The sequence below is a fragment of the Lottia gigantea genome, assembly GCF_000327385.1.
Source record: "Lottia gigantea unplaced genomic scaffold LOTGIsca_23, whole genome shotgun sequence".
NCBI classification, from domain to species: Eukaryota; Metazoa; Mollusca; class Gastropoda; family Lottiidae; genus Lottia; species Lottia gigantea.
This window is the reverse complement of record NW_008708645.1, coordinates 2,639,669-2,710,312: the sequence shown is the minus strand read 5'-3', so window position 1 is coordinate 2,710,312 and position 70,644 is coordinate 2,639,669. Positions and strand designations below refer to the sequence as shown.

At 34.8% G+C, this 70,644-nt stretch overlaps 4 protein-coding genes across 4 annotated transcripts; 3 read left to right on the top strand and 1 right to left on the bottom strand.

The window, feature by feature from the left end:
• Positions 1–12,918: 12,918 nt before the first annotated feature.
• LOTGIDRAFT_231862 (hypothetical protein) lies at positions 12,919–21,842 on the top strand (the record flags this gene model as incomplete). Its single annotated transcript, XM_009055039.1, has 6 exons — positions 12,919–12,960; positions 15,935–16,256; positions 16,526–16,558; positions 17,052–17,158; positions 17,441–17,514; positions 17,978–21,842. 6 exons carry the CDS (start codon positions 12,919–12,921, stop codon positions 21,213–21,215), a joined length of 3,816 nt encoding a protein of 1,271 aa, XP_009053287.1. The 3' UTR covers positions 21,216–21,842.
• A 3,368-nt stretch (positions 21,843–25,210) lies between these two features.
• LOTGIDRAFT_116012 (hypothetical protein) lies at positions 25,211–30,243 on the top strand (the record flags this gene model as incomplete). Its single annotated transcript, XM_009055038.1, has 11 exons — positions 25,211–25,288; positions 25,796–25,867; positions 26,397–26,501; positions 26,782–26,841; positions 27,166–27,270; positions 27,602–27,707; positions 28,102–28,182; positions 28,552–28,757; positions 29,025–29,160; positions 29,433–29,540; positions 29,873–30,243. 11 exons carry the CDS (start codon positions 25,211–25,213, stop codon positions 30,241–30,243), a joined length of 1,428 nt encoding a protein of 475 aa, XP_009053286.1.
• A 3,319-nt stretch (positions 30,244–33,562) lies between these two features.
• LOTGIDRAFT_160158 (hypothetical protein) lies at positions 33,563–43,217 on the bottom strand (the record flags this gene model as incomplete). Its single annotated transcript, XM_009055037.1, has 4 exons — positions 33,563–33,786; positions 38,076–38,821; positions 41,851–41,911; positions 43,163–43,217. The coding sequence occupies 4 exons, from the start codon at positions 43,215–43,217 to the stop codon at positions 33,563–33,565; spliced, it is 1,086 nt and encodes a 361-aa protein (XP_009053285.1).
• A 460-nt stretch (positions 43,218–43,677) lies between these two features.
• LOTGIDRAFT_116136 (hypothetical protein) lies at positions 43,678–43,956 on the top strand (the record flags this gene model as incomplete). The annotated part of the gene is made up of 1 exon (XM_009055036.1): positions 43,678–43,956. One exon carries the CDS (start codon positions 43,678–43,680, stop codon positions 43,954–43,956), a length of 279 nt encoding a protein of 92 aa, XP_009053284.1.
• Between the last annotated feature and the right edge of the window lie 26,688 nt (positions 43,957–70,644).

Below are 70,644 nucleotides of genomic sequence, written 5' to 3'. Positions count from 1 at the left end.
ATCAAAACATTGGAAATACAAATAACATAAGACGACTTCACAGTGTCAGGCTATATATTTAAAACTTCGCCTTATACCTTGACTGCAATACAGTCAATGATAGCCTCAACAGACGACCTGTAAACATTATGGCTTTTCAATTATAATCGTACTAATATTGGTAAATTGTGGGATAGGGAAACCCAAAGGTAGGTAGGTAGATGACAAGTTAACGTTTGCTTCCAGCGGATGCTGATATCGCAAACTACTGGAAACCCAAAGCTGTCATTTTGCTCTTATACTTTGGGTCTCGCTATCCCACAATTCGTCACCTTAATCAAGAAACGTGTCCTTTTATTGGTTGAAATTGTGTCATTAAATATAGATAAATAGGAGAGAAATAGGAGTACCTGAGCTAGTCGACAAATTAAGTGATCAACAAAAACGAAACGTTTAGATCTACATTTACATCTAATATAATATATAATGACACTAAAATTATAGGGTACAAATCCATTTAAAAGCTTTCAATTTTTTTAACACTTTGGTCATATTTAAATTTTGTTTATGAGAGCAATGATCTTTTCAAACATCATTCAAAAAAATCATTCCAATTTGACAAAGCATAGTATGGAGCATAAATTTGTTGTCCATGGTATTACTGCCGATTTCTAAAGCCCTTTAGTATGGAAGGGTTTTTGGGTCAAAATAAGATGCTATGTTAAATTGTCTAATACTCATTATGATACCGTCAACTTTGTCATATTGCTTTAGTAGATTCAATATTCTAGAGAGGGTCTATAACTCGTAACTTTGGCAATATTATTTTTTTTGCACGAAATTTGTTTACTATTGGATCAAGTACATATGGTTTCGTTTTTTTTATATTATTATAACACCTATTTTATATTACGCCGAACTCATCTACCTTTTAAATTTATGACCTTGTATTGGGATTATAGTATTGAAAATCAGTCTTTTGTTCAGAATTATTCGACTACGTTAACCAACTTGTCGTTCTCGCTTTCATTCCATATCAATAGTAACGATTTAAAGGTAGTAACCTGTATAATTATTTTATACTGTTCTTTTTAGCTGTGGAAAGCTTGGTAGATGTTTTAGCTATAAATTCGCTGTTCATGTAGTAACATCAACCACAATATTGAAAACGAACATATACCCATCCAAACCGTCATCAATAAGTGAAAGTCCAGAAGCAAATAAGATAATTTAAAAGAAAGCAATAGTATATAACTCTTTGGTTCAACATGCGAATTAAAATTAAACTGATTGAACTACAGCAAACCAGTTGAACTACAGAAATGAACCTAATCTGGTTGAACTACGGCAATCTGTAGTTCAACTACAGAATAAAACCAAACTGGTTGAACTACAGAAATGAACCTAATCTGGTTGAACTACGGCAATCTGTAGTTCAACTACAGAATAAAACCAAACTGGTTGAACTACAGAAATGAACCTAATCTGGCTGAACTACGGCAATCTGTAGTTCAACTACAGAATAAAACCAAACTGGTTGAACTACAGAAATGAACCTAAACTGGTTTAACTACGGCAATCTGTAGTTCAACTACAGAAGAAAACCAAACTGGTTGAACTACAGAAATGAACCTAAACTTGTTTAACTACGGCAATGAACCCAAACTGGTTGAACTACAGAAATAACCCAAACTGGTTGAATTACAGCAAACCAGTTGAACTACAGAAATGAACAAATATGGTTCAACTACTGCAATCTAGTTCAACTACGGAATAAAAACCGAACTGGTGAATATATAAAAACTAATTTAAATCCTTTGGTTGTCCAGATCCTTTTGGGTGTAATATTTCAGTCAATGTAAGTAAACACATTAGCTTATAATCTGCCCTGTAATCTGACAATCCATTGCATTTTTTATGAGAATCATGTAGAGCATTCACGCCCAGATCAGCTTAAATATTAAATAAGTCTTACCCTTTAGATTATCATCTAAAAAAATTTAACATTATAATAATTTTTTTAATTGCTCATATTCAACCCAGTAAAGGTAATTTGAAGAAATTATCTAACATGTGGACGCCCATAATAATAATGCGGGTAATGCGGGCATCAATCCCTGAATTTTCAAATAAAAAGCCATGCACGACGCACAAGTGCACGAATTCGTAAAAATAACCTAATTTATTATAAAGTAAAGGGGCATTATGATTTTTTCACTTGTTCATGAAATCAAACACTAGTGAAATTATTAACATATCACTGCATTTCAAAGCATTAGCCTACTTTTTTTTGCTATTGAATACAAGTTAAATGTATTGTAAAAAGGTTTTCTAAACATGTTTATATCTATTGGGGACACTTCCAACATGCACCATTCCAATATTCAATCAGACGTCTGTGGTCCCTGCAATTCCGCCAAAACTAAGTATTTGATGATGTCACTAATCGCAAAGGGTTTTATGTCATGAAGCATATGTCTTGATAAGTGACATCACTAAACACTAAGTAGAATTGCAGGAACCACAGGCGTCTGACTGAAAATCGGAATGGTACAAATTGATACAATTAGTGTCCCTGATACACATACTATTTCTAATTTTTACTGGAATTGCAGGAACCACAGACGTCTGATTGAAAATTTGGAATGGTGCAAACTGATGTTATCAGTGTTCCCGATTCACTTATAAAATTTAGAAATATTCTATACAATCCCTTTAAATGTACTTCTATGTATGTACTATTATACATCCCCGACATTATTGGTCGATGAAATACGTTCAATAACAACTATGAATCTGAATGTTACATACTGCGTATTTCATACCAATAATAAAGGGCTATCTAAAGTGTGCTATTTATATCTATATATCTACTTGATCAAACTTAATTTGTTTTCAAAGGGTTAATTAAAAACGACAGAGGATAGTCGTGGGTGACGCCAATATACGTTCCACATTTCATGTGGGCGTGTAAAAAAAGGATTTTTGTTTTATTTTCATCCTTTTAATCACCATTTGTCATCATGATCTTAAGATGTCGTATATTCATTATAGTCCGTTATAAATTTGTAAATACATCATGGAAGCGAATATGCAGAAAGATCCATGAAATATTGCACTGTGCAACTGGGTGTCAAATAAAATAATCGTGTATTTAATGGGTTTTTTATGATCCTTTAGCTTGCCAGCCGAGTTAACATACAATGGCGTTTCAAGGAAACATCAGATGAAGGGGCTGACCAGGAATCACAAAATTTCCCAGGGCGCCACAGGCTATTCTTTCCCCATGTAAAATGATAATAGGATTTGAAATCTTTTCTACTGCCGGCATCATTGACCACAATCTCATCAATATATAAATGCCAACAAAGTTCCATCAAAATCGGATAAAAACTGTAAACGTTATCATGTCTATCTAAGTCAAGGGAAATAACTCCAGAACCGTTCATCCAATATTTGCCAAATTCAAACTCTACTAAAACCTCGTCAATATAGCATAATTATAAAGGACAACCAAGTTCCATAAACATCGGATAAAAACTATAGCCCCCATCATGTCTATCTAAGTCAAGGGCAATAACTCCCGAACCGTTCATCCAATAATTGCCAAATTCGAACTTGACCAAAATCTGGTCCATATACATGACAACCAAGTTCCATCAAGATCGGATAAAAACTAAAGCCCCCATCATGTTTATCTAAGTCAAGGGCAATAACTCCGTGAATTCAATAATTGCCCAATTTGATTTCGTCAATACAGACTATACACAACCAAGTATCATCATGGTGGATAAAAACTGTAGCCTCCATCTATCAGTCAAGGGCAAAATCTCCAGAACCGTTCATCCAACAATTGCCAAATTCGAAAATGATCAAGATCTCATCAAGAATCATCAAGATTGGATTGAATCATCTCTATTTTGTCTACCGGACATACACATTTCCAAAAGGACGTAAAAAAACAATATTTTAAGTGTGACTTTTGCAGCTTTATAATTATGACAAAATGTCAATTCCTTTTTTTCTATATCTTACGATTACGTATGGCGGTAATAAATAACAACATGGTCTTGGTGACTTGTTTTTTTTTAGATCTGTCGTCATATTACTGCAGGCGTTATACTGTTAAAATACAAAATGAAAATAACAGGGATAGATACATTTTATTTGAACAAAATCCAGGTTCAATAATAGGTTCACAAATTTCCGCTAAATGCATAAAAGCATTGGGAAGGGCTTCTATATCGACGGTAATTATCATTTTAAAATGAAAGTCCACAGTCGTGTGTCCAGTTTTTCTGATCCAAACTATTGCCTGTCTCAGTTTGTTGCTAAACCTATAACGGTAAATTTGATGAAAAGATTTTCTATATCAATATAAATATGAGATCAAAATAATATGTTTTTAACTTGATCCTTACTAAGTTGGAAAGTTTTTTCGAGCCACTCTATATACGTTTCATTGTCTTCTAAGAGACTATTACTATCTACCTATTAGCGATGATCAGTCTGATCATAGAGTTCCGAGTAATAGTCAATCGTAAGATTACAGCGGATCTTTTGAGGTGTGTTAAGTCATTTACAATTTTTCCCCGTAATAAGGATATTAACTTTACAATGTTATTAATGAATCACCTGTACAGTATAAAGAGAACCAATCACGAATAAGAAACAATAGGATATATAAGGTGTGTTATATGACAAGTCACAACGAGACATTATTTCATTTGATTGCCTTCATACCTTCATGGCTACCACACTAATTAGGCATTTCGGGCTAATCTCTTCAGAACAATCGATTAATTTGACCTAAGTAACCGGCGATTAAAATACTCCTTTAATTTGTCTCTAGTTATAATCCGACCTATATTATTGTAGCGTCAGATTTAAAGCGCTGTAGCTACGATATCTAATCAGTTCATAGATCTGATCGGCCGTCTAAAGCTTTAAGAGACACCGACTGACACGACAGGGTTCATTTCGCAGTAAGGACCACGCCACGCCTAAGGGAAGTTGGATGTATACATTGTAGCGGTAAATTGAATCTGGAAACTACTGTATTCGGTTTATATATTATTGTGTAGGAACATAAGAGAACAACGGTGAAATAATTCTTCTTTCGTATAAGGACCATGTCTACTAGTTGGCGAACACGTTTTCACGACAAGGTAAGAGTTATTATGTTATAAAATAAACATTACTATTAACATAACTTTTATTAACTAACATCATTTGTCATATTGTTGTCTGTTTATGTTTGTATCCTTAGAAATGGCTTCAATAAAATCTTGGGCTTTTAAAATGTGGCCCGAGTTTACATAGTCATTGGCCCGAGTCTCAAAAAAGTGGCCCAAGTGTGTTATGAAAAGTGGTCCGAGCTTGTTTGGTCCGAGTTGTCATGTAGTGGAATTGACCATCTGATGGTAAAATTTGAGAACTCTGTGGTTTCAAGGAGTAGACCTTCATCCCAGAAAATATGAATTTCCTGATATTTGTCCATTATCAAAAGAAAGAGCCACATACGAATATGACCATTTGTTTTTATTTTATGAATTATTTTATTCGGTAAACAATCGAACAAAGTGGATTTTCAAGATTTTGCCATTTCTCAATTGAAATAGGTTTGAAAGTTGGTCCGAGTTGTCCTGCACCCGATCATGACAATTGCTGTGAAGGTATCTTCTAATGGACGAGATTTCAAATTCAATATTTTTCATAAGACCCAACATGACTATAAAAAATGCATAACTTTAAGTGTGACTAGCAAAGCCTTAAAGCTGTCAAAATTTACTAAACGGACTGATCTGTAAACATTAACATCTCTTTTGAAAACAAGAGTTCCAGCATATCTAACAAACGAAATATTATAGTAATAAGGACCACTTATACAAGGATTTAGAATATAGTAATATCTAATCAATGATTAACGGAAATTCCATGAATTCCATTGACAAACTACAAAGGGCTTAATAAAGTAATTGTGTTATTACAGGTAACAATACAATAAGTAATCAGTTATATGCTCGGTGTTAAATGTCTAATTGACCCACTGTTTTGGTGCCCTGAAGATATTAGCCACCTTAGAATTCACACTCTTCGATATTGAGCTATTATGGATGTGACCTCAAAGGAAATTTTTAGAATTACTAATAAAATCGATTTTAAATTACGGCATATATTAGATATACATATTTAAAGGGACAGGTGCGCCAGTTTAGGGGGTTGATTTGAGTCTTGAATATATGTATATATTCTTCAGAAATATTCGAAATTTACGAAAATCGCTTAATTCCTTTAAAAATATTTAAACGAGGAATTTTACCCACCATTTCTTTATATATCTTTACTATACATCACAGAGTATCTTAAATTAACGAGTCGCCATTTTAACATTAAAACGCGGATACATGGATTTAAAGGCTCAAATTTCGACGGTGAGCTCTGAAGATTATTACTGGTTGGCCTAGCTAAAAAAAATCCCGTTTTTGAGACTAAAGTATGATTGCTCAAATAAGAAGGGCGCACCTTATTTGTCTGAACAGGCTTTAGCCCGAATATTGAGATTTATACAATTGATGATGACATGGATCTTTGCCAATGAAAAGACCCCCCCCCCCTCCACTTTTTATATATCCGACATTGCATGGAATTTACAGTACATCAGTTAAAGACGCTTTCATTCTAAGCAAGAGCAGAACACAATTTCATTTCAGTGCATGCAATAACGCTAAATCAAAACAAGGTATTGAGTGCAACGATCAGGACACCGTTAGTCCTTTCCAAACCATTGTATCACTGCTTCAACATGCCTCCCTGTGATACTATTTTTATCTCATTTAGCCCCAGGCAAACTTGAAATAGCCTTAACGACTTAACGTTTTATTGTTTTGAAATAATTGTATAGTGGATTTTGAATGTCACTGTGTTTTATTGGATTTAGGGACAACAACAAATGCTAATCTGGTATCTACATAACAATGTCATCTCATGGGAAAATTTCAGTCGTAACGCATTTGGAACGTAATGTCCATTACTGCGTGAACGCCTGATTTATTTTTATAACTTTTCAATTTCTAATGTTATACTAATTTCCATATTGATATGATACAGTAATTTACAGACCCTGGGGTCAGCAGTTTGGAACCAATTATTAGATGTTAGTCAAAATGCTCACATAGTACCCATAAAGAATGGTATAACCTAACAAAATGGGAATTTTACGTCCATATAATACGGCTAATGTAGACGGACAAGGCCATACTGTTTGCTAGGACTGCGGCGTTGACATTTACTCTTATTCAATTTCCAGATGTCGGGATCCGTTACGTGCATAGCCTGGGCCATGTCACACGAAATTCTCTATGACCAGATTTGTGTCGTCAGAAAACTAATAAGAACTAACGATTGGTTTACACAATGCTTTCACTTGAGATAAATCATAGTACGCATTAATGATAGGCTTATATCACCATTTCATATGCTATGACGTATATTGGTCTCTTCACAATCAGAAACCAATAATCCCTGAAGAAATTCGCCAATTCGTGAAAGAAAGAAACTGATGTTAAGCTTAGTTGTAGAGATACCTAAAGCGATTCTTTATAAATTTTTGGGAGTGTCCCTTAAAAAACGATCATTTCTCATATATTTTCCGACAAGGATATATTTTAATGACACGTTGAGCGATAGATATTTCACGTCGACAACGTGACTGCCTATATATTATACATTAACACAATGTCCGCATTGTTGAGTTTTTCAATATAGCCCCTATTTACATATAAATACATATCTAAAAATCGTGACTAAATGATCAAGTTGGGATAAATTTAAAAACTGAATATTCTTTGATATTGGATTACATATTATTACTTTCAATGATATATGCATTATATTATGCCTATCCGCTGTGTACCCTATTCGTGTGCTTTGTCAAACACATACATGTATGTACACACCTGTATCTGGTTACCATTGAAAACAAGAGCGGTATATTTTGTTTTAAGTATAAGCAGTATTGTCATTACTACTTCAACTGCAGAAAAGGGTACTGTCCTAACCATTATACGACAAGAAACATGCTATGTTTGATGCTCATGGCACCGAATGAGAGATTTGCCGGTAAAGAATCACAGATGTAAAATGTAGACAGAGTTAATTTAAATATCACTCCTGGGCTATCCCAAAATTGGTGTTGACTTAGACCTACCCCATTACAAAGTAGTCTTCAAATCTTAATATGTAAACAATATTAATAATTTTAGGGAAATCCCCTTCGTGTATCCCCAATAGTAATATTTTGTAAATTTAACATCGAAATCTCGCATTGTAATTGTAATCGTGGAGACACAATTATAACGCAAGGAAATCGCGAGATTATTAGAGCTATATAAGTATCACGTATTGTTATACACGTTGTTAAACAGGGTTGCATAACAGTTCAATTAAATTTTTTGAACATAACATCTGAAGCTTTTTGTCTTGAGCTGACGGAATCCCCGACCATCCAGATGATGGCTTTGAATCATTAATCGGCTTCAGCCCACCTTTGGTTGTCCACCTATAATACCCCATATTTATAAGGTTAGTAGCCTAAGTCAACATACACCTTTAATTATTCATTCAATCTACCTGTACCATTTCATAGCCAAATTACATTCTTTGTATCTGCATTAAAGATCGGTTGGTCGCATTCGATCAAAGACATTCTTTGGAGTATTAAATGGGATATCCAAATCTTAAAAATTATAATGAAAGACGAACACCATGGTGTCAGTAAGGTCAATTAATCAAAATATGTGAATTGGATTAAGGGAAAATTAATATTATTGACTATTTGTAGTAATGTAATGAACTTCAGACCTTAAGGAATGTAACTGATCTTCAATTGATCTTCTTAACTAGGTCATTTCGATACAATATGGAATGATATTGAAAACAAATTATAATATAACAAACATGTCTCAATGTACTTATATCAATGATATGACTTCATTACGAACAAATCGGTGATCTTAAAGGGATTGTAAAGAGGTTTTCTTTAAAAAAAAATATGTGTATCGGGAACACTGAAAGCATCAATTTGCACCATTTCAATTTTCAATCAAACGTCTGTGGTTCCCGCAATTCCACTAAAACTGAGTATGACTTAGATGACGTCACTACTCGCAAAATATGCTTCAGCACACTAGGCCCTTTGCCTTAAGTGACGTCATATTTTATTTAGAAAACCTCTTTAATCAGGCTTAAGTCCTAGAAGGTTAAGGCTCACAAAGCATTGATTTGAAAAAAAAACCAGGTGATCGCCCAAAATTATACAGCAGTTCGCTTTCTTTGTGCTTGTTTGCGTTTTTAGACACACCGAACTACAACTAAGGTTCTAGCTTATTACAATTTCCACAAACAATTATGACTCGGTTTTACTAAGCTAAGGTCACTAACCATAAATCATTGAAACCATACAAGATCTCGTCAAAACACTTTAGCCTACCCATTTTTTTTCGAAATCCAATTAAAAGTATCTAAGACGTAGTTTGGCTAGGCTTATTAAAATAATCCATGGTTTTAAAAGAATTTTTAACAGTGTTATTACTTAAAATGATAAATGCATAGGTGTTAAAGTTGTCTTCACTGGTTATGCCCTCTTTTTCTTTTTTTCATATTTTGATATATTTGGTATTTTATTTTTGCTGCAATTTATAACCACTGAATTCTTAAATGTTGACAGTTGCTAAGCAAAAGCTAAAATATGACTAGGACTGAAACGATATTTCACATTTAAACAACAATTTAGCATTTTTTATGAACATTCCCGTATAGCCCACACATTGTGCAAACACAACGCAAATTTGTAAGAAGGAGAGGTGAATTCTCAAGTCAATTTGAGACTTTGATTTTCCAGAGATCTGGCAGTTGCCGGAAACTTCCAGGATTGTTTGACTTAAGTCACCTGCGAGGACTCCGAGGAAATGATTTGAAATGCCATTCGAATTAATCTCATCTTACAGCTATGCCTATTCATGAGGTCTTCATATTGTGCCAAATGAAATACAAAATAACAACATTTATAACCTAAGTTTTGAATCACTTGGCACCCATTGCTCTAAAACTTTTAATGGAACTCTTCTGTAGCAATTGTAAATTCTAATCATATCCGATCGAAAAGTCTACAAATTACTACCAGCATTCGCCTAATAACGTCTAAGTCCAAAGCAAAACTTCGTTTCATTTCTGATGTTGTTGGTGTTGCGGGCAACCGTTCTCTGAAAACTTTGATGTAATTCTCCCATAGGAATTTAGTACTCGCCAGCCCATCCTTCCCGGATCGGACTCCCATTCAGTTAGTACATGTTAGGTTTTCAGACTGGCTACGTTGGAATTTCGTATAAAGATATGCGAGTTTTGTCTTTCTGCTAAGAAAACATACCAAAATAACTATGGACAGCTTGCTTAAAGTGGTTAATTTACAAACACAAGATATGAAAGATTAAAACACTAGTGACAGATGGCATCTTGTCATATCAGAGAATGTCAATCAATAGTCTTATCATAATCTTAACTGATGATAACTTATGACATTTTGACGTCTAGTGATTTTATTAAAATCTTTCAGAGATAGTGTGGTGCTATTCACTTAATTCAACATCACCACAATGTAAGTTTTTTTACCTTAAAATTGCCATTTTAGATTATATCTTGGACTATTTATCCTGTTTTGGTGCTGGTGCACCTTCCAGATTTTCCTTGAAACTTGAATCGTGAATGGTTCTCGATAGACGTTAAGATAAATTTAGATGAAGGAGGGAAAAGAATCAACTAACTAGAAAATTCAATGCCTACTTAATGTACAAAACAAACATTGGCTTGTTATCAGAAGAACGGCGTATCGACTTGCGATAATGATACCAAACAAATACTGCTACCCATTGCTTTTCATAAGAGACAGCGAATAGTCATCGGCCTGTTCGTGTTTTGTACTTCATTGATGGCCACGCACTCTCCCATAAGGATACCGAGAAGAGTAATTGCATTATTGTCTGTAATAGGTATACCAAACAAACATTGCCAGATTTAAAGACGCTTCCTGCTGGGTCACACATCAGAGCCATGGACCTAAAGGTGTGTTCGAATAAAAATAAACAAGGATTGCAAGTTGCCCGACAAATATGGCCCTACCCTTTTCCGATATCCCATCCGAATATCACGTCAAGGAAACTGGGTAGGAGGTGTGTGTCCGACGGGTGAACAACCTATTGTATTGTGATAAAGATGCCCATCGGAGTATACACATTACCAAACATCTAAGCAGGCAAAGGTACGCCAAAAAGAGTTTCTCTAAGAATTCACATAAAGATTTATATTACAACTTGTCTTTATGATTTACATTATGTAATCTCGAAAGGAGAGGGTCGTAACTTGGTAAATGACGTATTGATATTACAAGTGTTTTTCCCCTTGGAACAACAATGGGTTTGTTGCGGTTTATCTCTTCAGTGCGAAAATCAACATGGAAAGTAAAGTAGGTTTTGCCACAGGGCAGATCGATCTAACGAACACGCCCTGATGGATGATTTGATCCACTGAGCAGTGACTAGTACATTTGCTATCAGGGATGATGCAGTTCCTGTTATTGTTTTTTTTTAATTTAATAACGCTTTTACTGTTATATATTATTTTTTAGTAGTTATCAACCAATCGCACCCTAAGGCAATTGAATATAGTCATCAGATTATTGCAAACGTGTTCAAATTTAAAAATATAAAGAAAATAATGTATTCTTTGTACAATAATTTTAAAAGTAGGGTGTGCACCAATTTCAAAATTACAGTAATTGTTAAAAATAAAACCTGTCTTCTAATGTCTCCGGTTATCCAATAATTGAAAGTTAATGACGACTCATCTTTTGTTGATACATTGCTATATAGAAAAGTTATAAAAATGGATTTTCTTGTATATTTGAAGGGATAATGAAATGTTCGTATATTTCTATAGTACTTCTAAAGACTATTTCATATATTTAAGACCCGAATCGAGCCCCGAAAAGTGCGAACCATGGCCTTTAATTATTAGTCAGATTTTCATTTTTTACCATAACATAAATTACTCCCACTCCCAAGGAAATCGTTACAAATCCTTCAGTTACTCGTCCAGTTAAATACGTATATAACAAAAAGAGTACATTAATAAAGCGAATTTCAGATTTTTTAAATTAATTTTAATGTCAGATTATATATATGACATGTTCATATGACATTTTATAATATGATATATTTTATTGCTTTGAAAACAAATTCCTCAAAACATATTTTTCAAATTAATGCGTTTTCACATCATACAGTGTGTATCATTTTACGTATCACTGTATGTATCATTGTAAGTGTGTATCATAGATAGTAATGTAAAATGTGGTGTTTACATTCGTCAACTTTTCAGTTTTAAGCTCTTGAAATTGAACTCTAAGATGAGTTCCGTGGCAAGTTGACATTCCTCATTTCCGGAATACCCACCTGACCTAAGATGCCATACTACGATTTGGGTTACGGATGTTGGTTATTTTGGAATTTTTTTAGTGAATGCTGAACCGAAAACCCGAAGACTGGATGTACGTACACATTCCAGCAATGTAAATTTCGTGACACTTTTCAAAGTGTTCATTCAGATTGAGTACTGCGATAGGTTTTGCTAGTGAAGCAGTTTATGCCCCATTTTCTGAATACCTCGAGCCACTCTGTGGTTGAGCTTGACATATCTAAAACAGAAATTATTATAAAATGACCCTATATTATATAAAACAGTGACACTCTTCAAAAGCTCGTGTTCAAAGACGGAATTGAAAGTAAGTACGGCGGAAGGCGTTGCCAGTGAAGCAGTTTATGGCATTCCTAAACACTTGGTGACACTCCCTGATTGGGTTTAACGGGTCAATAGAAGGGTCGCACTATGAACATTAAATATGCTACCGATGACCGTGTTGACAACAAGGTAAAGCATGAATACAAGAGGTCAAAGGTATAATTTTACTACGGTAAATTCTTGAAATATGATAATAATCACGAATCTTATCACCCAGGTCAGTATGCACCGACGCATATTGCCTGAGGGGAAAGGAAACATGATAACAAATACAGCTTGACAATGAATGAGTATAAGACAACACTATTGTTGTGTGGCAAATGGACACTGCCTTTATTGATTGATTGACATTAGTATCAAGGTCATCATCTGTATTACTGGAGGGTTTTATTAGTCAATGGTTTACTACAATAGATGTTGTGTATTTAAGAACATATCAAAACATTAGATCTCTAGTCTTTTTCAATTATATCAAATAAAACAGAAGGTGGAAAACTTCAGTCTTAGCACATTCATCAGTAAAACGAATATAAACGATTATTTGTTTAACAGAGTTGATAAACACACATAATCAGTTTTAAATTTGTTTTACAGAGGACTATTTTCAGTCATTTTTCTGTTATGTATTTTCTTCTGTTAAATCACGACTAGCACTGCTATTGTGTAGCTTATACTCATAATTTTTGTATAAAAACGCGAAAAAAGTACTACCAATGTGCGAAGACAGTATAGCTTTGTTAAGTTCCGTTGTCCTCTTCCTTTACATTTTCAAATTTCCACATCGAAATCGAATTCGAATGATAAGGTTTCACAACAGAATATCCAAAATTACAATGTCATGTATTGAACATAATGTCTTGATACCTTATGAAATAATATGTAGCCTACAGGACAAGAAACTACGAATTACGAAAGTTTACATAGAAGAAGAAGCCCACACAATAAAATTTTGCTCTAGGAAAAATTCCCATCAAGTATTCTGACAAAAACTTCCGTTCGATCAATTTCCTATATACATAAACATTTATAGGCAAGTTACGTAGTTGACAATTAAAACCAGTGTAAATATAATAAGTTGACGCTAATGAATTGATATGGCCATAACTTCTGACGGTTACATATGTTTAATTTCCCATTTTATGACAAGGTGTATAGGTGTGTTTCTAACTATTTCCACGCAAAGAAGCATAAGATATATGGATATACTATTTCTGAATTCATTTAAATAACGGCCATGGCTCGGGGATCGTTTTGTGTCTTGAATATATGTAAATAGTCTTCAGAAGTACCAGAACCGCACGAAAATCTGATAATCCCTAAATATACCTCAAGCTAGAAATTCCACTCTCTATTTCTATAATTATAGCTTTTCTATAGCAGAGTCCCAAGAAAGACGAGTCGTCATTTTAACTTTCAAACTCAGATAATTCTGGACACACAAGTCATGCTTTTGACGGCTCAAAATTCGCATTAAGCTGTGAATACTATTACTGATTAGCTTAGCTAAAATCGATTGGTGAACCCGTCATTTTAATATGAATTCACATGCCCATACAATCTGCTATATCAATAGGGCTGACAAAGAAACAAGCGTCAAGTCGTTCGGATGTTACAATAAACCATGACCAAGAGTGCTATAACAATTCGCGTTAAAGATCCCTCGAAAGTTGAAAATCGAAAAAGAATAAGCAAAAAAAATTCCCTCATTGCACACTGTATGGTGTTGCCCGTCTCCATTAGCTAACATGGTGCAGAAAAGTAGGATGTTAAACTCCATTTGATACATCAAGAGAAATACTGAATCGAATGAATAGAGTTTTACGGCCTACTTTTTTGCACCATAAAGACGGGCAAACGCCATGTAGTCTGCAATGAATGAATAAAACTAATTTCCTTGTATTTTATATGAATATTGAAAAATATGTAATGTATTCCACGAAAATCATCGTGTTAAGCCGCTATATATGAGTATTTATGGAGTAATGTATTTTAAAGATAAACTAACTCTTAGGATGTCCAAAAAATTGAAATCTTTTAAACTTGCCCAAAATGAGTCTTTGTCCATCAGTGGACTTGCCTGGTGTCAAAAATATATGACAGAATCCCATAAAGTATTTTTTTGATACACGCTTTGAAACGTATTTTGTCTTATATAGAGATTTTGTTCTTTAGTCATGGCACCTTGTAAGTGTTTAACACTTATTGAACAAGTTTGAGATTTCAAATTTTATGCCCATTCAAAGAGATAGTATTCCTTTAATGAATCAGGAAGTTTGCAGGTTTGACATGAAGATTGATTTCTTAGATTTAACCCCCAATCGTCAATAAATATTCGTAAATTCTATTGTCAGATATGCACTGTTTTCATTTAAATGCTAGCCTCGCCTTATAATACAATATAAAACAGCACAAGAAAAATGACATCCTTTGAACTGCGAAACAAAACAAAAATATTGATGTATGACATGTCAATCAGATTTGACTAATAATTCCATCCATATGTATACGAAAAAATATCCATTACAATGTGCAAATTTAGATTTACAAGGGGCATGCTGATTGATTAAGACACATTGTTGAGTTGGGTTTGTGACAACTGTGTATATTAGATATACTTTTTATATCCGTTACTTTAGTGAAGTAAAAAGGTGGGATATACTAAGGTATACGACTGTTATATTGGATAAACTATTAGAATATATTTTTTCTAACTTTTGGTATTCGGACATCATATATGTGTTATGTAGGCACCATCGCCTTGTGGAATGAATACATTGGCAAAGCGAAGATGCGGAAAATCCCCTTGAACATGTGATTGAAATTAGATTTTAAGTAAATTTATATAATTATCATGATATTCTACACTGAAATTGAGGTTATTATCGTCTAAATATTTGCTTTACCAGCTAATATATCTTATATTCAGCTGTACGTATTACTTATCAGAATTCATATCCGGCACCCAGTACGTTTACAATTCAAAAACAACAAAATGACCATGGAAGTTTTAGACTATCGTCAATGCAGGGAACGAATTTAAATCAAAAACTTTTTATAGTTTCTATTTGTAATTTGAGTTCACACACTTTTTATTTTATTTCAGTGGCCACATTTGGTATCACTTTACTCGTCGGGATCCCAAACCCGATTAGACGATGGTCAAATGGTTGATCCAATGGTAGCATATGATAATGTAATACGTTCAGATGAAATGCACGGAGCTTACAAATTTTACTATCAACCAGAAGATGGTGGTCGACCATTCCCTGCATCTGGCCACACTAGTAAGGGAAGTGAAACAGATACCAGAAGTACTGACGAAGAAAAGTTTAAAAGAAGGGCGACATGCAGAGTGTTTCTGTTTGTATTTTTATTGATGACCCTGCTTGCTGTAGTTGTAACATCCATCACATTAGCTATAGTTTGTGAGTATATTTATAATAATCTTTCTTACATCTTCACAATATCATATCAAGCTATTTCTAACTGTGTCTAATACCTTGACTGCAATAGCAACTGATTGGTATTCATCGAGCATTCAATAAACAGATAACCAAAGAATCCTACTATGATGCATCTGCCGAAATAATGATAATAAACTGGGATGCCATTCCGGAAACATCAAGGATACTATTTATATCTCATCAGAATCAATGATTCCTCATTATACAAAATGAACACTCTTTTATTTCAGTAACCCAGGGATCGGGATCAACACCACCAACAGGTATGTGCTCTTTGTTATCTTGTACAGCATCAACATGTTGCTTCCATGTACTTTACATGTATCCATAAACTTTGGATACCGATTTATGTAAGGGCAGTGAAAAGTAATCGCTGGCCCTGTTTAAAGCTATATACGACATGATATGTAACTGGCATAATCTTTGTCCGACACTATCTCATCCGATGTGATCTGTAACTTCAGTGGTCTATAGCCAACACCATTTTATCCGACATGATCTATAACTGGCATGGTCTGTATCCTACAGGATATGTATTTAGTACGGCCTTTATCCTACACGATCTGTATCCAACATGATCTGTAGCTGGCATTACCTGTATCCAACACTATCATATCCAACATGATCTGTAACTTAAATGATCTGTATCCAACATGATCTGTAACTAGCATTACCTGTACCCAACACTATCTTATCCAACATCTGTAACTTAAATAAGTTAAACCTTATTCCTTTATAAATGTTTGTCTTTTTCAGAATCATACCAAAATGGCTTCCGTTTACCAGACAGAAATTTCACCGATGATCTCAATGATAAAAATAGCGAGGCCTATGCCAACCTGGAAAAGGAGGTTTGTTCAAAGGTAGGTATCGCGAGGAAACATTTTTGAAAATAAGTTCTGTTACTCTTTATATTCGTCTCGAACGAAAAGATATTAAAGTGTTGAGGCGAAATTATTACAAGGACTCGATTTAATTTCCACTATTATAAGAAATTGTAAAGGGTGTCGATAGTAGAGCAAGGAATCTTACACTCCCGGATCACCTTATCTTCTACTTCAACCGACTTTGTACTATTGTTGATATCCAATGATAACTTGAACATATTAAACAGAGCAACGATTACACAGTGTTGGTCATTTTAGGTAAAGACAACACTTTCTGAAAGTACATCTCCCGTTAAAGATCAAAAGTTAGAATGCTTCATCGTCAGCGTAAAGTAAGTTTTATTCTTCATTTTTCTCAATGAGCAAGAAGCTCAATCAGGGACACCTTTGGACTTTATCTTCCTTCTGAAAGATTTCAGACAGTCAGAAAAGAGTAGGCCAATGCCGCTGTCCTGGTAAAATCTCAATTATTGCATAGTCCATGCCGTTGTCCATCTTCATTAGTCTAATCAGAAAAGTAAACTTTAAAACTATCAATCTTGAATTTGCTATGTAAGCGTTTTTATTGAAGATTTTCTAATGAATGTACGGAAAATTGGCAAAACTGGTTGTTTAAATCAGAATAAGTCGAATTGATGATAAGGGAGAGGTGTCCGCCTCATAAAATCAAATTTCAGTTGATTATATTTTTCCAAATTTTCATTCCACCATTAGCGTTATTTCCAATTCTTCCTTTCAAAATATACCCCGGTTTACACTTCCACTTTCATATTGTCTTTTTTATATTTTTTCCAGGCCTGGAAGTATTATTATAGTGTATGAATTGAAAATACCATCAGCCGTTGTTCAGCAAATAGCAGATTTTAGGATTAAAATAAATATATTCTTAGAGGAAAAAGTTTCAAATGGACAACTTGGAGATATCAAAGTGGATACAACGTATAAATGTAACGACAACCAAGGTGATGCAGAATGCAAACAAAAGGCTGTGACAACACAAACGCCTACTACACAAACAACATCTGCATCTGATGCCGTAACCCCTACTCCCTCTACTGCTTCAACGGCTTCCGATGCTGTAGCAACGCCAAGCAGTGGTGCGCCCTCAGCTTCCGACACCACTGCTTCTGTTCCTATTGAAGCGTCGACAACAGAACAAATGGCAATCCAATCAACAGAATCGCAAGACCTAGCATCTACAGTTACATCCTCATCCGATGTCGTAACTTCAACCTCAGCTACTATTTCAATGTCCCCCGATGCTGTAGTGACACCAAGCAGCGTCCAGACCACAGTTTCTGACACCTCTTCTGTACAAATTGAAGCTTCGTCAACTGAACAAATGGCAATTCAATCAACAGAATCGCAAGACATGACAACTGCACCATCTCCATCCGATGTCGTAACTTCAATTTCAGCTACTACTTCAACATCTCCAGAAGCTGTAGTTACATCAAGCAGCGTCCAGACCTCGGTTTCCCCTTCTTCTGTACAAATTGAAGCATCGTCAACTGAACAAATGGCAGTCCAATCAACAGAATCGCAAGACATGACAACTGCACCATCTCCATCCGATGTCGTAACTTCAATTTCAGCTACTACTTCAACATCTCCAGAAGCTGTAGTTACATCAAGCAGCGTCCAGACCTCGGTTTCCCCATCTTCTGTACAAATTGAAGCATCGTCAACTGAACAAATGGCAGTCCAATCAACAGAATCGCAAGACATAGCATCTACAGTTACATCTTCATCCGACGTCGTAACTTCATCCTCAGCTACTACTTCCGGGGCTCTGGTAACATCAAGCAGCGTCCAGACCTCAGCTTCCGACACCTCTTCTTCTTTACAAATTGAAGCATCGTCAACTGAACAAATGGCACTACAATCAACAGAATCACAAGAAATTACAACTATGGCTACATCATCTCCAATTTCAGCTACTACTTCAACGGCTCCAGTAACGTCAAACAGTGTCCAGACCTCAGCTTCCGACACCTCATTACAAATTGAAGCATCGTCAACTGAACAAATGGCAGTCCAATCAACAGAATCACAAGACATGGTGGTTACATCTTCATCCGCTATTGAAACTTCCCATTCAGTTACTAGCGCGGCTACAAATGGTTTGACACCAAGCAGTGTCCAGCCTTCAGTTTCTGAATCCTCCAATTCAGGAAATATCGAATCTTCAACGTTAAGTCAATCAAGCAGCGTCCAGTCGCCTGTTTCTGATACCTCATCAATGGAGCAACAACAATTAGCATCACCGTCTACTATGATGTCAATGCCAATGGAATCATCATCTTCATCTATGCAACCGGAGTCTTCATCAGCATCAATAGCAGAAGAGATGTCAATGATGTCTGCAACCACCACCATGCCAATGGCCACTTCTTTAACGTCATCAATGGTACAACAGCAGCAATCTTCATCATCAACCATGATGTCAATGTCAATGGAATCATCCTCTTCATCTATGCAACCGGAGTCTTCATCAGCATCAATAGCAGAAGAGATGTCAATGATGTCTGCAACCACTACCATGCCAATGGCCACTTCTTTAACGTCATCAATGGGACAACAGCAGCTATCTTCATCCTCAACCATGATGTCAATGGAATCATCTACATCAATGCCGTCGGTTCCTGTTGAATCTTCAACGCCCATGATATCTTCACCATCAGTAGTAGATCAGTCAATGATTTTTTCTACCGCTACTTCGCAAAAGGTCACTTCTGTGATGGCCTCAATGGCTGAACAATCATCGTCATCGCCAACCACATTGTCAATGTCAATGGAATCATCGTCTACATCATTACCGCTTATGTCCTCGTCAACTCCAATTGCAGCCGAATCTCCCTCAGTGACAATGATGCTATCTTCAACGCCCTCGGGAGTAGACCAGTCAATAATTTCTTCGACCGCTACCACGCATATGACCACTTCTTTGATGACATCAATTGATGAACAATCATCGTCACCAACCACATCTTCAGTTTCAATGGAATCATCATCTACAAAACCGCTTGTGTCCTCATCAACACTAATTGGAACCGAATCGGCCTCGGTGACAATGATGACATCAGTAGAACAGTCAACAACCACCATGCCAATGGTCACCTCTGAAATGTCATCAATGGAACAGCAACAGTTATCGTCATCATCAGACATGACTTCAAGGCCAATAGTATCATCGTCTGGAAGTTTTGTCGAATCTCCTTCAATGCCAACAATTGAATCTTCAACGTCATCAGCAGGAGAACTGCTCATGGTGTCTTCAACAACTACAATACCAATGAGCACATCGATGAATGATCAGTCGTCGTCATCATTAATGTCTTCAATGACAATGGATTCATCATCTGCTTCATTACCATCAATGTCATCATCGATTTCAGTCGAATCTTCTCTGACGATCATGACATCTGCAACGACATCAACAGTAGAACAGCCGATGTCGTCTAATACTGAGTCAGTAACTACATCTGTGACGCCATCAATGGATCAGTTAGTATCGACCACATCTTCAGTGTCAATGGAATCTTCTGCTTCAATACCGTCAGTGTCCTCATCAACTCCAATCGAATTGTCCTTGTCGACAGTGTCATCATCATCCCCATCAGTAGTAGAACAGCCTATGACGTCAAATACTGAGTCAGTAACCACATATTCTATGATGCCTTCAATGTCAACGGTGTCAACTCTTGATGTACAACCGACGATGACATCTTCTGTCATGTCAATAAGTCCGACATCAACAAGTGTAGAACAATTGTCCACAAGTATTGAGACATCAACAACGGTGGAAATGTTAGCTTCACAATCCGTCAGTGCTACATCAGACTCTGTATCCGAAACCAAATCTTTAGACCCATCGAGTGCATCTATCGTGGTTTCTTCTGCACAAGAAACAAGCAGTATGACTGCTGAAGCCATATCATCAACAGACCAAGCAAGTCTTACAACAACATCCCCTATGGACCAAACTATTTCACCCACATTTACCATATCGGATGTCACCAGTACAGTCTGAAACTGTTAATAGGTGTTTGATTCTAGACTTGTTATGTCTTTGGCAATTATGCAAGACAGAGCCCGTGCTATAGACACTGCATCTTACGTTATTTCGGATATAGTCTTTTTGTCTCACCCCTGCGTTGATATACATCAAAGAGTACCAGTAACATATGGAGGATACTCATAATTAACAGAAGGACTATCTATGGATAACCACCTATTAAAAATTATTAAAGGGGGTGTGTGTGTGTCAGCTGTATTAAAAGAGGAATGTGACCAAATCTTTTCTCCCAGTGTTCAATCATTTATTTGTTTTTGTCAATTTTGTTTCGGAAGTAAAAGGAAGGTGTACTACTTTTCTCATTAATTTATTTGTTAAATTATTTTCGAACAAAATCCGAATGTCCAGATTAATCGTATATCTAACTCTTCAATAGGTTATTAATGAATCGCTCATTTTGTGAGTATCGTGATTTTCGTTGGCTGGTCCAAACGAATGATATGTTGTATATAATAAGACAGTAATAATGTTAAATGCAATTATATTTGTTATTAATTTGATTTTTTATATAATATATGTATCTAATACTCACATTTTTATCATTTTTACATAAAATCATTTTTACATAAAATCATTTTTATACACCTGTGTGTCATTTATTATCTGCTATTGTGTTATAGGGGGTAAGTAGGGTAATGCCCCCCTCCCCCTCAGAAAAATTGGATTCCCCCTGAAAAATTCTAACAACCGATCAATTCCAGTACTGCAACTAAACACCTTACACCATTGCCCCGCTGAATATATGACTTGCCTGTTTCACGATCATACAGTGGAAGGGTTTCGTGGATCAACTGAAATAATTCTTTTTTTTTTATTTTTGCCGCAACAGAACCTTTACTCTTTACTCACGTGACAGAGCACCCAAATAACACAGATTATATGCCTTTCTCATCAAGTTAAGAACTAGGGACTGGATGAATGAGCATGCCATTTGACGTATTTGCTTATTATGCCTTTCAGTCATATTGGTTGAGACAGAAACCGGAAGTAGTTACTTACAGCATATAGTTTTTACATTATAACAGACCGGTTTGGAAATGCGAACGATCATAGCTCATAGCGATGATAACATATGGGTTGCGCCCCTTGACGAGAAATGTTTAAGACAATTTCTATTTCCAGTCGACACTAATTAAAAATTAGACCAAATTTGAGGTCCGTTTAATTTCTAGATAGGCCTCAAAATATATTTCAATTGTGTACCAACTACAATACATACAAAATGATAGTTAAGGGGAAGAAACTCTTTCTGAAATAAGATTCCACTAAACTAAATTATCCCATTCAAATAAAAAAAAACTTTTATCAATTCAAACAATGTACAAATGTAACAATTTCTAAAAATAACTAAAAATGATCTCCCCGCTCCCCCCTCCCCGCCAAAAAAAAGCTCATGTGACAATTGCATAGCACAATTTCCAAACATCATGATTTAACGAACGTGGCGTGAATTTACTTGCACAGTTATCACTGTCTCTGAAACGCTCTTTCCTGACGGGAATTTAATACCCGAAACACAAGCATGTAGGCAGCAGAAGATGGACTCGTTCGTGTTCCGGTTGAATATTAATGAATGCTCATATCACTGTAACAATCAAACCATCCGCGGTCACCATGAAGCGGACCATCTATAAAAACTATTTGATTCGCCAAGTGTCATGCACCTTCTTATCTACATTATAATATATTATGGTACAAATGTTTAATTCCATCAAAAAATATAATCATCATGAAATCTCAATTCACAATACCAGACTAATGATGGCCTAGAAAATGTACACGTAATATTTACAAGGAACTAACTTGGCTTGTGAACATAAATTATTTAAAGGGGCATTCTGGGTTTTTTTTGCAGGTCGAAAAAATTTTTTGCTCAAATTTGGAAAACTATACACCAAAATCTAGAGAAATGTGTCCCTTAAGGTTACAGAAAGTTTTGATTTAAATTTACGTAAACTTTTTAAATTCATTATGGTTTTTGGTACAAAACTACTGTACAGATTTGAGTAAAATAAACGCCAAATATAGAGTTGTTATGTTAATCAACAATCGACTCTGTCTTTAATTAACCCCTTTAAAAGTAGATAATATAAATATGTTAATAAAACAGGTATAATTTACAACATTTTTGATAATGAATATTTTGTATACTGCCCCTTAAATAGAATATAAATACTGTTAAATACAGTGTAGAAGTAAATATCATGATAGTTATTTGGATTGGTCTACAGACTCCATCTGCTCATAATATCAATTTTAAATATTATCAGGTCGATTAACCTAACGGTTCATGGGTGATATCTCATTTATTAAAAACCACTCAATTCCTTTGGTCTAGTGAGCATCATTTTTTATGAATTTTGACGAATCTTTCATAACGTATTAAAGACAAGGTCTTGATGTTTTTACCTCATAATTATAGATATATTAGACATCGGTTCGCTAAATTACAGCTTCATAGATTAAAATAACTCTAGAATGCCAATAAAATTCTTGTCAAAAAATTTGTAGAAATCGTTCAATGTCGAACCAGCAATATCCGAGATGCTACCTTAAAGTAACAATCATGACCTTTAGGCGTTTTTATTTAAGCAAATCGTATCGCACAGATCAAAGTGTGCATTTATATATACGAAGCGACTACAACGATCTGCTTACAATACACATTTATTTTAGCAATTTGCCAAAGCACTTATCCAAATCGACCAAATCTTAGCTCACAGTGAAATTATTGTGAAGCAAGTAAACATGCAACTCGGTTATGCGGATGCTCATTTGATTTGTACCATGTGCTGATAATCGACCTTCAAAGCGAGTTGATACGATTGGCTTCAATAAAAACGCCATTAATATGTTTCTGTCATCAGCAGTTCAAACCATAGCCAATAGAAAGAATCATGAAGAAACAACACGTTTGGTTTTCTTTCAAACATAATCGTAAAAAAATGACCAAATAATAGTCATGTCGTCGCTTATAGGATACTAAAATCATTAAATTAATAAAAAGGTGCTCAGAATTTAACCACGGTTTGCAATTGTATTCAAGAAGTTTATCGTTCTGAAATTGACAGAAGGCAGAAATTATACGAAACATTTTGTGTTTGTCATGAAAATAAATGAATTTGGTGATAAAAGAAAATCACAAATGTAAAAATTATTTACATTTTCATGTTGTATTTTGACAGGGTTGTTATTAAGTTTCAAACATGTACAGCGAGTTGTGAGTTTGGCCGCCATATTATTCGACGTTTTGTTTTTGTTAAGTTCACTATATGAAGGTTGAGGTGAGTATAAAAAATTCCAAATGCTATAAATGGAAATAAAGTGACTTTCAATTATCCATTTTCCAGAACCTTTTGTTTGCTTGTGCATGTACGAAATGCTAAAATCAGTTGCGGCGTCAGTGGGGATACAAAACAATGGGAGGGGGGGAGGGGAGATGGTTAACACCTGAACTGTAAACCCATCGTATTCTTAACAAATTTAAAAATATCATTTTTATAAGTTTTTGCACCAAAGTATGTGTCAGAATGCACCAAATCAATTCAATAAGTCGAAATTTTCTTGGAAGAACCCTCTCAGACGCTCCATGAGACATTTGCGATTTTTTGTCCTCACCAGAGTTGCTACATTTTGAATTGAGCCTCGACAATTGTCCCTCCGTTGAGTCAGTTTGCCCCTAATTGTACTCCCAGTATCGGGAGGCTGGCGCCGTGACTGGCTAACATCCTGAAATGAAATCAACCAATTGAAACACTGCGATTTGAATCATTCCCAACCCATTGTTATCGTTTCAATTTAAATAGTCTACTGAAGGTACTAAAATAAATCAATCCAAACGAGAATCATTATATTATATTCAGAACTAGGCCTTCCTAGATAAAGGATCATTTCACAATAAATATAGAACTTATACAGGCTCTCATTGTAGCAGTACACGACTAGATGATATGACAGAAAATATTAATATCGTGGATGGGGTCACCATCATAGGTTACTTTATTGGAATCTTAATTCTTGGAATATGGGTAGGTTATTTAAAGTCATTTATATGTTAAATTAATTTTATAATCATTAATTCAATAATTGTAAAAATTTAAAATTTAAATATATAAAAACTGTGCAATAATAAAATATGCTCACTGTTAAAATAGTGGTCAATTGTAGAGCGATATAGAAATATTTAAGAGATTGTAAAGAGGTTTTCTAACAATTTTAGAATTTGCGCAATTCCAATATTCAGTCAGACGTCTGTGGTTCCTGCAATTCTACTGAAACTAGGTGTTTGATGACGTCACTAATGCTAAATATGTTTCATCACATTGCCGTTTTCAGTGTTCTTGATACACATAAAAATTTTAGAAAACGTTTATACAATCCCTTAAATCTCTTTTAATATTTCGAATGATCGATATATGATTTTTGTCTTCGTTTTTACAGTTTTTTACATGTTTATTTAATTTTGTATTAAATAGTTTAAATGCAGAGACATCGTAATTTGAAATCGACACAGTGGCCACAAATTTCTATTTCAGTCGTCATGTCGTTCGAAACGTACGAGTACTGCTGGATATTTTCTGGCGGGACAAGATCAACACTGGTTCATTGTAAGTAACAAAGGGTTATTGGGTTGTATGTATAACAGTAACCACTAAATATTTCAGTGAGCATATGAACAGTGGAGCCAGCCTTCCGAGACTGGGGTGACAAATAGGGGGCAGACTGACTCAATGAGGGGGGACACAACTGTCCAGGCTGAATTCAAAACCCGGCAACTCTGGGGAGCACCAAAGTCACAAGTCTCCCATTAAGCGTCAATTGTGTTCTCCGAAGAAAATTCTCGAAAAATTGAATTGATAAGGAGCAAAAACGTATAAAATTCATATTTATATTTTTTTTGTAATAAAATGGAAATAAAGTGCTTAGGAATTATTGAATTCTATATGAATAATTTACATAATGTGTGCAAATATTGACCAATGCACATACCAATTAATGTTTTTCTGTGCAAGCTTGAATGATATGTAGTGTGATTCTTGATATTTTTTCGAGTAGTCTGTACCACTCTCTTTCATTCTACCATCAGAATCTTGACAATCAACACTTATGGCATTGGACACTTTTATCTTTTATCAGATTGGTTGCTCACTATTTGCTAGTAATATTGGTGCTCCTATGTTTATTGGTCTAGCGGGAGCTGCAGCGGTTAACGGTTATTCGGTTACTATATTCGAATGGCATGTAAGAATTTAATATATACAGAAATGTTTGATTAATATATTAATGTTATAACGAAAATGCCATAATAAATACTAAATAAATGAAAGTGTAAGGTTTAAAATACTGGTCAAAATTGTCATACCTACATAGTTTCTTCTCAATTCTGCATAAGTTTAACTTGAATTATAGATAGATATAGTACTTATAGATATTGATCAGGTTTGACATTACTGCACAACCTTTCTAGCAAAACATTTTCAAGGAAATCTAAATGTTTATCAATTTTATTTGTCACTTGTAGGCTGTGTTTTTATTAATAGCTCTAGGTTGGTTGTTTGTACCGGTTTATATCTCCTCTGGGGTAAGTGCATTGTCTGTTCAACACGTCCTGAATTCATACATATTTGTCCTATTTTCCTTCAGCAGGTGAACTCTTGGCTTTTAGGGGGCAAGATAATAAATATTCATGATGTCACATGGTTTTCAAGCCGGTCAATTAACATACTTGCATTGTTATGTTTGTTCAGTAAATATGAAAACTCAGTGATAAAAAGGAAAATAGGCAACGCTTCTTGTTTTAATTTGTTAAGATTCACCACCTCAAATGAAGCTAAGTCAGTTTAGATGGATGCACTAAGAACATCGGTTTTCAATTCAATATAGAATCTGAATTATATTTTTAAAGACATATACCATGCCAGAATATTTAAAGCTAAGATTTGGGGGAACAAGACTACAACTGTTAATGTCCTCGCTAGCCTTACTAACATACATTGTGGTTAAAATATCGGTAAGCAAATCTTATATCTTAGGGGCGTACAACATATAAATCCAAAATTGCTTCCTACATGTGTGATCCTTAATGGTGGTTGAAGACGAGCAACGTCATACTTTCTGGACAAGAACAAATTTGCAAGAAAACAAAGAAACGTTTATGTGTGTGTTCTGTTTTAATTTCCTGTAATTGTCTATGTACAGCTAATGGCCTCAGTCATTTTTCACACTCGAACCATGAAAGGATTTATCTGAATATGATACGAAATTGTTTGGTATAACCCGTTGTGTGCACTACCTACAACAAATAAGCTATTTCACTAATGGATGTCTGTGATGTTTTCCAGGCCGAGATCTATGCTGGAGCGTTGTTTCTGAATCTTCTACTGGGATGGAATCTGTATTTGTGTATAATCACAATTTTGATCGTAACGGCATTTTACACCATAACAGGTATATATGTTGCTACGTAATGAAGAACCGTTGTTCAGACGATAAATTTTCTTGTATAGACCTAGCTCTTGCCTTGTGGAATATTAAGATTACCACCTACCAAAAAGACACTCATATACCAATTACAAAATCATACGATATTCAAATTGTTTGAAAGAGTACAGCTTTCGGACTGAAACAATCTTTAACTGGTCGACAACACCAGTTTGATTTATTTGCAACACATTCTCTCGATGCTATATTAAACGTAACAATATAAAGACTGAGTCTAGTCAGTTTTTATCAAACGGTTGCTAGATCCCCTGTCTTCTCGTCGGTACCGTCATGGCTCTTAGTCTTCTGAGGTCTTCCGAGCATGCCAATCATTTGATATACCAGTGCTTTTTGTCCGCAGGTGGTCTAACTGCTGTGCTCTATACAGATACATTACAAACGGTCATAGTTTTAGTTGGTGCTACTGTACTGATGGTTATAGGTAAGTTCTCAACAACAAAACAACTTCTGAACAAAATGATCAACAAGGCAACTGACTGCATTCGGACATCAGTGGCATCTGTTCCCACAAGAAGAACAACCTGTGATTAATCCAATATTTGCTGGAATCAAACTTAAAATAATGTGCAGTACTTTGAGGTAACAACGAACCACATTTTGGCGACTGTCCCATAAAATTATGCACAATCTACCCTTATTGTCAGAATCACTGAGCACTGATCAATCTATCCCAATAATGACCAGAAACAAATGTCAAATACAGTCCTTTGCGTTTCTGAAAACCAACTGAATATTGCAACAAAGTCTTGAATACTGGATGAAATTAAGTGCAACATTTGATGATTTCCAGGTTTGGTTAATGTTGGTGGTATGGAAGGGCTAGAGAAGGGTTATATGGGCGCAGTCGCTAATTATACACTCAATAATGTATCTTGTGGTTTGCCTAGAAATGATTCCTTCCATATCTTTAGAAATATAGAGAATGGTGATCTCCCATGGCCTGGGGCAGTTTTTGGATTGACTATATTTGGACTGTCTGTTTGGTGTTCGGATCAGGTAATGTAAAGCGTATATATAGAAGAAGCCAGGGCGGAACTAGCCTCTGATTAGCTCAATTATTTTTTAAATTATGGAGTGATGACTCACGTTATACAGTTATAACTCATTCTGATGCCACCCTACAAACTAGCCATGCATGCTGTACAAATTTATGGGCACATGAACACGTCGGTTAACATTACATCCGTAACGTTGAATGAGGTCATCCTCTATAAAACACGTGAAGTGGCCACCTTTAGTGATCAAGTATTTTGTCTCTTACAGCTAATGGTACAGCGCTGTCTTTCGGCTAAAAATGTTAGCCATGCAAAAGGAGGAACATTACTAGCTGCGCTATTGAAGATCACCCCGTTCTTCTTATGGATAATACCTGGTATGATCAGCCGAGTACTTTATCCTGGTAAGCTCATGATCAAAAGATTTTGCTCGAAAAGGGCCTCAAGCATTAAATAGTAGATGTAAAAGCTTGTGTTTGTTTCTAGTTTGGAACCTAGGTTGAAGTATTCGACAAATTGCATAACTTATTCCACTAGTGCTATACATGAAAATGAGATAGTCAACGGCTATTCTGATATTTTCAATTTCTTTATCGGATTTGGTTAACTCTATTTGAAAATTTGACCACGAAAAAAAGTTACTCAGTAAATTTGATCTCTATATTTTTCTAACCAGATGAAGTAGCTTGTGCCTCACCAGAGAAATGCTATGATATTTGTGGTAATAAAGCTGGTTGTAGCAACATAGCATATCCATTAATGGTCTTGAGACTCTTACCACAAGGTAAAAACTATTTTCAACTTAGCAGCACCTTTAACAGTCAGATAAACAAAACAGAATGGTGTTATTGAGACCAGAAAAACTCAGACCATCCGCGGAACACGGGGTTCTTTAATTGCTCTACGTTGCGTCGAAATATTTTACTAGCTTGATTAAAACTGGAGTAATCAGCTTATGACTGTAAAAACAGCAGATGTCCGTCTCATTCCAGTCGACCGAAATGTTTTTTGGTACAGGGTTATCCGGGAAATAGAGTTGTCTTTAGGCTTGGTCACCAGGGTCCCTCAAGAATTTTCTTTCTAACGGAGTATTTTCAGTTCAAGTAATATTTTCAGGTCTCCGTGGACTCATGATAGCTGGCATGTTAGCAGCTTTAATGAGTACCTTAACATCCATCTTCAACAGTGCCAGTAGTATGATCACTATAGATCTATGGAAGAGGGTGCGTCCACAAGCTTCCCAGAATGAAATGATGGTTGTTGGACGCCTGGCAGTTGGTGTATGTGTTATTCTCAGCATTCTATGGATACCTATACTGCAGACTACTCAGGGAGGACAGTTGTGGTTATACCTTCAAGGCGTCATGTCTTGTGTCGCTCCACCTTGGACGGTTTTATTTCTTATGGCTATTTTCTGGAGGAGAACTACAGAACAGGTTTGGTTATTGGATTCTCATTTCACAAAACATTTGATCGCCAAAAAATAGGTGTATCAAATATACATTACCTATTGTCTTCCTTGAAACAGAAAAAAACTACCAATGTAATAAGAACGACTTAAGGTTCCATATCGAATACACGAGCTCAATAATTTAGGGAAGTAAATGGGCCGTGGGAAATTTATGGTTTCATTCTCTCAAATGACGTACAGAGCTATCGCATGTTCTACCTGGTGTTACTATTAACCGTATTTCGAAATAAAAAAGGACTACATTTTTTATGCAACCATGAGTTCAAAACATTTCAGTGATGAGATCAGAGCAATCGAGCGCGCCAATAACTCGTATTCTTAATTCTTGGTACCAAATTGTGCACAAGACACCATAGAGAAACAAGCAGAATATCCTCCCAAAGTAGACCACACTTTTACAGGTAAATAAAATAAAAATTTAATGTTAAAGTGGATGTCGTGAAGTCCTTTTACGGATCCTTAGCATCAAGTAACTAACTTTAACAAAATAAGCCTTATTGTAATCATAACTGTATGGAATATAACCAATCATAGGTGCATTTGCAATAATGCAAATAATAATAAGTTCTGGACAATCGTCATTTGGTGAAATTTTGCTACTCATTATAAGAGACAAATCTGGCGTTGAATTACATGTAGTTGGAAAACTAGCAAACCGTGTCTACGATACACGTTGTTAAAATAATCCTTTAGCGATATTTAAGGGTAGAGATCACATAAAATTGTGTATCGTTATTAAATGTGGTTAAAATGTTATATGTGAATTTTTCAAAGCAAGGAATCTGATGCACAACATAACTAACTTGATATTATTTCGTAGTTGAAGAATTATGTCCATTTCTTTTCAGCAACCAAGCACTGGATAAAACAAGTAAAATTTTGGATTTGTGGAATAAACGAAGGGGAAATAACCAAGTTATCAGAAGACCAAAGTATAACACACAGAGTCAAAATAAGTAATATATCAGAAACAGCTTTCAGTAAAAACCTTGTGAACTTTTTAGCTGTAACCATTTCACTATTTACTGCATTTCTCTTCGGTTATTTCTTTTAAATAAAAGCTTTTCTGTTATTTTTTTAATTTTTGTATTTGATGCGTTTTTATCAAATATCGATACTGATAAGCGCCTTCAAAGCTATATGTACGTCCACTCAACCATAAAAATCGAGATATTTTATCAATGTTATACATTGTCTACCGCTTTCGAAGGCAAAATTTCATCTATCCTGACTAAGTCAAGGGCAGCAACTCAAAATTCATACATAAACATTACAGGTTTTGTCAATATCCTATAACGAGAGGTCGCCGAAAAGGTTACACCACATAGCACATAATTTGACGTATTTTTGCATAAATCAAGGGCAGTAACTCAAAACAAACATTTCCTCAATGTACATAATGATACAAAGTTTCGTCAAAATCTGTTACGCAGTCAGTTATTGGGGTTGTGCCAATTTTTCCATTGTATTGATTCAAACATACAGACTAGGGTATAAACTAAATAGTACGTGTATTTCACGACAGTACTGAGTTACATTGATATATTTAGATAGTATTACGCCAATCTATTCCTAATACACTTCAAAACAATGTTCAAAGAAATAAACTCACCCCTATACTTGGGGAACATCATTGCGTTGCTGGATTACACTTATAGACACTTTTCACTAATTGTAAAGTCACTATTTCAGACACAAAAGTCAAAGGTTTTCACACTTGTTAAAATCATGCTTGTTTACTATTAGGTTATAGAGATTCCCCCTTCGTATGACGTAATTTCCTGCTAGGTAATGTATTACCCGTTTTGGGGCCATACCATTTTGTTACAGGGGATATTGTATTCCTTCAGCTATATATTGTATTGTAGCGATAAACGCGTGCAATCCAATCACCCCTCTTCAACAATTTTGTCGGATATTACGCTATCTAATTGATCCCCCTTAAGCGAATTGTTTATATTAGTGTATTTCAGCAACGCATTGAGAACTCTCTTATAATCCAATGGGTTACGCAATAAACAATAGAGAAATTTCAATAGGACAATTGCAACTTTATTCTTTTTCTTTGGTGAACAGCCTTCAGATTTTTCCAGCCCATAGACCTCAATTCTCTAGTACATCCCCCCCCCCCCCCGATTTCGATATCCTGAGGGATATTCCGTTAAAATGTCGTTTGAGGTGAACAGACAGTCTCTTGTAAACAAAGTGCTTTCAATCTTGTGCTATATCTAAATATGACGTCCTCAATGGTACATTGCTTCTTATATTTCTGCTTGGCAGTGTTTCATGGTTTATATGTTTCCAGTAGTGTTAATCGAAGCGAATTGCCTTTTGTCAATGGTGCAAGATGTTTACATTATGAAGAAATCATGCGAATGAAAAGAAAATCTTTCTACATCATCCAACCATGTTATAGTTTATTTATTAAAATATTGCCACTGAATATATTATTTATCACAATTCATTTTATTTTCAATTAACAAACAAATTAATCAACAAAGTTTAGGAATTGGGAATTGAAACATATAAGAGTCGTAACATTTTTGCATTATGGCAATTTAAAACTGACGCTTTGAGGTCTTATAGGACTTATCACGAAGAAAGAACCATGAGATATAACAGATGAGGAAATAAACAGCAAAATAACAATCCTTGAGCAATTTGCAAGCGATACTTCCAAAATCAAGGACGCATTCCTATTGCACATCATTGTTGCTTTCAAAGTCAATAGAAGAAACCTTTTCAACAGCTATATTACAGAGATTCGAGACATTCAACATAATATAACGAAATATACACATCTGTGGCAAACGGTATCTAAATATCTTAACAACAAAAGGGAAAGTAAATTCAGATGAATACATCTAAATATTTTTCAGATATACATCCAAATATTTTTTAGATATACTTGTTCATTGTTCGTCGAATATTTGTCTATATTATATAATTATATCAAATAATATTCAGATGAATATATCAAAATTGAATTCAGATATACATCAAAATAATATTCAGATAAATAGATCAAAATAATATTTAGATTACTACATAAATCAATATTCAGATAAACATCCAACTTATATTCAGATATACATAGAAATAATATTCAGATATACATAGAAATAATATTCAGATAAATGCATCTAAATAACATTCAGATATATATATCAACTCATAATAATATTCAGAAATAACAAATAAGATTTGAAATAACCACTTTGTGAGTCTAGTTATTCGAAATTTGATCAAAATGTTGCACAAAGAAAGTTGATGCCGCCCTTTAAGATACATTGTCAAGAAAATAGGATAGATAATATTCTAACTGCATTGTGTTTTTATTCTGCACTTCGTTTGATAAGTCCCATACCTAGTGAATCTACAGGTCGTTTATTCAAAGCATCATTACGTTTAATTAAACCCATACCAAGCGCATCAATGGGTCGCTTGTGGAATAGACGGTTCTTATTAGGTTGGAAACGTTTCATTAAGCCCATTCCTAAAGGATCAACCGGTCTCTTCATGACATTGTCACCACCATCTCTCTTGATTAAACCCATACCTAAAAGTAGAAATAATACGTTATGCTGTTAAAGCAGCTGATACCAAGAGGCATTCAACTGAGAAAATAATACCTCATACACCATTTCAGCTTCATTTAGCCGGAGGAAGGAAGGAACGAACATCATAAGGTGCTAAAAGAGAGGGTATGGACGAAGATCGTTGCGGTGTACGATGCAGAATAACCGCACAATAGAAAAGAGAATCTTGTTCGGACCAGTACTATGTTACAGCCGTAACAGTAATCCAGCTCCGTACTTGTCTAATCGCATCTTTAGTCCGCCATCCTGAACGCATTCTTTGCTCCATACCGAAAGAACGCAACTATGGTCAATGTAAAGAGTCTTCAAGTCCTTATCAATAAAACATTTCTAATCTAGAATGCGGGGGTTGGCAATTTAAACCTGGGGAGCAAGGGTTAGCAAGTTCATCCACTATGAAATTATTGTCTTGTTAATGTTCTTGATATTTGTTGTCGTAATCCTGCAGATAACAAATTATCTGAGAAAAATAGAGTAATAACTGGTAGTAACGTGACTAAATGCAATCGAACCGATTTTTGTTTTTCTTATTTTTCATGGGTAATCCTAGTATATTTCAAATTATACGTTTTTACTTTTACTTGGGGGAATTCCGTTTATTTTACTTATTGTTAAGAAAGCAGTTCTTGGTGTTGAGCTTTGCTCATTATTTTTTAGTTTTCGAAACCATCAAATGAAGTACGGACCGGTTTCTTTACAATTTTGCGTTCACGTACAACACAACTTTGAAATGTTTACGTAAACCTTTTAAATAGTTTTTTGCGTTCTAATAATTATCGACAAGATAACTTTACAAATCTACTCAAAAAAAATCAGACTACCACTTTAAGGCAGAATAAATTTCATCTTAACTTTAAATTTTGGTATCAGATTAGAAGTGATGTTGTTCTCATGTTTGTCAACCTAAATATTACTTTTAGATTGGTCCAAACCGTTCCCCCTGTGATTTACTGTACGTCAGAAGAGCTTACACGTACACAGCTTCGTGCGGAATATTCACTTAGTCAAATTACCATCTCCTACTATCCCATATCATGACATAGAAATAACCTCCACCTTCTTACAATAACGAAATGGATTTGGTATGACCATAAACTTTTAAAATTTCATTCGCCTTTCTTTTTTCTGAACTACTTAACAAAAGGTGGTCGTATTTTGTAGTTGCCTCTGCTGGCAGCCCCCCCGTCCGGTGAGACATTTTTCTGAGTTTTTACAGCTGGTTATGATGAAACTTGGTAAAGATATATTGAATGAGTAAATCGCAAAAGTTCTGAAAAGAAATTCTGACTGAAAGGAAAGAAATGAAAAGAAATTTGACTTCCTAAGTGACCGTCTAAATTGATCCTGGGGGAGAAAAGAAATTGCAACTGCTGACGTGGGTTATATAACTTTTTTGCAGATTTAAAGGGACATGTACGCCTTTTTTATTGACCAATCATACCATGTCTAAGAAACAAGATTTTTTTTAAGCTAAGCCAATCAGAAATAGTGTTCACAGCGCAACGTCGAAATTTGAGCCTTCAAATCCATGTGTGTCCAGAATTATCCGCTTTTGAAAGTTAAAAAGACGAGTCGTTTTTTCTTGAGACATTGAATATAGAAAATTCATCTATAGAAATAGGAAAAGAAATTCTTAGTTTGAGATATTTTTGAAGGAATTTTGCGATTTTCGTACATTTCTCGTACTTCTGAAGACTATTTACATATATTAAAGACTCAAATCAACACCAAAAATGGCGCATATGTCCCTTTAATATTAAGGAATTCTAAATTTAACATCGATGAATAGCAATTTCTTTACATGGAACAAATCTACCGTGTTGACGTATGTTTCCATGGTTGACAACCTATCATATCAGCCACTGCTTACTACATGCTATCATTGCAATGATTACAAATGAAATACACCAGATGGTACATAATGGTAATAATTCCTATAACCTCGTCATTATTTATTCTTAATTAACATGTTTGATGAGTTAGAGGAGATCGTCAAAACCCTGGAGTTTCAACATTGACCTTTCAACAGAATTTGATTTCCAACTCGACAAGGTTTTAAATAAATAAATCATGGGTCAAGTGACTCTAGAGATCATCAAATCATGTTAATTAAACTATGTTATTCTCAGCTTATTTCTAATGTAAATCCATCATTGATTTTCTTATAGATATATGTGTTCTTAAGGAATTAATTAATATAGTTTTCGTATTAGCTTAGTTGTTATTGATACAGTTTTGAAGGTGACTGGCAATGCGCTTGAAAAATGTGGTATTCGCACAATCAATTCAAGAATAATATCGATTTTTTAACAGTGAAGTTTCGTAAGGCAATATCTTGGACATGATCTGCGCTCGTTTGTTAAACCTTAGTGTTATTAATAAAGAAGGGTTCGATTGGTCGTTTAGCGACTTAGTGTATCTTATCGGATCCGTAACATTCGACATGAAGCAAATCGCTTTTATCAAGAAAACTGCAGAAATCTGGATGGTCGCAAATTATCATTTAATTGTTTCAACTTCAATATGCATATTAAATATGCACCACACCCACCGAAAAAAAAAACAAATTCTTTGGAGTTCTTTGAAAAGTAGGTATGTCATTAACTTTGATTAAGTCAGAAAGCTGACGCAAATAACTTTAAAAAATTTAAAAAACAAGGCATCAATCATGATTTTTCTGTAAAAATAGATCAATCGCAAGGTAAAAATGGCAAGTAAATAATAAGAAATAATTCATTAAAAGTTGAATAAATCATAAGGTTGCGTGATTTGAATTTCACTAGAGTATGATCAACTTAAGTCAGCATGTAGTTTTATTAGGAATTTCCGATGACTTTTTATGTAGAATAGCTATGTCTTTATTGCATAGTTTTTTTTGTATATTCCACATATTTATTTTACCTATGCCAGTAATCTAATTAAAATTAGACCAATTTTCGTTTCTTTTTTTTTTTGTTATTAATTTCTATATTTAATATAGCCTTCTCTGAAGTTGCTATGGTAAAAATAAAAACTAATAAAAAACCAAAACGATAGTTGGGTCTAATTTTAATTAGATTAATATTCCAACACTTTGAAGACAACGTACGTACAAGTGTTTCTAAGCAGTAGTTTCATCAACTGTTTATAGACTAAGCAGCACCTATAAGGAACTAGAAATAGTTGAAATGCGTTCCGACAAATTTTTTACTAACGTATGCAAGATTTGATTTGCGGCCACTCTTTTCAACAGTCATTTATGCTCGGGTTTTTCGTAGCAAAATTTCGCTTAAGTTTACAAGAAAAAGAGGATTCAATTCAAACTTATTGTAGTTTCACGACCCTTAATGCAGGATTCAATTTAGTTTGAAATTTAGCAATTTGGAACACCAAATTTCAGTTTTGGCTCTTCAAGTTAAATTTTGATTCACAATATTTCTAAAAAATTTGGAAGCAATTCAAAATGAAGTAGTAATGTTGTAGACGTTAGTTCCTTTAGATTATAGAAACTTTTGAAAGTTGCCGTATGTTTATAAATTTAACAGAAAAATCTCACAAAATATATATAAATTGATTTGAATCGCAGATCGTCGTGATAAATTGTAATTTTGGGTATCAATATTGAAAATTTTAGATGGCAAAAAGGGCCATTTTGAATCGCAAGCTGCGACACAATATTTAAATAAAAGACTGCAGTAACGTGGAGGTATAGTAGCAACTATTCATTTAGAACTTCATTCAACGACATTTTTATGAGGGTAATTGGACACTGTAATGCCTTTATCAACCAATGCTCTTAATTCATTGAGCAAAATGGCTTATTATTAAAATGTAGCCTTAATAGTCAAGAAAAGTGTGAAATTGTGACAAATTGTGAGTTAACAAAAAAAAAGGTGAGTAACAATTGATGGTGAATGTTTAATCAATGACCAGTACCAAATGGCATGGTAGAAATATGCTGCATGATATTTAATAATGTGAAAACTTCTTTTGACAAGCATCTTGATTTAGTCAAGGGTGTTCGAGTCAGACATCCCTTACCTTTGATACGTCAATGTTTGTGGTGGAAATGAAAAGAAGGGCGTAGGGACTTGGATAGAAACATCGACCTGGTGTATCAATGGCAAAATGTCGTCTGGCAGACTCGAGCTCTTTGATAAATCAAAATGGCGGACAAAACCGTATCAAGTGAAGTGTTGTGAACTTTTACCTAAATTTCATGCAGTGATTGTGTTTTGAACTTATTTGACAACCATCCATTGTTACTCACCAAGTGAATCTATCGGTCTCTTATGGAAAACTTTGTTCGGGTACCTAAGATTCATAATACGTCGTCGTGCCATACCTAACATGTTGGACTTTTTGACCAGTCCCATGCCAACGGTGTCTAAGGACCTCTTGTCGCCGGTGTCTTTCTTTATTAGACCATAGCCTATATGATCCATGCTACGTTTTTCGTTGTACAAGCCAAGCTCATCGGCATCCGTAAGCTCGTCGCTTTTCTTAATTAAGCCCATACCTAAGCTATCCACTGGTCTTTTCTTTATTAAACCATAACCAAGCTCATCAACCGGTCGTTTGATCAAACCAAATCCTAATTCATCAACCGGTCGCTTTATCAAACCATAACCCAATTGGTCCATTTGTCGTTTTTTGATTAAACCATATCCCAAAGAATCAATTGGTCGCTTTTTGATTAAACCATATCCCAAAGAATCAACCGGTCGCTTTATTAAACCATATCCCAAAGAATCAATTGGTCGCTTTTTGATTAAACCATATCCCAAAGAATCAACCGGTCGCTTTATTAAACCATATCCCAAAGAATCAATTGGTCGCTTCTTGATCAGTCCATACCCAAGTTGATCAATGGGTTTTTTCACTAAACCGGATCCTAAAACATCTAAACCACGTTTATTGAAACCATCTTCTATAGAGTCTGATTTTTTGACTAAACCACTTCCAAGACGATCTAGACTTCTTTTGTCTTCCTGATGATTGTAAGCTTCACTAAACCTGGAAATATAAAGAATAAGAACATTAGCCAATAATATCTGGCGAATTTCGCAATTCCTCAAAAACATCCTTTAAAGGGTGAATCGATAATGATTTTAGATACATTTAACGGTTTGCGAGCATGTTTGTGTTGAGATTTGTGCAATTATTAAATTTGCTAGGAAAACCCGATGATCTTTCCTGAGAAGACAAACAATAGGCCTACTAGAACAACCAGGTATGTTTTAGGCTACTCTTTATGTTTAAAGAATAAAAGCTCATCAAGAATTTCAAAATAAACATTACTTCTTATTCAGTCGAAAGAGAACCATAGGTGAAAAAGCACTAATCAGTTAAGAGATCCTTGTCTCTCAAAGGACGATGGAAATTATTTCAACCCTGCTTGAAATGCCCCAATCGAATTAAAATTGAAAAAAAATAACGAAACGAAATTGTAATATTATTTTAATTAGATTGTTGATGCCCGAGAGCCGAAAAATGCTAAGTTGCTAGAATTGCAGACCGCTCTTCTTTCATTTTATTCTGTTGAAAATGAACTTCTATAGTTAAATAAGATATCAGTTAATATATTTTCAGACTTGACATTCCTGACAACGTGAAAATTTCCAGTGTAAAGAGACGGGATTTTCCAGTCTTCAATAGGTTAAGTGCCTCTTAGACAGGATCCAGAGGAGTCAAGTCCTTATCTAAACAAGGTAAATAAAAGACGAACTGTATTTGCTGAACATATTATTTTATCCTCGCTATTCAGACCACTTTTAAGCGAACTCGAGGGTGTTAAAAAGTCTTAAATCAATGAAAGAGAATTAATGGAGACGTATCAAGACGTAGAAATGAAGTTTTTGTAGCTGGAGCACCAATCCGAGTGGTTAACTAAAAACCTACTTTAATGCGTTTTCTATTAAGGTATGGCAATTGAAATCAGTCTCATAATTCAAAAGGACGTCTGTTATCGATTGATGTCCGCCACAGGGCAAAATTCTTAATGGTGTTTTTGTGTGTAAAAGTAAACATATCAAAAACTTCCTCAATCGCCATTGTAAATAATGATAAGTGCTGAAAAGAGTTTTTCCGATGAAGTCCACCTTTTCAAGCCTTCTAAAGTTTTAGTGACCTTTGCGTTAGGCTGTAACAGACGTACTTATTTGGCTTGCCAAGTATTAAATTGACATCGGCAAAACCACGTCAACCGGAAGTAAATATGGCGCGAAAATCTGAACTTACTTATATTACGGATTACTAAACATCGGAACGAAACTATTGAATTTGAGGGAATGTTCGGTGTTATGAAATTCTCCATAATATGGACATCACAGAATAATTTTCAAATAGTTTCGTTTCGATATAGAACATTTAGTAATCCGTAATATACGTAATTTCAGATTTTGCGTTTGAATTTGAGGGACAGGTTCCGTATTATGGAGTTTCACTTCCGGTGGTGCGTTTGGTCGGTTTGGATTTTATAACTATTATCTTATTGGAAAAGAATGTCACCTTGCAATGAAATGTCTTCTTTATATTTGACTCGTCCAATTAAATAAGCGTATTTATAATGACAATATTTAATATTGCCCAGTCGTAATGAGTATTGTTTTTGTAACGTATAAAAACCAACTGGAAGAAAGAGAATCAATCATTCAAGTTGGTTTCTTTAAACAAGTTTTTAACCAAACTCTAGCTGTCTGTTATATTAAATTTTAATAATTAAATATTTCAACTTGTGGCGAAAACATATTAGCTCAACATCACAAGACTAACGCTTAATGTAACTACCGTTTGAGTTCTTAGTTGGTATCAAGCACTATGAAAAACTCAAAGAGCTGTAGGCGGCTACCTATAGTCCCAGCTGTGACCTACAGTTCTTTTCAAAATACAAATCCGTCACAATAGGATAAATACTTTGAAATAGGGACAGTTCCGGATTGTTACATTATATTCCGAAGTAGAAAGTACGATATTACGACCTCATTAAAGAAAATAATTTCCAGCTAGCTGTAGTAATTTTCAGATTTCAAATCCCACGTCTTATACGACTACAATAAGACGAATACGAGCTGTTTGAACAGCGGAAGTGACGACAGTTCAGGTTCTTTATTTGGATTCTTATTTGTTATAGAACAACGTTATTTGCGTTATCAATTAACTTTAGACTATCCTGTTACATTTCAGAAAGTAAATTCCACGCCCGGTACCTCATCATTAATGAAGTAATTACAGGCGATCCACAAGTTGAATTTTTATTTTGAAAATTGATACGAGTTACTTGGGTTAGTTGATCGCCTTTACCTTTTGACTGTTATAAAACTTTGCTAAAAGCTGGAGTAAATATAAAACTTTGCTAAAAGCTTGAGTAAATATAAAACTTTACTCAAAGCTTCAATAAATATAAAACTTTGCTAGCAGCTTAAGTAAATATAAAACTTTGCTAGTAGCTTAAGTAAATATAAACTTTGCTAACAGCTTAAGTAAATATAAAACTTTGCTAGCAGCTTAAGTAAATATAAAACTTTGCTAACAGCTTAAGTAAATATAAAACTTTGCTAGCAGCTTAAGTAAATATAAACTTTGCTAACAGCTTAAGTAAATATAAACTTTGCTAGCAGCTTAAGTAAATATAAAACTTTGCTAGCAGCTTAAGTAAATATAAAACTTTGCTAGCAGCTTAAGTAAATACAAACTTTGCTAGCAGCTTAAGTAAATATTAACTTTGCTAGTAGCTTAAGTAAATATAAACTTTGCTAAAAGCTTGAGTAAAAATAAAAATGCTATTATATCTCAGGTGTATTGATCATATTGATCAATGATAACTTCAGATCAAATATAAATACTTGAAACATTGGAAAACAACAGTATTGACATTGGCCAGGCTTAAAGGGATTGTAAAGAGGATTTCTAATTTTTTTATGTTTATAGGGGACACTGATAGGATCAATGTGACCATTCCAAATTTCAATCAGGCGTCTGTGATTCCTGCAATTCCACTAAAACTAAGTTTTTGATGAATTCACCCACATAAACTTTGCTTGTACCTTTGTTGCGGTGACGTTATAAAACACTTAGTTTTAGTAGAATTGTTAGAATCACAGACATCTGATTGAAAATTGAAATGGTGCAAATTGATGCTATCATTGTCCCCGATACACATACAACATTTCGAAAACCTCTTAAAGATGGGTTCCCTTATTTTCATTTATGAAAATGAAAATGCTAATACTTGTATGAATAGAAAGTAGAGGTGTTCTAGATGACTTGGAAAAATACCAGTTTGTCTCACATGTCCACAATTAATTCATAATTATCTAAATTAGAAGAGAATTATGAGCAGAATTTCAATGAGTGACCGATCAAGAAAGGTCAAAAAGTATTTCTTTGTTTATCCAGACTGTACATACATGGACATTTATGTTTGGTTAAAACTCTTATTTATATGCAATAAGAACATAATGAGATGATTAAGAGTACATGATAGTTTGCTTAATTTGACACTAAAAAATAAGGAAAACCATCTTTAGGTATTTATGCTTCATTACAAACCATTCCCAGACGTTGTCTTCACAGTCAGAAAGACACCAATGATTAAAAATGAAAGTAACTCGTCAACCAAATTACGATAAATCTTAAGTAACACTGACACTTTATTTTTGCCTCGCAATGCCTCTCACTTGATGGTGGCAAGGCTGGCCAATTCGGTGACATCTCTGTCATTGCGAAGATAACGTGCAAGTGTCGGGGTTGCTTTAGGACACTATTTGTCACAATCATCGTCCTAAAGAATTTATTATTATTCTAATTTAATTCAAGTAAATTAAAGGTCGATCTTAATTTGTTTAAAGACTGTAAAATGATAATAATGATTGAAAATGAAATCTATAGTAACTCGTCAACTCGCGATAAGTCTTAGGATACTTATTGGTCACAGTCGGCGTCTTAAAGAACTGTATTATAGAAACTCTTCGCAGTGCAATTGACTTAAAAGTCGATCTTAATTTGCTTACAGACTGAAGAAATGTTTTTCTGATGTTGACGTTTCCCACGACTCACAGAAGAGCAGACTAGAATGGTAAATAAAGTAAACAAAGTTGGGCAACTGTGACGAATGTGGCTTCAAGATGGTTGCCAATCTCAAATAAAAGGACAAGTTAATGAAATCGGCTGATGGCTGCTAATGACTTTCTGGTCACGCATGGAGGTTTTCATTATCCTCAACCTTCAGCGATTATTGCTTCTGTTATTGACTCAACAATCACATTGGAGTCGGACTTCGTTACCGCAAACTACTCCCTGGGGAGGACTTCGATTACTCTCTAGAATTCCAGATTCACATTCATTTCAATTATTTACCTTCAAATATATTTTCAAGTCTACTGTAGATGAAAAGAGTTTTTTTCCGCGACATTTAATTCATTTAGTTCGCTCGAATCGTTCGTCAAAATGTTGAATTAAACGTTTTCCAATTTTAACGACCCGAGCGAAGAAAATTGAAAAATAAAAACTCTCCTAAATGACCCTCGGGGTCCGTGTTGTAACTTCTATAAATTCGTTATGTCTCCAGTAGCAAAAAAATGAGAGTTCATTTTTGTCATGCGCCAGCAGCTGAAACGTTGTATTTATCGAAAAAATATTGACTAAAGGATCCTCGGGAGTCTCTGTTGTAACTTCCATCAACTTCATTTTGACTTCATTATGACTTCATTTTTGGAGTTCTGTGACTTCAGTTGCTCATAAAAGAAACTAATTTTTGTCGAAGTGTCTGGGACAGAATCAACGCATGTGTCGAAACATTATAATGAACTGAAACCTGGGGTCGATTTACTGAAATATGATGTCGATAAACTAAACAATAAAGATATAGAAATATGAAGTCAGTTAACAGAAATATAAAGTTACTTAACAGAAATATGAAGTTACTTAACAGAAATATGAAGTTACTTAACAGAAATATAAAGTTACTTAACAGAAATATAAAGTTACTTAACAGAAATATGAAGTTACTTAACAGAAATATGAAGTTACTTAACAGAAATACGAAATCCTTTAACACAAATATGAAGTTAGTTAACAGAAATATAAAGTTACTTAACAGAAATATAAAGTTACTTAACAGAAATATAAAGTTACTTAACAGAAATATGTAGTAACTTAACAGAAATATGTAGTAACTTAAAAGAAATATAAAGTTACATAACAGAAATACGAAATCCTTTAACACAAATATGAAGTTAGTTCACAGAAATATGAAGGTCCATATGAAATGTTCATTTGCTGCTACTAATATACTGCCAAAATTTTATTTTGGATTTCGAGTTTCGTTTTGCAGTTCAGATCGTTTGAAGTCTGGGGCTTTTATCTATACGAAGTCCAGGAACAGAAAAACAAAGTTCAATAACTTAAAAAAAAAACTTACGGAATTGCATCTCATAATCTCAAAAATACATCATATTCATCTGAATAATCTAATTCTTCTTTCAGTCTGAATTTTTTTATTCTGTTTCGGACAAAACGGAAGGCATTATTTTGCAGTGTGATTAACATATGGACTTGACTCGTCATGTTTCCCTTCAAGCTGTTAATTTGATTTTTCTTTTCAAGTTTTTAGAGACTAATTACTGAGAATAGTGGAAACCATTCAACAAGAAAGTGAGAAGGACAGAGAAAAGATGAACTAATTAATCAAGCTGAAACAACTTTGACGAAAATCGAGAATGTAATCAACCTTCAAACGTCTTATTTAGAAATATTTTGGACATAAAATATGTCAAATATGCGGTGAACGGAATTCTTAATAAAGCGATTTTTACCACTAAACTATTAAAGCAGAGAATTTATTGAGAAGAGTGTTATAAATGACAAGCTATTCCCTCGGTACTCGATCACTGTTAGAAATACGACATCCCAAGTCAACTTAAAGAGACTTAGTATGCAAATCTATAAATTTTCCACGAAATCTGATCTTGATTCAGTTCGTTAATAAAATCGGTAAGTATTGTCCGGAAATGTCTTTAATGTGATACATCAACTAAAACTGATATAAATGGACGATATCGCTAGTTAGATAGATACATAATAGTTGACGACAAGTACCAGTGTCCCCTTTTAAGATCGTGGTATTGAATGTGGAATCGTTGAGTTCAAGGGTCTCCTTTAGTTGATAGTAATCGCCCCTTCGAAGCACGAAGCATGGTGGGGGGGGGGGGGTGCTTTTTGATATGCTGGAAGCTAGATGAGACTTTAAAGTTGAATTTTCTGCAATCATATTACCGAAATATTTTTATTTCGCGCGAAATCATAAAGTTTTTACAAAATTTGTTATAGTTACTAGGTCTCCGGCAAATTGACAAACTTGAAAACTTGTTATGCAACGTCTTGGGTGAAAAATTATAAAACTATTCTTTTGGCGAAAAACATCATATTTTTCGCACCTTCTTGTTATGTTCTTAATAGAATCAAATGTTTCATCATATTGAAATTATTCTTGACTGCATGTCGTCCTTGAAACCAGGATTAATTTGTAGGCAATGTTCTCGAAAGCAGCATAAATTATAAACATGTCGTCAAATCTGACAGAATATGTTATATGAGAATACCCATATGGATTGTTAGTTTCCCTAGTTTACCATCGCCTGGTACCTTTCCCTGGCGATTACCAAAATTCATGAAGCAACTAGTTCGACGTAAGGTTTTCAAAAACAACAAATTATAATGGGCATTGTACAGACACGGAACCAACTTTCGATAACTCTGACATTTTGCTTCAAACGGAGAGAAACGCAATATTAATTAGATCGCAGAATGATTGAATGCTTTATGTCGATTTCGGATTTCCTGACATTTTTTTGCGTAAAGTAATTTTTATAAACCTTCAGAAAGATGTCGCTATAGACAAAAAACCAAAGTTGAAGTGTAAAATTTTGGTGATGCGTGTGCACTAGTTGAGGTGCAAGATTTATTCAATTCAGGCCATCTGAAATCCTTTGGTTTCTGGGGGAAGGAGAGGGAGGGGGGGGGGGGGGGTGCCCTGACAGACACCGGGACTCAAGGGGCTTTGGCCACATCCTCAAACAAATTCTAGATACGTCCCTGCCTGCAACATACTCCGAAACTGTGAATTCGCGATTGACATACATACATCAAACTTAAGAGGATATGACCAGCAATGAGACTTTTCCTGCCAAGTATTAAGCATAAGCATTTTGTCTGTGAACTACCATGATCGAACATGGCTGAGAATTGGTAACATGGTTGGTTCAATACAGCATGTCAACACGGTGTGATGCTTTGATTCAGTGGAAGCAAATAATCTGCAGCTAATATTGATAGACAGATGAAAACAGACTATTTACAAATAAATCATATACCATTGGTTTTACGTTAAGTAAATGGCAATGGTTATTTAGAAGGTCGAATTGTCGTTAGACACAGATCTAATCGTCTAATCAAATAACACTCTATCGATATCTTATTGAAGACGATATTGATATCCTTTAGAAGGGTCGTAGAAGAATATCTCTTGAAATAGAGGACATGTAACAATATAGCAATATAACCAATTAACTTTCTATTGATTGCAATGATGTTAATTTGTTCAGGGCTAATGATGACCGTCAATAGGTCAACGTAGACACATAAATCATATAACTATCACATGAACGGTCAATATGACTAGGATTTACAATGGACTGTCCATAAAGATTTTATATAATAACTTCAGACAACGGCTGGCCACAATATTGGCTGACATGAGAGTAAGATGGCATAGAAAATACAAGTGGTCTGTGGTCTTGCCAAACTTTATGCATTATCAAAATTTGATTTGATGAAGCAATTCCTTCCAGGATCGCCCGTGTTGATTGGCAATTGACATTTATACTCATCATATCCCAGCGTCGTACACTCGACAAATTAATCGCTTACAGTGAGATCGCTTACAGCTAGTGGCCGAAAAACAGATCTACTTTTACTGAAAAAAATAGATAAAAGCAACTAAATGCCAACTGTCAAATAAAACTAATGTCGACTAACGGTAGTTGAAAATGCAGTTATTTTCAGATTCAGAATGATCAGGTTTAAGCCTCCTTCCAAATTTACTAGACATTTCTATCAAAGGTTCAAAGTCCAAAGTTGGTGTACACATGTGCCTGCATATTGTTTATCCTATTTCCGTGTGTATCAAACTTCTATTTAAAAAAACACTAAATTTTCGGTCAAAGAAAGTTGAAAAAGCGGTAATGGTTGAGGGTTCTTATATTAATTCTTCGTTTTCCTTACAATCTTCAGTGAGAACAAAATTCCATCATACATCGTAACTCTAACAGACTGAATTAAAATACATTAGATTATAGGTTTAGTTTATTGTGTTGTTTTATCGAAGCCTAAGACGTCTATTTGAAAATGTTATTTGTCATCGTGCTTGTCTTCGCAATATAATTGAATCTAAATGAATTATGTTTAAGCTTGGATTTCTGATCATTTTCTTGATCGGATTAGATAATTGGTATGAACACTTCAAGGGCATTAATCTTAAAGATCGACAGTCCGGGAAGTACAATTTGTTAACGCTTTAGAAATACATTGTGTTACTTCAAATATATAACATGATAATATCAATGAAAATATCCTCTGAGCAAAAATACTGCGGCGTACTATTTGTGAAACATTGTGGACAAAAAGAAGTTTCATTATCTTATTTAAAACTGCGAAAGTCGTGATTGAAAAAAAAGCAACGAATTAAATTGTTCACTAATTGTGATATTTTAGGACTGACTTTAAGCAAATCAAAAATGAAGCTTGTAGCTTTTGATCACCGTTGTTGTCGCATTTTGACAAATGTAAATATACACATCTTTGGCTACACGCCTCTTCTCTTTCGATTTCCAATTGTTAGGTGATCTAACGAACCTAAAAAATGCCCATTGGGGCCCGCCTTATCAATTCATCTGAAAGATATGTGAAATGGAAAGCTGAGTTGAGGTCCTCGCCATAAAAACACACCTTTCAGATAATTTGAATATAGTTGATAATGATCATAATTCTACAGAATCAATAATTTAATTAGCTCATCTTTTGATAAATCGATGGAAAAGATAACTTATCGATGACCCTTTTATAATATCTTAGAATAGAAGTGTCGGCAAATATTTCACACAATTTTGTTTCTGAAACACACACCTTATTCGGGTGGGAACATAAAAAAATCCCTTCTTTGAAATAACTTGCCACAATTTTTATCAAGAGACGATGAACACGATAGTCCTTTACTGTGGAACTTTTAACATAGATTTCTACAGTGATACGATCTAAGTACATTTACCTCGGATGAACTTTTTGGCGCTTTAAACCAACACGGCATTAGACAGACTGCATTAGGAGCAAACGAAGATCTGTTATTATGTCAACCTTTCAGGAACCACAAATCAAGCTATTTCTTTGAGCAATGTATAAAATTTAAAATTTAAGTTTGGAATGGAAGTTTTAAGGTCAAAAAATGTTGGCTTATGAAAAGAAACGGAAGGTGAAAGGGCCTTTACAGCTTGTTGTTTGAAAATTAGCGCCATCAGTACTTTGTATGGAGTTTTATGTCCTACTTTTCTGCACCTTTCGGACCACATCATGGAGTGTGCAATGAGGCAAATTTTGCCAGGACAGCGGCATTTGCCAACATTTGCCAACAGCCTGTAGCACACGGGACCTCGGTTTATTGTCCCATCCGACCGACGAAACACTTTTTCCATGTTAGCCCCTCTTACCTGTATCACTAAAGAGGGAGATCGGAGTAAAAAATCCAAAGATTTACCTCGACCTAACTTTGAAAAAAATTTCCAGACAGGGGAGTTTTTTTGTGTCAAAAGTTATGAATGTATATAACATAAATAAGTAAATAGAACAAGTAAAAGTGTTGAATGAAGAACGAGAAATATACAGAAATGAAAAAATTCTAAAAACTAGTTTGTGTTCGATCGAGAAACATCGTAATAATGTATTGAGGAATATTCTTCAACACAAATATTTTCATGTGATTTTTGTATTCAGTCAATGTTCTGAAAGACTTAGCAAACAGTTGCAAATAATTGACAACAATAGGCTGACTATAAATTTAAGACTAGATTTTGCGTCGATAAAGGTTACCTATTCGCGCTAACTATTTTGATGTAAAGGTTTAAAATGGGTGTATGTGTCGATTTATTTTACTGATATATTTAGAATTGTCTATGTCGTAACATTTTCACTATGTCAAGCTATTGCGACCTTCGGCGTATACCTTGACTCCAATAGCCGCCTTTCTTATGAAGTCTGTAAATGCAGTGATTTTATTAGATTATACGCTAGCGAATACAGCCAATCAGAGTCTAGACAGATGTTTGCATAAAGTTTGCAGTCTTTCTGTCGAAGGCTCTGATTTGCTTGTTCGCTGGCGTACAATCCAATCAAATCGCTGCATTCCGGGATACATGAAATGCGGCTATAGCTTGACAATGTGAAGATCTATGCCGAGTTAAAATTGAACAATGCAGTGAAAATGTTTTTGAAAAGAAGTCATATTTCACACGTTACACGCAAATTAGATTCATAAAACAAGGAAGATTTTTCCAAATTTACACATAAATTGACTTGTCTCTTTCTACCAAAAGAATACATGATTTTACAAAAAATTTGTTATTTTGAAGTTGGTGCATGCTACCCCTTTTAACAGGTAAGGTCGGGTTATCTGAATGCAGTTCTACATTAACTTTGAAGACATTCTTTGGAATAGGAGACTTAAGTAACCAAAGGAAAAGGCTATAAAAAAATTATGAAAATCTAGGTTGCTTTCATTAAGTACGAGGACAGACATATTAATTTGAAGTAGGTTTCTGTCTAATGAACTTGAGTAGACCAATTTACACAGATCAGAATGAGGATTTGAAAGTGATAGTCTGATCAGTGCCAGTAGAACTCAGTTATACGTCAGCTTAGAACAGCATTTGTCAAGCTTTACTATTAATAACATTACGTCCAGAACAGCAGTGAATGGAAAGACATGGTGAGAAAAGTGCTCTGTAGTGTCATGTTTCTTAGACCCTAACTGAAGTGGCTATATTAAAAACAAAAGCTAATAAAAGACGGAACGAAATTTTTTACAATTATGGTTAGTATAAAATTTTAACTAGTACTGGCTGTCTTTCTTGTTGCCTTAGACTAAGGGTTAAGGTTAAAACGACTACCCCGACGAAAACAACCCAGGTCATGTCATATGATAGTAAACAACCCTCATTTAAGTAGAAAAGATGTGCTGGATCACAAGGGGCCAGGGATCAATTATAAATAAGACATAAAGGTGCGGACGCACAAGCGATCTTAGTCGGAGAGTTTCAAGGACTGGCACGGGCACACGAGGAGACAAAAATCACCAGTCGGTCGTTTTCCACCTTATCGATAAGGTGCGGATCAGGCGATTGAAAGGAAAATGAATCTGATTGGATGATAACGGTCTGTCTTGCAGAAGATAAAACTATCGGAGACAATTATCAAACTTCTAGTCGCCGACAAAAAATCTCGGAGCAAGACCACTCGTGTGCTCGCACCTTAACTTAACGTGAGTAGATGGTCCTTGTTATGTGTCTTTTCTATGGAACCAGCCACGTAAATGCGCCGTTATCATGTTCATTATTTGCCAGGGTAAGCATCTAAAGAAATTGGCAGTTGATGAAAATCATCCATTCCTTGCAACAGTTTCAAGAACATTTTTAAAATTGAAGAAAAGTTCTCTGTATCTTGACAAAGAGTCAATCAACTTTATCGAAGAACATCGGAACTGTATGACATAGAAAACGCATATATGTATATGATATTCCTGGCAAATTCAATTATTTGATAGCCATCAGGTGATATCTTGGGAACTTTGTTTAGCATCTCCTGGATTGATTTCGATTGTTTTTCGTTTTTTTTGGTGCGAAATTTTTGCATAGAATGACAGTCTTTACCATTTCAAACTATTATGTATTGTATCTTGTGGACTTTGCTGCAAAAAAGGTAACTCTACGAAAGTTAAGGTATATTATATGGAAGCCAGCTGCGGACTAATAAATATACCAGTAACACAAGGAAATATACATTTAAAAGTTTCTATTAGAATTGCGACATCAGACAACTGTCATAAACATACATATTATAAAGCTTTAAGGCTGTAAAAGAATAAGATTATAAATTTGGATTGAAGCATGTATAATTTAAGATCAATTATTAATATCACCTTTTTACCCCGGCTTGAGGCAGGTTCGTATCGTGCCAATCATCTCTTTTAGTTATCATCTCCCTTCTATAGAATCCTGCTGCGTAGTGACAGTATCTCTTCATATTATCATGTTTTCTGACTCAACTCATTACAGGCTTTTCAACTCTTGAACCGCTCGGAATCGACATTAATATTTGACTGAAGGCGTATTACATTATTAAGAATGGAAAATTCATCTGATAGCAACATGTACAATGAACAATATTCATTTCAAACATTTTACGCTTCATAAGAATATCTCGTGGGCATAAGATCGTAAACACCTTCACTTACTATCACCAAAATACTTTAACCTTAATGTCGTTAAAGTAAAAAAATCATGAGTAGTTTTAAACGGTTTTCTGTAAAACATTCGACATGAAAATCCTTTTTCTCTCCTTCAGAACCTCATCGAATACGTCGCAGCGGAAATCAGCGAAACGTTCATGGACAGACACTAAAACATGATGGTCGGAAACTCCTACCGTTCTGGACGGTAAGATAAAATCTGTGACAGAAGACAGAAAGTTGACCATGAGCAACTGAAGGTAACTGGCACCGACTGCGAGATTTATGTCGTCGATGCTCTTGTCAAGATTTTCCCACATGTGCTAATATTGTAAATATTTCACCAGTTTCAAAAACACCTTAATCTCCAATAAGGATAAGTCTGCACTTGAGTAATTGCTGTCAACTTCTATTTTTTAATCGTCGGTCGGCTCAGGTCGATTAAATGCAGGAATAATCAGAATCTGTCAATTGCAGAACGACCTGAGCCAACATAAGGTATGTGTACATATTGCATAATATCAATTCAATGATGTCATTTACCAGACGTTAGCAGCGACTACACAGTTGTTAGCTGTCAGTTGACAACAATGAAAGATTATCCATCTAGTTCAGGTATGTCAACAAACAGCGAATATGCGTCTAATATTAATCAATTACTCTGAGTTTTCACAAATTGGCAATGTAGAACATATCATAATATTTCATTGTTTATTTTTATCACATCAAGCGATCGGGGGTAAACAATATCTCAATTGTTTTCTATTGAATCAATAACAGAAGTATTTTTCCTACCAATAAATGCTATTAATTCACCTCTTAGGCAAATTATCAAAGCATAATCTACATATTGAAGGTAAAACACCTACAGCTATTGACATGGCTGACTAAAAACGCTATTAGACCAGTGCTTCTCAACCTCAATGAGATCTTTCCTCCCCGAAAGATTTTTCCTAGTTTGTAGTTCACTCGAAAAAAACGTATTCAACGATTAACCATGACTAGATCATACTCCAAATATCGAGATAGTTCAATTTGACCTTTGGGCCGACTGTTCATTTCTGTTTGTCCGGGGTGAATAACGTCAATTTCAGTCATAGATCACCTTGCCTCAGATTTCCTCCCCGTTGCGAAGCAGTGAGCTTCATGGAAGCGCCGCTTCACAATGCTTTCGACCACTCCATCGCCCACAATAAGAAAACCGAAGACCAAGAGCAATATATTTGTGGTCAAAGGTATCTGAATCGTTCGCAGATTATGCCTTAGGCATTGTGAGCCAAGATTCCAAAGTAACCCGAGTTGTGTTCACTTTTATTCCTATATAAGGTAACCTGTGGTGTTGGACAAGAAGTCTCTGCTTGCAGGTTACTTCGGACAAATAATGGTGGTAGTTGGTTCTAATCTCGGTCAGCGTATGAAAGTGACCTCTGATAAGGCATCCTTCCTCATTATTTCGGTCGACCCACCAAATAAGTACCTTAATTGCGGGAAAGATCAGTGTTAAGAGGTTTGGCCAAGGACCATCTGTCAAAATAGATCGCAGTGACCTACGCTTCCTTCTTTCTTTCGGTCAATTTAATTATCAAGTTTACACAAAACAAAAACCACTATACACAATATGACAGACTCCGCATCCGAATCTATTACCTCTTTTCACAAATATATTTTTTTAGGATGACGTGTTTTAGAAACACGGTCAGAAATCTATTAACTATTCCATAAATCAATGGCAACTCATATAAATTACTAAAAAATCGAATATTATCAATTTTTATAAGTGATCAAGACATGTAAAGGAAATTGAAACAGTGGGAATCTACTTTCTTAATAGTGTTCTTATTTAACTTTATTTCTTATTTGTGCGATCATAAAACGGAAGTCTTCGTTCTGGTGAGATATTCTCTCCAATTAAGTTAGTCTCATCACACTTAGTATTGTCTATGTATAAAGGACTCGATTCGTGACCCCGAACAGACACGAATAAAACGTTAGTGCTCGATAACTCCAACGACATTTTCAAACATAAATTTCGATGATTTTGATTTTGGCGGAAAAGCAATAAAAGTTTATGACGTGAACATTATTAGCTTTTCAGAATCACGTTATTATCATTGTTGACAATTTTTTAGACTTCTAAATCCAAATACAATGACGAGGTCACCGTCGTAAACAGAATCTAAAGGTGTGGACACACGATTGGTCTTGGTCGGCGATCTTTGTCGCCTACTAGAGTCTTTTCAAGACTTTTCAAGACTGACGTGACTAAAGTGGGTCATAATAATCTTGCCACATTTTCGTAAAAATAAAAATTAGTTTTACTGAATTTGAAAGAGATATCGTAAGTTAGAAATAAATACAGTTATAAAAAGTAAAAAAGTTATCTTGTTTTCTATTATGGAAATAGAATCATTTAAATTTTCAATGTGTCGTTATGGCGACGTTCGGCTGCGAAAAGACGCACATAGAGTTTTTTCCCTTATAGAACAGTGACCTGATAATATCAGGCTGATGTTCCTTATCACGTGACCGCACTATTATTGGAATCCTTACTTAATTAGCTAATTAGTTAATTATGGACTTGTGAAACAAAGTGGTGTTTTTCCCAACTAAAATTATTGATAAAACATAATTATTGAGTTTCCAATAAATGAAGAAATATAAGAAAATACGACGACCCATCTTTAACTACATAATCCAAAATAGATAAATTGTACAGATTACAGAAAACATTTAAGAACAGGTGCGCCATTTTTTTTTACCAATCATACTATAATCTCAGAAACGGAAAATTTTTTAGCTGAGCTAATCAGTAATAGTGATCACAGCTCACTGTCGAAATTAGATCCTTCAAATCAATGTGTGTCCAGAGTTATCCACATTTGAATGTTGACGACTCATCATATTAAGATACTCTGTGATATATAGAAATATATAGAAATAGTGAGTAAACTTTCTAGTTTGAGATATTTTTAAAGGAATTATGAGATTTTTGTACATTTCTAGCACTTCTGAAGACAATTTACATATATTCAAGACTAAAATCAACCCCTCAAAATGGCGCAACTGTCCCTTTAACAAATGTTTTCAAAGTGAAAATGCGACCTTGATAGAATTTCACAATTGATTTTTAAAACTAAGGAGTGTGTCCTTCTTTTGTCCGATCAGGAAATGCCACTATTTTGGCCAATCAAGTGATGATGATCATTTTCATTAGTAAATTAAAACCATTCAATAATTGTGTCAGAACGTAACGGTTCAAAAAGGTTTAAGCCAAGGGCAAATACTGGGATAAAGCGATACATTAATAATTCATTTGGAAAATCAAATAGCATAGTATATCGATAACAATATATTTTACGGTACATTTGTTTTACAACTAATTGACAAAAAAATACGCAGTTAGGCATTTTATAATCAAATATAATCATTCAGTTATATATTATTTCTATCACGGTGCCTTGATATTTGGTTGGTGAGCATCGGCAATTGATATACTTGCAGTTCCAAGTAAGGGCCAAGAAGGCAATAATAATCTCACTGGTACGAAATCAATGTACCTTTGGCCTAAATGAGCAAATGTATATTAAAAACTGCCAAAAAATGTCAAAGAGGATTGTAATGGTCTTTTCCCGATCTCAGATAACCCTAAATCACTATAGAGGTTACGCCTGTATACCTGTGCCTGTGCTTTCGTAACATTGCTTAACCGCAATGATACAACCTTAAAATCCCAAATCACGCAGTAAATGACAAACACAGTTAACCATCAAAAAATTTTCATTGCTGCATAAGAAGTCTACCACCAACATAATATTTTGGTAAAGATAACACGGAACAATTTTTTCTGATACCTTCATCAGATATCGATTGAGAAGAGTGTATGAAAATATTATTTGTGTCAAAGCCTGAGATGTGAAATCGTGTTAAGAAGGAAAGTTTTAAATTAAGTTGCATGTTTTTATAGCATATTGACGGTATCTTTCAATAACGTAGTTGATCCGGGTTGATCCGTGGAATTATCGTCATGAAACCTTATTTAATTCCCACAATAATACTCCGTAGCATCAATCATAATATATCGATAAATTCATATCACTCTCAGTTTTTCTTAAGTTCCTTGACATTTTTTATCCAAAAAACTAACTGTTACACTATTGTACTGGCTTGTTAAGGTACGATGATGGGTAGTTTCGGTGATAAACCTAGAAATCCGTAACCTTTGAAATGCTCAAAATCACTAGTACCGCTTTAAAGAATCTTTATGTGTGGGGGAAGATGGCTCACTGACAATTCTTCCACTAGGTAACTTTGAGAGTGAGGGGGTGGGGAGGTGTGGCCTTTAGAAACTTCAGTGCCACCTTTCAAGCAAAAGCCAAGGCCATCATAAGAAAAGTGAAAGACAAAGAAAGAAAGGAAAGAACACAAGTCATGAAACGTTTCACTGTCAATAACTATCTGAATTACTTTGACTGATATTTTTTATACACTACTATTTATAATTGTCTATAAGTCTTTAAGTCGCCACTTGTAGAATTCGCTGGAACCCCTAGAGGGTAACCTTCTTTTACCTCGGGTTTGAAAGCACATGACTTCACTACCATGGAGATCCAGTGAACACAGATTATACAGTAGAGACTTTTATCCAGTACAAAATATAGAACTTCAATGTTACCAGTATTTATGACTACAAGTAAGCCATATGGATATTAAATAAGACGTTCCTAGTTTTGTCAATTTACGCCAATAAATCAAGACCCCGTGCTCTACAGGCTGTGAACCTTGAAAGAGTAACCTTATGCCACAGTCCATAAAAAATCTTTCCTCATTGCCCACTGCATAACGTTTCCGTCAGAAGCAGAAAAGCCAGAGGTAAAACTCCATTTCATTAAATTTTTCAACTGAATTCACTTGTTTTAATTCTGACGAATATAATAATGCTTATCAATCAATTTAGTAAATATTTATCCTCAAGTGGCCGAATGTAAATTTTCATTGGGATCTTTTGTTGACTGAAGTGTTTTTATTAGATCAATGGTATTTACCGTCGTCTTTTACATTTCAGAAAAAAATAGCAGAGTAGGTCTTTGGAGACAATGTGGAACAAGTCATGATTAATTGCCATAGTATATTACATTAAACCACCCAGAATGACTCGAGTTAACATTTGTCCCCTTTTCCAAGCGTGAGTAAATTTCATTAAGGATTTAATCCATTTCTGAATTAACCGGGATATTCCAATTAACATAAAATAGACGACAAAATTCCTTTCACCAACGAGACGAAATAAAATGGTCATAGCATTAGACGGTTGGTGCTGGTTGTTTCAAATGGAGGAATGGAAATGGTTGTTTCAAATAAAAATGGTTGTTTTAAAGGGAAGGAATGGAAATGGTTGTTTCAAAAGGAGGAAATGGAAATAATTGTTTCAAAGTTAAGAATGAAAATGGTTATTTCCAAGTTAAGAATGAAAATGGTTATTTCCAAGTTAAGAATGAAAATGGTTGTTTCCAAGTTAGGAATGAAAATGGTTGTTTCAAAGAGAGGAATGAAAATGGTTGTTTCAAAGGAAGCAATGAAAATGGTTGTTTCAAAGAGAGGAATAAAAATGGTGGTTTCAAAGAGGCACTGTAGAATATCCGGCAATGTCTTGATGGACTCATTTATGGTTCAGTTTTGTATAGATACAAAAACTTATGCAGCTCCCATACAAAGTGACATTTTATGACTGGCCCTAAAAGTGCCGATATCACGCCGTATATGACGTCCGAGGAAAGGGTAGGGCCAGATTTGTAACACTATCTCGAATGAAGCAACACCTTAGAATTTCACTGATCAAGAAATCTTAAGTTGACAACTGACGAAAAACTCGGAGTGTCTTTGGTACAACTATTAAGAATAAATAATAAATACAAGTAGAAATATTATATAAAGCAAAGTCTGGTTGTTACCACGTAAACAACACCTTACCCTAATCCCCCGAGATATCTAGTGTCGTCATCACCTTCGTCGTAAACCTCAAATATTTAAACCAAATTAACAGGGGGTGAAAAAAGGCGGCCTCATTGCGTGTGTACATGCCAGCGGTTTTCTGTTGTAGTCCCACACGCATAACGATTGGATTAATAATTTACCATCGAGATCAATTGCATTAATTTTTAACTGGAATGAAGTTAAAAGTATAGCATCACCTGTAGATCGAGAAGGAAAATAAAAATACTGAAGGGGCGGAAAATTGCTGGTAATTATTTTTTACATTAGGAAGCAGAAAAGATTACCAAGTGAGACATACATGTGATACACCCACAAATCAAAAAAATCTTATGCTATATTTTCATGATTTTAAAAGTTGTAAATTATACTTGAAAAGATTTTATAAAATATGCTATTTATCTAGATGGGTCATTAAAAAAACGGCTCGATTTTTTTAGTTGAAAACTTTGGAATAAGTAGGAGACAAATTTCTTCCTTAAATCGGTACATTAGTTTTCAAAAAAAAAAAACCAACCAAAAGCATTTCGACTTTAAAAAGTTAACGTTAACATTTTAACTGGTTTTGACGTTCTATAAATTTACTTACAGTTAAGTAAAAGTTTCTTTAGATTTTGGTACTCAAGTTATTTGGTACCATCATCCTTGCCTTAGTACCAACTAATAATCCCAAAATCATTTGTGAAAAATTGCAGTCTGTACAGCAAGCAGCGTCCAATGTAAATTTGGTGAAAACGTCTGAAAACGTCATCCTAACCATTATGGGTCATGCTAGAATTCTAGAACAAAAATTCATAAATGAAATTTTTACATCCTACAGACTTGCACCTGAATGAACTTTTAAAGATATTAGTTATACGTTGTAGCCCCTTATGTGGATGAACGCGAACTATAGACATGCAAGTGCAACGATGGTCGCGAACAGGCACCAAAGGCGTACTTGATTGTTCGTACGGACAGTAATATATCTACAGGGGTGTATCGTGTAGGGTTGCAGTAAAGTAATTGGTTAGTTGTATGAATTTTTTCAGGGGTGTAGTCCATTTTCGGGGTCCCTCGTATATACGAGCCTGGCCGACAATACGACCCAACCAGTTAACCCTCTTCCAATTCGAGATGAAGTTATCTGTATCATCCTAGGACTATAACCTATGTTATTTCATGAGAGAAAACAACCCCCCCAAGCAATCACATATTTAATAAATATATAATTCAATAAAAAATGCTACTTAACCAAACTAGCGCCAAACTTACTGAAGATAATTTGATAAAACTGCTGAAAATATGTTCGGAGGATATCCTTTACAGTTTAAAGATACAAATCCATCTTTGTTAAGCAGTTATTATCATATAGAATAACAGAATAATAGAATAGCACTTGTTCATGGCCTCATTGTTATTCCCGACGACTATTAAATTGTCTAAAATCGTTCAATCACTGTGTTCATCCATTGTGTACAAAATTATTTCAAAATTTCAACGTCCTACTTTTCTGTTCACCCTTAAGCGTTGGTTTTCAACCTGCTTTTGTATCTGTCCCCAAATGGCATGAAAACGATGTCCCCATGTATTGAAAATGAAACTAATATTGGATACCAGGCATGGTCTCTACCAATAATTCTCCCAGTCCTCAGAGACAATATTAGCCGAAGCCGTGTAAAGTGTAGTCATATGAGACGTTGTACATATTGTAGTTGGAATTTGTTCATAGCCCATGACACATCAAAGTTCCCAAAGAAATGTCCGATGTCCCCACTGCCCCTGTGGCTCAAACACCTTAAAGAAATTGACAAAACGATATTGCACTAAGTCTACGCTAGGAATATCAGGTTAACACAATATGTGGGAATTTAGGGTTTGTATTATATAAATTACAGAAGGTGGTCGGTTGAGATGTGGCTACGTGGTACAAAAGGAAACAAGTGAAGCCAGGAAAACAAGTCTCAAGGGCTAACTTGGCAGACATGATCTGGCTATTGTTTATTCCAGAACTTTCTTTCTTGCCTGGACAATGCTGTCCAAAAGTAGCCACAGTCAAGTAGGCCTGACATTTTTCTCGATCACAGGAGTTGAAGCTCACTATAGAAAATAAGGCTTCACCTTTCTCTGAAGCAATTCTATGAAAAGGATTCTGTATATATAAATAACAATGTTATAAGATAGCTTATTCATGTTAGAAAAGACCACATGGCGGTTTCGTGATTTGCACTGTTACCGTCAAGTCAGCAGAGTAATTCTTTTTAGAACTTAGTGAAACCTTTTAACCGTATGTACAGAAATGTAATAGAAAAAAGTGCAATTTTGGATTGTTAGATGGATGATTTGGCATTGAGAAAGACCTGTCGCTGCTTCCGCTGGATTATTATGTCATTTCAAGCTTTCATGAAAAAATACACTGATTCCGTAGATCTAAAACTGATCCCAATCAAAACCTATCTACCGGAAATAAGCAGTTTCCGATCACCTTCAAATATTGACAATGGTAATTTTTGAATTAATTTCAAGGCGGTGGGGTATCTTAAACAAAAGTTTCTATATCATTCTTGGAAAATATACACTGATTCCAGTTGTAGGTCTCAAACTGGCCCCTTATCCCAACCAATCTACCGAAAGTAAACAGTATCTGAAAACGTAAAAATATTGGCAATGACTATTTCCAGTATTTCCAGATCGTAAGGCTTCTACAACGAATAACGAATCGCAACAAATCTGTGCTAATTCATTTGCCGGGAATGAAAGGTGGTAACCGGGCAATTGCGTGCATCATCTTAAATTGATTGAAAATGGCATTCAGTGCAGAGGTTTCATATGGAAATAGTCAAAATACATTAGTAGCTTTCTATTTTATCGCAGTGTTTGCAACTTTGCATGTGGTTATTTTATATTAATAAACTATAAAGAGGTGCTATCACAGACATCTTGCCATGAAAGCGACAGAAGCCGGCCTCGACATTGATGGATGACTAATAATACTAGATAGTTCTACAACATGCATGTTAATCTGTTTGTTAATAGACAATAAACAAGCATGTGAATGAACTACTGTAAATCTTTTAGCGTACATGCACTCAACCTTCGAGAGGTTGTAATTGAATGGCGGCGCGACATTTCTGCTATTCAGATGTAACAATTCAGAATAAGAAGCAGCACTTGAATAAATAAAACAATAATTTGCCAGATCTGTGGCATTGGCCTTCTCTTTTTCGACTTCAAACGACTTCTTTAACTTATTATCTACTAGGTACCTAGAAGCTTCTTGCACACCGGTCCGTCTGAGCTGTATCATTCACAGGGGGAACCGGGATGCAAAATAATTATCACGTATAATGTCGAAGGAAAATACTAAATCAAAGACGGATTCTTTCATGTTAACATTAATGAAGCGAGTCGTCGTTAGTACTCAATAATAATATTCAGAGTGATAAAATCTAATTAGTAATTAGGCTTAGAGTCAGTTTTTACAGTATATATTTACTACTATATTACATCATACATCATCATTAGACAAAGAACAACATTTGAAAGATATCCTCCCCATGATGAATTATTACCAAGGGGGAAATGGGGAGGAATCCACTGTTGCTGTTTCATACCACGTATTTGGTGGAGTGCGGGTTCAGGACGGTTAACTCACAAAGAAACGGGGTTCGTTGAAGATAACTGAACGAAGTGTTCTATGACCGAAATTGGCGTAATTCACCCTCGTGAACGAACATTCGACCCAAGGTTCACATTGTGCTATCTCTAGTATGATTTTATATCCATTTAAGGTTAATCGCTGAATACATTTTTCAAAATGATTGATTTTTTTTTCGAATAGATTCGGAAGAACTCTTTCTGGGAAGAATGATCTCACTGTAGTTGGAATGCACTGTTCCTAGATGGCCTTTTTATCAGTTTGCAAGAGCGATGAATATTTTAAATGACTCTTCCTGTCGTAATGAAGAGAGATAACTGCCTGTATATGAAAGTTTTATAACGATCTATTTGTGTTTTCTGATAACTAAAAACCTTAGCGAAAAAGAAAAGTATTCTGTAACGACACGAAAACAAACTGTTTTAAGACTCATTAACGACCATTGAGCCTGCTGATCTTTTTCACAGTTTTCTATAGAATTGACTGATTCACGGCGAAAATTGCAGCGGCGACCATTGATACATCTCCAAGGGAATTCTCCATATGATTGATAATTAGCCACTCTCAACTGGAGCTTTTTTCGCTTATGATATAAGCATACAAGCAAGCAGATGAGGCTTATTACTTTCTAGCGCCTCTTAAACACGCTCGAAACTATTACAAATTTCTACCACGTTTCACTCTAGCAGGTAAAAGGAACTGATAATAAAAGTTCATGTCACGTGATTTTCAATCCAGCCAATCAACACGCTTACACGTATCAATTTTTACGTTTTGTTTTGTAAATTTGTACACACACACGAAACTAGTTACAATATAGGAGTACAACCAACCTAAATTATTGTACATGTCTAAAAAAAAAAAACGTTGTTTTGTTTGATAAAAATTTATCGCCTCATACAAAAGCTATTTTGATAAAGTGAGCCATGCTTTTATCTATTCAGTGATAAAGAAGCGTGGTTTTGGCACCAATGATTATTTTCTTGTTGCTGATTCCAATGATAAATGATATTCGATTCATGCCATTGGTTTTCGGATTAGCATCTGTAAAGACCTGTCATTAAAAGTGATAGAGGCCATAATGTGTTCAGAGCAACGAGGCATTGGAAGGGATCATTTATCACAAAATCTAACAGCAGCAAAAAAAATACCAACAGCAATATATAGACATTTGATTTCTGATACAATTATGTACTATATAAATAATTAACTCATTCACAGATCATTAACATTGATTCATATTTCTACAGAATATAATCATACAACCTATATACATTCTTTAAAACCCGGAAGAGGAATCAAAGGTAAAAAACCCAGATTTTTTTTTTTCGAGTTGGGGGAGTGTTACACCAGAATACCCCGCTATCTCGTCCATGAAGATCAACACACAAAACTTTGTGAAAAATCCACATTTATCTATGTAAGAAGCGAATTGGTACGATGTGTAGGGCAAAATTACCGATAGAGCAGAAAATAGAACCGAACACACTTGTATTGGTCCAGATACGATTTTCGTCCTCTCTTTTTACCGTAACGACTATTCCGAACCGTATATCGCAACGAACTCCGCAACTCGTTTTTTGTCGCCTTCCCGGACAAATGGGTTTTCATTTTAGTTCAAATACTAGATCTTTAAAAAAGAACTCTATTTCAAATGCAAAGAGACGAAGTTCTTAAGCTTCAATGAAATATCAAATGTTAAAGTTGCTAAGCACGAAAGAGACAAATTTACCTGAGTTAATATTTTCCAAGTAGAGGCCCTATAGATTTTAATTTCATCAAGGGTCCAACATTATAAACGTAGTACTAGTTATGAAACGTATCCAAGACCGTAACGACTAATGATAATGAAGTCATATTCTACTCGAGCTCAGTCTGTTGCAGAAGATTTAGTCCAAGTTTGTATGGCAATTACTTATAAATCAAGAGAAATTGGTTTATGATTGTTCCTTGAAGCAGATTATAGTTCGTATACAGACATGGCTAAATTTGTGTAAATCGAATCAGAAAGGGCAGTGGAAAGGGCAAAAATTATTCATGCGTTATCGAAAAAAAGTTAATTGCATTTGCATCGTATCGGTTTGTCACGGAAAGAAAGAACGGATTTACTTATCAGTACGATTATAAATAAACCAAAGAAACAATGTTAGCTATTTTGTCTCTGTGAAAAGAATGACGAATGTTCGTGAAGGTAGTTTGTCCTGCCTCGCTTGCGACAACCATCATTTATAGTGATTATCATTTTGATTTCGAAGGCAACCTTCAGAGGTTGAATTTCACCTAACAGAGCAAACCAAATCATTTTTTCAGAATTAAATTCTGATGCCCGGTTCTCTCAGAGAAAATGTTTCAAACGAATTTTAAGCAATGTATGAATGATATAATCACACGGTAGAAGGTTAAGCGACGACAGACAAAATAGGCGTTTGACAGAAAGTTTGAACGATTCAATTGGTTACAATTTTAAGCTTAACCGTAACAAATGTGCGTACCCGTTTGAAGACAAAACGTGTAAGAGATGTTAAACAAGGTTTTAATAGACATATTTAACCATTCATCGTTAGATGTTTAAATGCTAAAATGGCGTATTCTAGTATAGTATTTAGCATATCATTTCTTATACAATTGTTAAATCAAATTCCAATCTAAATTATATCGCTGAATGGTGATCATTTTTCATGACACCTCTTACACTTCTCGTTTCTTTCTGAACATATTCAAATAGGTCTATGAATTTTTAAGCGTTATTATCATTAAAGAATCTTTCTACATGGTTACAAGAGGGTGGAATTAAGAAAACCGCACAATATATTGCAAGTACTTTCAATAAACCTTTACCGTTCTGCGTTCAGTTTCCCGCAATATTGAAATAGTTTAAAATAAAACCGTTATGTCATTCTTTCTTTTTAAAATACTAATAACAAGACAGGTTAAGTGAAATATAACACAAAAAAGCAACGAAATCGTGGTCTAACTAAACGCAAGGCTTGTGTAATTTCAAGGAAAACAAATTAAAGTTTTTAAAAAGTACATACCCATACGACGAAAAGACCAGCAGCAACGTGGTCAATGTAAAGTGTTCCATGTTCCAAAGCAGCGACTAACAGTTTAGGTAGGTTTTAAAAATTTCAGTCTTGACGAAGCTTACTGGTGATACTTGTGTCGAACAATCTGCTTTGCCTTAAAAGTAACCGAAGTCGTTGAATTTATATAAGACGGAATAAGTTATTAAAGAATTCAAGTTCTAGACCGAATTTTAACCATAGGCTCATTGATATATCAATCACATGATGTATAGGCCCTTATATGGAATAAGACCCGCCCATATTGGGAATGGTATTGATCTTTATTGATGTAGATACGCGTGACACTACTAATTAATATGGTGTTAACAATTAGATATCGGTTGACTTGTGGAAGGTGGTAGTAAAGACACCTGGTTTAAAGTGAATTTAAAATTCAATCACAAGGAGAAAACGGACATGTAACCATAAGTCGAATTTCACAAGGTAACGTAGTCAATAAGACATCAAGTGCGTTCATCATTGATCATTCAAAATGGAACTAAATGATGAAACTGTGCGTTGGCGGAAAAAGTAAGCGCAAACTTCTCAGTAGAATGAGCCTACCAAGACATCATCTCCGACTTCAGATATATCTAATCAAACATACGTCAAAGTATTGTTTTAGATAGGTGTACAGGGTATCAGAAAAATCGTAAGTGATTTTAATCTTAAGTCGGTGGTAAGCGTTCAGAATGAGCCTACCAAGACATCATCTCCGACTTCAGATATATCTAATCAAACATACCAAGATGATTCGCTGCACAGTCCTAAACGCTGTAGCGCAGTCCGAAACATCTGCCATATTCTAGCCTCTAGCCTCTGATAGATATTTTGACAGTTATCGGCTGGGATAGAGACAGAAAAACTAGGCTTTGTTTTATGTCCCTTCTACTGATGTAAATGCAAAGAAACAAAAGATGTTCAGTTAAAAACGTGACGATAATATTTCTATGAAAGGGAAGCGTCTCAGAAATAGGAAAATGGTGCCTCTAAAGGAATCAGGGCCAGGATTTCATAGACGGGGGACCATTCGAGCACCTCGGGTCCTCTTTTAGATTATAGAGGGCATCAGTCATGGTGGGTGTCAAGTTTCTAACCTAGGAAGGCGGAGAATCTAGCAGTAAGATATTGGCAGTAAGAGTAGAATAAATTTGTGTTGTTGTTGTTGTTGTTGTTGTGTTGTGTTGTGTTGTGTTGTGTTGTGTTGTGTTGTTGTTGTGTTGTGTTGTGTTGTGTTGTGTTGTTGTTGTGTTGTATACAAACGTTGTATTTGCCTGGTCTGTTGATATGAAAAGTTATCTTTATTTTATCAATTTTTCTTAACAAAAAAAAAATCATCTTAAAGATTATAGAATATCATTAGTTTGATTGTGTTATCACTGATAATAACTGACTGTAGATACCACTAGCATTCCAGATTCTGCCAGAAAATTCGATATCACAGTAACAGTATTTCTATATTGATATCATATATTGATGGGGTTGCATTAAAGGGGTTGCAAAAAGGTTTTCTAATCTTAATGTGTTTTTGAGGCATTGATAGCTTCGATTTTCATCATTCCAAATTACAGATTGACGACTCTTACGAGGAGACAAAAAATCTTCGATCATACGTTTGAAAGGAAAATCAATTTGATTGGATGATGACGCTCTTTCCTGCAAACGATAAGACAATCGTCGACAAACATCAAATTGGTTTGACATTATAAATCCTGGCGGCAACGCCAGAGATTTTACTCAAGATTGATGCATGTACAGGACTTATATTTCCTATAATCTTTTTTTAAAATTTGTGTCTATTAAAATTTGTTTTTAAATGTTATGAGGCAATGGAAGGTTTTTTAAGTGTGAATTGGAAAATACAGTGATTGTTAAAATTCTATAAAAGAACCCGTTGATTGCCTAGAATCATTATAACCTTTATATATATTATCATCTACAAGTTTAATACAATAATAATTGATATTATAATAACATCTTATACTTAATGGCCTCAATCACACCGGAAAGGTGTCATTACTAATCTATATACGGCGAATGAAAATTAGCTCGAGAGCTCCCTAAGGTTGCCATAAGTATGGTATTAGGTGAAGGAAGCGTCAGATAGGCGCCATTGACATCAATAGATCGCCGTTTAGATCACCACGGAATCATGAATGTCTTTGGACAAGCATTGTATCATCTCCATAAACACAAAAAAAGAACAAGAGGCCAATAGATTTTAAACTCACCTTGGGAACGCGATATGATCGCAAATATCGCAGGTTGATAGCGACTGTTGAAGAATTTGTAAATTAAAAAGCCTTTTTCCAGCGTTTGGCGACAACCGTGTACATATTAGTAAAAGTAAAATCGGGGGAATCTGCGACCATTGCAACAAACAGCTGCTAGTAGTGGACCGATTTGTGTCTTTTGCTCGTATCGAATGAGATTATATATTCGAAGAGATACTTTGTATGGCCACTGGACCAGAGCATGACGTTAAATTTAGAAGCTGACATCTCATGATGTTGACACATGTTTCAGATATTAAACCACCATCAGGTAAGATGGTAGGTAATTGGTGGCAGCTTTCCAGTATTAAACTTGCGTGTAAGCAAAGGCATAGACGAAGTAAGCGAACTAACTGAACGTGTTAATAGGTCCTATTAAAAATTCTACTCACAGAGAGCCCGAAAGAGTTGTACTGTTTTCATGATAATTAGTCCAAGGCTAATTGAGTAGAGTAAAAGATAACAGTAAAGCTGATTAAGCCTGAATGAAGGATTCCCAAATGATATCATAAGTAGACTCTGACCTATCCCAGTGTCAATTCTAAACATGCATAAATAACCTTGGTGTTGTAACGAAACCCTTTTTCTTTTAACCATACATTTAGTGATCATGGTGATGAAACCTTTGTATTTTTCAGCCCTATTTCCCTCGCTAGTTATACATCTCTGTGGGTATGTCACGGAAAAGCACCTACCGTTCGGACGGGACAAACACGGATTGTATCAACTGATCCAAATTTTAATTTTGGTTTGTCATATACCCGGAGCCTACCCTGTTCAAAATGTCGTCGTCAAAGAACTATAATATTAATATTAAAGGTAGAGGCTTCAAAATGAGTGTAGCGCATTAAAATCATCTATACACAATGTTGAAGAAAAAAAACGGTTTTTGGTCATAACTACCACTTATGACGTTATAATCATTGTATAACATCGATGTATGCAAACATATTAATATACAAGCAATTTGTAAACTGTGCCTCCAGCTTCAATGTGAGCCGCGGTAGCTCAGTGAGCTATACGCTAGCTCCAGGGTTCAATCCCGGCATAGGTCCTACGGAATTTTCAACTTTCAATATTTTCTCCCTGTCAGTGATGTAGGTAAGAGGGGCTGGCATGGAAAAAGCGTCTAGTCGTTCGGATGGAACAATAAACCGAGGCCCTGTGTGCTACAGACTGTGCACGTTAAAGATCCCTCGACAATTGAAAATCGAAAAAGAGCAGGCTAATGCCGATGTCCTGACAAAATTTCCCTCTTTGTACCCTGCCTGGCGTTGCCTGTCTTCATTAGCCCACACGGTGCAGAAAAGTAGGACGTAAAACTCCATTCATTTCATTTCCTGCTTCAATAAGGCTATGTACAGGATATAATATGAGGGCAAGCATAATTATTGTATATGTAGTCTAAGAATTACTATACTATCAATTATAACTTTGTTATTTCTCTTGATAAATCAATTCTGTTAAAACTTTGGAGTTTCCCTTACCTGATTGACCTTTACTATCTTCTCACAAATAACGATCATGACTGTTTCTACTGAAATCTTCACGATTTTCATAATGTTGAGTTGTATTTTCATAATTGGACTTGTTATTCCTCTACTTCTAAATCAATAAAATAGTTCATATACAGTGGTGTAACCTATTTTCGTGGATATAAGGATTCAAAAAAGATGCAAAAATTGTTGTGGTTTGATTTTTGTATAAATGCAAACCAGATTTGTGAAATGTTATCTCCCTTTTCTCATAAATAGATATTCCATTAAAACTGTGCCAATATGTAATCCGATTTGGAAAAGTGGCAGTGCCAATCGAATGGGGGCATTTGCCCCTTTATACCCCCAACCCCCATCCTCTTAGGAATCTCAACCCCGACAGTTGTCACCTGCAATTAAAGGGAATGTAAAGATGTTATCAGTGTCCCCGATACAGATACCAAATTATCAAACCTCATTACAATCCCTTAAAGAAAGTCTATTCCTATTTGCACCCTTCAGACGTCATCTAATTTTGCTAAATAATAAACAAGATTAAAGTTAATCGTGATAATGAAGGCCTATTGGTGTTACTAAAATTACACTTACGTCCACATTTGACAAGTCACAGATTCAGTATTTGAAGACAAATTCATCCATGTTTTCACAATTTATAAAAATCTTGCTTGTTTACTATTATTGGGATTTTCCTTCATTTTGACGTCATTTCCTTCTACCTGTTTTCAGACTATACCATTTGTAATATGGGTATTATACTATACGTACACAGTTTTGAAACCACTGGCAACCTTATCAACCCTGTGATATAGTAGTATCATCCAAGGAAGGGACGCGACTCTTTTCAAATTGTGTTAATGTAAAGGGAAACCCCCTTATAGTCTTTAGCATTGTGAAGACCTAGGGCCTTTTTTTAGTGTATGTATGTAGGGGTGGGTAGGGGTGTTCACTCCATAGTGGAATTGAAAAAAGTAATCTCATTAGGGCCTACTGGTTGCCATCAAATGTCAGGCCAAGGCCTAAACCAAACCCACAAGTCTATTGGATCAAGGGTTATACTTTTAACATGGCTCATACACCTTTGAGATATCAAGAAAGTATATTATAAGCCCTAAATATTTTAGGGCAAAAACATACTCATAATCATATTATTTGAATTAAATGACCCCTTTAAAAGAAGTGGGAGTTATCACAACTTCTACTATAAATAGATGTTATTAAATATGTAAGTCAATATTTTTCAGGTAGAGCTTAGAAATTTGCACATATTCAAACAGTAACAGTGATATATTTAGGGGGTGTTATGTTTGGAATAGTGCCAAGATTAGCACCAATAACTCTTCTCCCCTATCATAAAATATCCTGGGTGACTGCTTGAAACCTTGTACATGTATATGCCATATTTTGACTTTTTGGTATGTTCGAAAGCTTGTAAAAGCGAGGATCTTATGATCAAAACCTTCTTAGCTTGTAAATAACCTCAAAACCACCAATTAAATAACACGTATATAAATGTTATATTATTATACGAGGTTCAATGTTCCTTTTTCTGGGATGAAAATGAAAAACCTCATATACTGTACTATTATACAAGTTATTGGTTGAATAGGTAGGAGTACTCAAATTGTTATACGAGGGTTCAATTTTCAAAGAGTGAAAGCCACGTATAGCGGTAAAAAATGACACAATAGTCTAAAATTTTCCATAACATTTATTTTCCTAAACTGCATTCATAATCCACATTAACTAAATAGCATATCCTGTCATAGACATGAAAATAAATTTACATTTATATCTAACATAGCAAGCTCTATAACAAATTGTCATGTACATATAGTAGGTCTCAATTCTCAATATTTGAGTACAATTTCTCATTTTCATGAAAAACAAATTGAAGACATTTCAACTCAAAGTGGCATGTTTTTGTTCTCAATCTTCAATTTTCAAAACATTCAGTTTAAAGTGGCATTCTGTTTTTTTTTTAAAACATTTTCATTATCATACACATTTTTTAACAGCTTGTAAAAAGCATAACAAACTATTAAAGGTAACAAACCTTTTACATAAAGTTTTGGAGTTAAAAAATTAACAGCTGTACTTTTTAGTTAAAACTTTCAGATACATTACAGGATACATTTCTATGGATTTGGGTTAATAGTTTTCACAAATTTAAGCAAAATTTTTTTCGACCTACAAAAAAAGCACAATGTCCCTTTAACTGATGATGTCATGCTAGTAGAACAATACATGAAGACAACTGTATTCTTCAGATTTTTAGTTTTCAGTTATAATAAAAGCCTTGATATTTGTTCTGAAAGCTTGTAGAGCTCAATTTAATCTATTCAACTAGTTAACTTGGAAAAAGAGATACATTTAGAATAACACTTCATCAAAAATATTGACTAAAATTGATCCCTGTGATTCAACTCAGTGGAAACCCTGCCTAATAAATTCCGATAAATCAGAATCTGAAATTCTTAATCTATAATACTAACTCTTGTAGGCAGGTGTGGGCAATTTTCACCATTTTGTTTCCCTTCTTAGAGAGATGCAAAAAAATGAAATGAAATGAATGGAGTTTTATGTCCTACTTTTCTGCACCCTGTGGGAATTAAGACAGGCCATGCAGGATGCAATGGGGGAAATTTTGACAGGACAGTGGCATTAGCCTGCTCTTTTTTTCGATTTCCAACTATCGAGGGATCTTTAACGTTCACAGCCTGTATAAGAGAGATACAAGAGAGAAGCAAGAATGAACATATATCTCATTATTTGGCAACCCAAACCTTGAAGAGAAATTAAATGGAAGTAGAGTTATTTTTTAGTGAGCCT